The sequence below is a fragment of the Pararge aegeria genome, chromosome 3 (genome assembly GCF_905163445.1).
Source record: "Pararge aegeria chromosome 3, ilParAegt1.1, whole genome shotgun sequence".
Taxonomy (NCBI): Eukaryota; Metazoa; Arthropoda; class Insecta; order Lepidoptera; family Nymphalidae; genus Pararge; species Pararge aegeria.
This window is the reverse complement of record NC_053182.1, coordinates 21,587,993-21,650,000: the sequence shown is the minus strand read 5'-3', so window position 1 is coordinate 21,650,000 and position 62,008 is coordinate 21,587,993. Positions and strand designations below refer to the sequence as shown.

Below are 62,008 nucleotides of genomic sequence, written 5' to 3'. Positions count from 1 at the left end.
AATAATCTACCAAGAGCAGAAGCAGCCTTGATCAGTCTGCCGCCCAACTGCTCGAAATGCTCATTGAAGTTCCAACGTCCATCCAGCACAAGACCTAGGTACTTCATGTGCCGTCTGACCTCAACCGCTACGCCATGGATGGAGATATGAGCACCTCGAGGTGGACCTTTTCGTGGACCGTGAAAGAGGATAGCCTCAGTCTTCGACGCTGATATTTGTAGGCCCAATGCCCGTATTCGGTTGGCTACCAACTCAGAACCAACACTCGCCAAACGCGCTGCGTCCTCATAAGTATCCCCACTGGCTGTGATGAGGGTGTCATCCGCATAGCAAATGACCCTCATCCCTGGAAGCAGCGGGCCACGCAGAAGCCAGTCAAACCCAATGTTCCACAAGACTGGGCCCAGCACTGAGCCCTGTGGAACACCACTATGAACACCATGCCGGGTTATTCGACCATTGTTTCCCTCCCACGCAACTACTCTGTCCTGGAGGTACGCCTCTAACAGCCTTCTGAGATAGAGGGGCACCCGATGGTATTTAAGAGCTTCCAACAAAGTCTCGAAGGGAAGACTGTTAAAAGCGTTGCGCACGTCGAGCGAAACGGCAAGAACTACCCTTCCTCTCTCTATTTCCTCCGTGGACAGATGTTTTAGAGCCTCTAAGGCATCCAGTGTCGATCGACCTTCCCTAAACCCAAACTGTGCGTCTGAGAGCCCGGGACCCACTGAGTCGATATGCTCATTGAGACGGTTGACAATAATCTTTTCCAGGAGTTTCCCCGTCTCGCTGAGTAAGACTATTGGCCTATACGCCGGAGCAGAGTCCAACGGTCGTCCCTCCTTTCTAATAAGGCACAATTTCCCTTCCTTCCACAGCTTTGGGAACCTTCCGGTGTGTAAGCATTTGTCGAACAATTTCCGCATTCGCTCACCTAGACTTTCGAGAGCTATAAAAACCACCCTTCCCGGAACGCCATCTGGGCCTGGCGCCGTCTTTCTCCTTCGAAGGCGGTTAAGGGCTATGTCCCATTCCTCCTCTGTGATTGGAGGGACGCCCTCTTCGACCACATCATCCCGGTGTGCGGACATTATTGGTGGTGCAAAGCCCCGCGTATCAGGGAACAGCTCTCCCACTAGCCGTATTAACAAGTTTGGCTGCAGGGTTTCTGTGACAGCCGCCCCTTGGGTTCGCAGCTTATTCCGCGCAACTCGATAAGGGCGTCCCCAGGGGTCCTTGTTTAGTCTCTCTAACATCTCTTTGTGTGCAAGCTCTTTCGCCTGGCTAATAGCGACCCGCAGATTATTTTTAGCAACGCGGTACCCCTCATGCAGCATGGCTTCCAGTGCCGGGTTCAAGCCATTTCTTCTGCGACTGCGGACAAAGGCTCTCCGGGCCCGATTGCATGCAATGCGAAGGTCAGCGATTTCGGTAGTCCACCAGTAAACGTGACGCCGCCGCCACCGTCCGCGGGCTCTTGGCATAGATGCTTCACAAACCACAGTTAGGGCATTATGCATGGAGTCTGCAAGCTCGTCCACACTTGTATCGCCGGCAAACCCAGCCGTTGTCCACCGACGCAGAATGGCAGCTTCTTTAGCCAGATCGCGATCAAGGCGGGTTATGCACCAGCGAGGGAATCGACTAGCGATCCGGGGGGCCATTGCCATAGCTGAAGAAGTGGAGACCTCAAAACGGATATAATTATGATCGGCGAGAGTCTCCACTTGCTCCACTCTCCAATTAACTACCCTGTCAGCGACCGAGGCAGTGGCAAACGATAAGTCTACAATCGACCCCCCTTGTTGCCGCACGCAGGTGCTGGCAGTCCCTCGATTCAGGAGAGATAAGTCTTGAGTAAGAGCCCACTCCTGCACAGCTCTGCCCCGTTCGTCTGTTCTAGGACTCCCCCATGCTTGGGACTTCGCGTTAAAATCGCCAAGTACGACTATATTTCCTGCCCGTCGGAAAATAGCCGCTCTGACCGAGTCCAGGTAAATCTCGAACTCTGCCAAACTGCGGTTGGGCGAAAAATATATTCCGACGACAACATAATCCCGCCATTTTGCTACCGCGTATCCAGGCCCTCTCTCTATAGACTCGAGAGGAGGACCAGCGCTATCCCCCAATACAATCGCCACCAGACCTTCCGTGTCCCCAACCCAATGAGGCTGTGAGGGGACGAAATACGGTTCACACACTACCGCTATATCTATCTCCCACTCCGCTATGGACTGCATAAGAAGATCTTGAGCACCCGCGGAGTGGTTAATATTCGTCTGGAGGAAGTTAAAATGCCGTCCCTGGTTCATGACGACATGTTAGCTTCCCCTTCATCCTGATGTAGCCCTTCGCTGGACCGAGCCGATGTGTCCAATGTACCCCTCGTTGGGGGGGGATTGCAGTCCCTTCCCCCCATTATGTGCCCCGACGGAAGGCCTGCGTCCACACACACCGCACAGCGCATAGGGCTTGAGCACTTTGAGGACTTGTGCCCGATGCCGCCACATTGAAAGCACAAGTTGCTACGGTCGACTAGTGAAGGACACAGCGGCCTTGTGTGCCCGATACAGAGACACTTATAACAGCGTAATGGGCGCTGATCGAGAACCTGGACTCTAGCGGAACTCCAACCTACCAAAAGCTTCCCCGCATCGGACATCACTTTTACAACCTCGACAGGACAGTGCACTGTAGTCGCGCCCATTCCTCTGGGGCCAGACTGTATTTCTCCTACCTTAATGCAGCTAACAGGGCAATTTCCAACTCTGGCGATAGCGGCAATGACTTTTTCCCCTGTCACAGTATCATCAAGGTCCATAAGCCTGACGGATGCAGTCTTGGTGGGTCGAACGACAGTGGCCATGCCAGTTAGGGCCGCCCGCAGTCTATTCACTAGCAGCTCCACCTGCTCCGGAGTCTTTTCCTTAGGAAGCTCAAGAAGCCTTGCTCCAGTGGCCGCCCTACGAATTTTTATGCCTTCCCCAATACCAAGCTCCTGTAGGTTTATACTTTGTTCGGCCCGCTCTAGCACCTCAGCGTATGAGATTCCCTTTTTTACGGCATCCGGCTCGAGATTAATAATAATCGCGGCAGTCTTGGGAAGGGTAAACGTCGGAGGGCCCGTAGGTCTGTTAGTGTGGGCAGAAGTAGCCTCAGGGGAAGCATTATTTGAGGAAGAGGAGGCCTTCTTTCCCTTCTTTCCTCTTCTAACAACTGTAGACCAACCCGCTACCTCGTTCACAGCAGGGCGACTTGAACCCGTGGCTGCCTCGGAGTTCTCGGGAGAAGCCGATCGTGCATCGCCATTTCGGTTTTCTGGCACCTTTTTAGACTTCGGAGGAGCTGCTGCCGATCGTGGCGGCGGGGCTTCCGGCCTTCTATTATCCGATGCTAACGGCGGGCGAATCACTCTTTCGGGCAGCAGTCTCTCTTCAATACCAGCGAATCTAGCGTCAAGCATGACACCCACCGATGCAACAATTGAGGCCTTCATCTCCTCAATTATGTCTACATTTAAAGTTGGTGTCGTTGTACGATTAGCCGCCGCCATGCTAGTTTTCATTTCTACAAATTCCCGCCGATGGGCTTTCAGCTCCGCTTTAAGACTATCCACTTCATTGCGGAGGCGAGTATTGTCAAGCCTCAACCGACGGGATTCCTCTGACTCTGTTCTGTTAACAAGCGTATCGACAAAATTTTGCAGCGCCGAAGCCGACTCTTTGAGGCATTTAACGAAGGTGCCTTTCAAATGACCAGATTTAGTAGCAACATGAATAATCGCCGCCGCTCTGCGTCCCGCAGCAGCTCTCAACTCCTCTGAATTAAGATTGCCTGGATCCTCATTATTGGAAGTTTCAGTCTCGAACCATTCCTCAGGGTCCAGCACGGTTACAACTGCCTCTTTTCTATAGACTCTATCCCTAAGTCGTTGATCAAACGCCTGCTCAATGGCCTCTTCCTTAGCATTTCTGAGGTCAGCTCTGGCCTGAGCTATCCCTGTGCCACGCCTAACAGGGGTAGGGTCTCTCGAAACTGACGACGCTCTTGAAGTTGAAACCTCCCTAGAACTCAAGGCGGACGAATCCAACCCGTCCCTGCGGGCGGTCCGTCGGATTGGGCTTCTATTCCTTAAGCTCACCCTCGAAGCAGTTTGGCGAACCATTTTGCGTGCAGACGAAGCTCCTTTTTCGGACGATAACTCGTCACTCATCTCTAAGAGCTGACCTGCCGGGGAAACCTGGCAGGTCAACTCTCAGAGGACAACAACAAACAAACAAAACAACCAAACTATATATAGAAAACAACAAAGAACCAACAAACGAACCAAAACCAAGCAAAAGAAACATGAAATTCAAAAATTCAACCTTATTAATATTCGCCCCTCCTTTCAACCTAACCTAACCTAACCTAACCTAACCTAACCTAACCTAACCTAACCTAACCTAACCTAACCTAACCTAACCTAACCTAACCTAACCTAACCTAACCTAACCTAACCTAACCTAACCTAACCTAACCTAACCTAACCTAACCTAACCTAACCTAACCTAACCTAACCTAACCTAACCTAACCTAACCTAACCTAACCTAACCTAACCTAACCTAACCTAACCTAACCTAACCTAACCTAACCTAACCTAACCTAACCTAACCTAACCTAACCTAACCTAACCTAACCTAACCTAACCTAACCTAACCTAACCTAACCTAACCTAACCTAACCTAACCTAACCTAACCTAACCTAACCTAACCTAACCTAACCTAACCTAACCTAACCTAACCTAACCTAACCTAACCTAACCTAACCTAACCTAACCTAACCTAACCTAACCTAACCTAACCTAACCTAACCTAACCTAACCTAACCTAACCTAACCTAACCTAACCTAACCTAACCTAACCTAACCTAACCTAACCTAACCTAACCTAACCTAACCTAACCTAACCTAACCTAACCTAACCTAACCTAACCTAACCTAACCTAACCTAACCTAACCTAACCTAACCTAACCTAACCTAACCTAACCTAACCTAACCTAACCTAACCTAACCTAACCTAACCTAACCTAACCTAACCTAACCTAACCTAACCTAACCTAACCTAACCTAACCTAACCTAACCTAACCTAACCTAACCTAACCTAACCTAGCCTAACCTAACCTAACCTAACCTAACCTAACCTAACCTAACCTAACCTAACCTAACCTAACCTAACCTAACCTAACCTAACCTAACCTAACCTAACCTAACCTAACCTAACCTAACCTAACCTAACCTAACCTAACCTAACCTAACCTAACCTAACCTAACCTAACCTAACCTAACCTAACCTAACCTAACCTAACCTAACCTAACCTAACCTAACCTAACCTAACCTAACCTAACCTAACCTAACCTAACCTAACCTGACCTAACCTAACCTAACCTAACCTAACCTAACCTAACCTAACCTAACCTAACCTAACCTAACCTAACCTAACCTAACCTAACCTAACCTAACCTAACCTAACCTAACCTAACCTAACCTAACCTAACCTAACCTAACCTAACCTAACCTAACCTAACCTAACCTAACCTAACCTAACCTAACCTAACCTAACCTAACCTAACCTAACCTAACCTAACCTAACCTAACCTAACCTAACCTAACCTAACCTAACCTAACCTAACCTAACCTAACCTAACCTAACCTAACCTAACCTAACCTAACCTAACCTAACCTAACCTAACCTAACCTAACCTAACCTAACCTAACCTAACCTAACCTAACCTAACCTAACCTAACCTAACCTAACCTAACCTAACCTAACCTAACCTAACCTAACCTAACCTAACCTAACCTAACCTAACCTAACCTAACCTAACCTAACCTAACCTAACCTAACCTAACCTAACCTAACCTAACCTAACCTAACCTAACCTAACCTAACCTAACCTAACCTAACCTAACCTAACCTAACCTAACCTAACCTAACCTAACCTAACCTAACCTAACCTAACCTAACCTAACCTAACCTAACCTAACCTAACCTAACCTAACCTAACCTAACCTAACCTAACCTAACCTAACCTAACCTAACCTAACCTAACCTAACCTAACCTAACCTAACCTAACCTAACCTAACCTAACCTAACCTAACCTAACCTAACCTAACCTAACCTAACCTAACCTAACCTAACCTAACCTAACCTAACCTAACCTAACCTAACCTAACCTAACCTAACCTAACCTAACCTAACCTAACCTAACCTAACCTAACCTAACCTAACCTAACCTAACCTAACCTAACCTAACCTAACCTAACCTAACCTAACCTAACCTAACCTAACCTAACCTAACCTAACCTAACCTAACCTAACCTAACCTAACCTAACCTAACCTAACCTAACCTAACCTAACCTAACCTAACCTAACCTAACCTAACCTAACCTAACCTAACCTAACCTAACCTAACCTAACCTAACCTAACCTAACCTAACCTAACCTAACCTAACCTAACCTAACCTAACCTAACCTAACCTAACCTAACCTAACCTAACCTAACCTAACCTAACCTAACCTAACCTAACCTAACCTAACCTAACCTAACCTAACCTAACCTAACCTAACCTAACCTAACCTAACCTAACCTAACCTAACCTAACCTAACCTAACCTAACCTAACCTAACCTAACCTAACCTAACCTAACCTAACCTAACCTAACCTAACCTAACCTGACCTAACCTAACCTAACCTAACCTAACCTAACCTAACCTAACCTAACCTAACCTAACCTAACCTAACCTAACCTAACCTAACCTAACCTAACCTAACCTAACCTAACCTAACCTAACCTAACCTAACCTAACCTAACCTAAGCTAACCTAACCTAACCTAACCTAACCTAACCTAACCTAACCTAACCTAACCTAACCTAACCTAGCCTAACCTAACCTAACCTAACCTAACCTAACCTAACCTAACCTAACCTAACCTAACCTAACCTAACCTAACCTAACCTAACCTAACCTAACCTAACCTAACCTAACCTAACCTAACCTAACCTAACCTAACCTAACCTAACCTAACCTAACCTAACCTAACCTAACCTAACCTAACCTAACCTAACCTAACCTAACCTAACCTAACGTAACCTAACCTAACCTAACCTAACCTAACCTAACCTAACCTAACCTAACCTAACCTAACCTAACCTAACCTAACCTAACCTAACCTAACCTAACCTAACCTAACCTAACCTAACCTAACCTAACCTAACCTAACCTAACCTAACCTAACCTAACCTAACCTAACCTAACCTAACCAAGCATTTTAGTTCTCAATTTCATACTCTCCCACTTTTTAAATTTTCCAAAGCTTGTTTCCTTTGCGTCTCAGTGCCGCCGAATTTTCGAGACCATCCGGGCGACTGTCGCGCGTTTTGCACGCGTTTCACAGGCGTTTTACGTCGATTCTGCACCAAATTCCAAGAGAAAAATTCGGTTTTTTCACCGTAGTTAAAAACCGAACCGAACCGGTTTTTTCCCGTCACTCGGGATCGGTGCGGCTCGTCGATACGCGTCTAACGCGCCGTCGTTCGTCCTGATCGGCTCAGCGGTTCCTGAAATAAACGAGAAAAACAGAATTTTCAGGACCGCCCACCCACCCATTATACATATATATAGCAGTCAGGGTACTTTTTGGACTTAAAATTTTTTATACTTTTAATTGAATGCCCCTTCCTGGAGGTTCCAAAATCTTATAATATTTATCCCGTATCTTAACGCTAACCCACAATAAATAACATTTGTTTTTTGTACCTATGCAAAGCGAAACTTAGACTTGCTCTATGGCGGACATACCCGCTGAGCCCGCCGTCGCCTCAGCGGCGGCTAGGGCTGGCAACGTAACGGCAGGCTCTTCCTGTGAGGAGCCCTTAGCAAGCGAGCTGCCTATCACCCAGAGCAGCCAAGGAATCTCTCAGGTGGTAAACAAAGATGCGAACCCTGCTACAGCGGCTCCGGCGGGACGACGCAATGCGCGCCCACCGCCTCCCCACCTGATGCCCGTTGAACTCCCAGCCACGGCTAACGAGGTCACTGACTTGTCCTCACTGTCCCGCGTAGTCACCCTTTTAACCACTATCACTATTAAAGCAATTAATGAGGGCAAAAGTGTCACCACTACCAACAAAAAACTCATAGTCGCAGCCTCAGCGGAAACACAGAAGGCAATACAAAGGTTCGGGGTGCTCTTCCCCAATCTGGTGTCCCACCACGAACCGGTTGAGACTGAGGGCGAAGACATCCAGGTATCTGTCACTGGCACTGCCCTCCATGGCGGCCTTGACAACTCCAACATAATAGGGGAACTGAGAGGTGAACTCAAATCCTGCGTTGACGAAGTCAAAAAGCTCCGCCGAGTTATCACCTCGGCACCGTCAACTCAACCCCAGACATCTACTAGAACCTACGCATCCGTGATTCGTACCCCACCCACCACCACCAACATCACTGACATCCCCCGCAACAGACCGGCCATCGTCGTGTCCTCCAAGAAAGAAGTTGCCAACTCCACTGAGACTCTGAATGCGTTCCGGTCCCAGGTGTCTTTCCGGGACACGACTTTCTCACCGGCAGATGTCAGGCGGATATCGAATAAGAAGCTCATTGTGGAGTTCGATAACGTGGAACACCGCGACTCTACCCTGGCGAAAATTAACCAACATGACTCACAAATAACTGCCGAACCTTCGAAGAAATTACAACCCATGGTCATCCTGAAGGGAGTATCCGAAACCATACCGCACGATCAACTTGTCAACATAATTATAAACCAAAATGAAACCATTAAAAACTCTATCACCAACGAATCTGACCTGGTCTTCAAGTTCAAGCGTAGTAATAGGAGCAGCCGGTTATATAACGCCATCTTCCTGACGACTCCCGACCTCTGGCGTAAAATAGTTTCCCCGGGCAAAATCAACGTGGACCACCAGAGGGTCCACGTTGAGGACTACATCCCTCTCCTACAATGCTTTAACTGCCTGCAGTTCGGGCACACCCGTAAAAGATGCACCGAGGAAAGGGCTTCCTGCTCGCACTGCGCATCTGATACACACGGATTCAAGGACTGCCCCAACAAATCGGACGTAACCAAGAGCTGCTGCTTTAATTGCAACAAGAGCCGCAGAGGTGACCCCACCGATCACAGCGCCACCTCCCACACATGCCCAATAGTCTCCACTATGACGCACAGGCTAAGGACACGCATAGACTATGGATAGTCCCACATCAGCTCACAGACCCGCCATTCCAACTATTAAAACCTACAAATGCGTACAAGTCAACCTGGGAAGAGGCCGGAATGCGCTCCAGGAACTAGCCGTCTACATCAATAAACAGAGGGTGGATATTGCATTTATATCCGAGCCATACGTGGGCTCTGGCAGGGAGATGAAGAAAATCAACGGCTACATCACATATCAGTTTCCATCTCACACTCACACCAAGGCTGCGATTCTCATAAGAGAAAACTTTACTAGCACCCTCGGTGTCAGTGGGAGCTCAGACTCGAACATGTGCGTAGTCAAAATCAATAACAAAAGCAAAGGCAGCATCTACATAGTGTCCGTTTATCTTGAACCTCGTGTCGACAACCACAACACAATACGGAACCTCGAACACTTCCTACAAGTCACATCAGGATCTAAACACCTAATCTGCGGTGACTTCAACGGATGGCACAGACTCTGGGGTTCCACTAAGACCAACAGAAGGGGTAATCAGATAGCAAACTTCATTACATTTAATAATCTTCACATATGCAACACGGGCTCTCAACCAACATTTGAAACCATCACCCACGGACAATACCGATCATCAATCATCGACTTGACCCTTACAGGTAACATCGACCTATCTAGCATCACTGACTGGGAGGTGGACCCCGCTATAACTCAATGTTCCGAACATAACGCTATTAGATTCACCGTATCATTTGGCAAAAACACAAAGTACTCCAAAAACGTCAAACTGTCTACCTTCAAATATGATACTTCTACCATCAAGTGGGATACTATCAAAGAGAGCTTCGCTGCTGAAATCAGCAATAAAACTAACACTTGCACCGACATTTCTCGCCTTCATAACTCTGAAATTGACAAATACGTCATCGACTTAACAACCGCCATACAAAAAACATGTGACAAGCTCTTGCCGAGATCCCCCGCTTACAAACATCGTGCCCCATGGTGGAACGACAATCTGGAACAAATGAAGAAAGAAGTCATATCCCTACACCATAAACTTATTAAACTCATTCGACGCAAACTACCCTACAACGAAGTCATTGCCCAGCGGGCCACTCTCAAAGAAAAATACGCCGAAGCAATAAAGGCCGCCTCAACGGAAAACTTCAGAGAGTTCTGCAACAAACAAAAGAAGGAAGACGTATTCTCCGTCACTAACAGAATAATCAAAACTCGCCCCCTGACACAGCCTCCCTCCACTCTTAGACAAGATGACGGTACCTTCACCACCAACTCTATAGATACTGCTAATGCTCTTCTAAACAAATTTTATCCCAACGACACTACTGACTCCACGGCTGAGCAAACTCACCTCAGAGAAACCATGCAGGACTCCCCCGATACTCGAGACGAACCCCCTTTTACTTATACCGAAATCTTTCAGTGCCTCAATACTATGAACCATAAAAAGACACCCGGCCCCGACCATCTCACGGCGGACATATGCCTTCAGGTGGTCGAGGCGTTTCCATCGATCTTTACCGACCTCATGAACAGATGTCTCGAGACCGGACACTTTCCCACTTCCTGGAAATTGGCGTACGCTAAAATCATTCCCAAACCTGGCAGGACCGATTACTCAGATCTAGCATCTTTCAGGCCCATTGGCCTAATCAATGTCTTCGGCAAACTACTGGAAAAATTAATTATAAATAGACTCTTGTACCACATGCAATGCACTGACACTTCATGCAATAAAGAGAAAATATTACGAACAAGGAACACGTCATGGTGTCTCTTGATATTAAATCGGCATTCGACCACGCTTGGTGGCCTGCCATATTTAAACGACTCCGACATGTACGATGTCCTAAGAACATCTACAACATACTACTCAACTACATAAAAAACCGAAAAGTGCAGATTAACTTCTCTGACTGTCAAGTCAATAAGACTATGACACAGGGATGCATACAGGGATCTGTGTGTGGCCCCACCCTCTGGAATTTGATACTGGATGAGCTTCTGTATTCTGACCTTCCTGACGGCTGCCATCTGCAAGCCTACGCAGATGATGTCCTCCTCATCACACACGACAAAAACTTAAATGAACTCAGTCACAAAACTAACGCCTGCTTGTCTCTCATAACCAAGTGGGGTGGGTCTGTCAAATTGACATTTGGACCCAACAAAACAAACGCAGTTGGCTTCACCAACAAATCTCTAAAAACCACTATCCAAGTTGACGGACAAATAATCCCTTTCACCAACCAAATCAGATTCTTGGGGGTTATCATAGACCGCAAACTTAAATTCATAAACCATTGCGAATATGTCACAGAAAAAGCCAAAAAAACTATTTAACAAACTCGTTGTGTTTGTCAAACCCACTTGGGGAGCACATCCGGAAAATGTAAAAATTATTTATGAACACGTGATTGAGCCTATCATACATTACGCGGCTGGTATATGGTCAGCCGCACTTAAATATAAACACGTTACAAATAAACTCCTCTCACTTCAAAGACTTTTTGCCATTAAAATCATCCAGGGGTTCCGCACCATCAGTACGGCGACTTCCATCTCTTTAGCTCAACTCACTCCCCTTCCCGCTAAGATTTTGGCGGTGGCTGACATTGAACTCTCCAAACTGCGAGGTTTCTCTAGGTTTCTCCCCTCGGACACGCCATTAGAAAGGCCATCTCCCCCTTCCAACCTTCTTCATCCCGCTCTCAGGACTGGCGTTCGGTTCAGTGAAGTTACTGACCTTACTGAGCTGGATGCTACTTCGCGCTCTGATACCACTGAAATCTACACGGATGGCAGTAAGCATGATGGCAGAGTGGGTGCAGCTTTCATTGTCCTCCAGCCCCACGGGAGCCCCATTATCAAAAGATTTAGACTACACGATTGCTGCTCCGTCTTTCAGGCGGAGATGCTTGCAATCGATGGAGCTTGCGCGTGGGCTATACAAAATAAAATTCCACAAACTCGCATTCTCTCCGATAGCTTGTCTGGGCTCACTGAACTCACAAACCCTAACAGCTGCAACCACTTTGCCGTCAGCATTTTTCGCAGCGTTCACGCTGCCTGGGAAATGGGACTCGTGATCCAGTTTGCCTGGGTTAAAGCGCACGTTGGTATCCCCGGCAACGAGATCGCGGATAGCGCTGCCAAGACTGCCGCTCTCTTGCACAGACGACCCGATTACTTACACACTCCCATCAGCTATATCAAGCATGAGAACTCTCTCCTCACCAAACAGGCTGCACGGGAACTGTACGGGCGATGCACTCACATCCTCGGACTGTTCCCAGATCTACAAAACCTCACCGACTATTTAAAGACGATTAAACCATATTTCGCCATCACTCAGAGCCTCACCAACCACGGTTACCACAAATCATACCTATTCAGATTCAAAATAACAGAAAACGATCTATGTCCCTGTGACAATCAGTCCTCGCAAACTCTGGAGCATCTCATTGTGAAATGCCCCAGATTTGCTTCAACCAGACTTTCGCACTCCATCGCTGCCGGAAACCTCCCGGAACTATTCGAAATCCCTTTTATTATGAGCAGGCCAGAAACTATTAAAACTTATCACAGGCACATCAGCTACATTATAAAACAACTAAAATCATTTAACTCTCTCATTCCGTAAACTCGCAGGGTAGCACTTTATTACCACTAGCATTCACACACACACACACACACAAACACACACACACAACCACTCACAAACACACACACACACACACACACACACACATTATACAATTATATAAGTATATACAATATATCTTCCACCAACTGCTACAACTCCCATACATTCACTTGTTCTCCCACACCCACACTCAACGGTGGACACCAAGGAGTATCCCATTAGCATCGAGGTGTTCACTTGCACAACAGTACACTCGCTGGGGTTTAGTGGGTATTATGGCTTGCCATTGAGTCCCACATACCCTTCCTTGGAAGGGATGCGTAAATGCATTCCCCAGCGCAGAAAAAAAAAAAAAAAAAAAAAAAAACCTAACCTAACCTAACCAGTCGCGTGCCTTCCCCCGCAGCGAACGGTCACAGTTTAAACCGCTCCGTACTAAGAAAATTCACCAAACAAGCAAAAGTGAACCGATTTCAAAAATTTTTGTTGCAAAGTGTGTGTCTCGTTATCTGCACAGTGCCAGTGAAAAGCGTTTTTTCAAAAAGTGAAAACCAAAACAGTTTTTCTAACAAAAACTGCAGAAACAACACGTGCAAAACGGTTTTTAGCGGGTGACGCCGAATTAAGATCGACGAGGTACCAATTTTATGGTACCGCTGGAAGCGCCTTCACTTCCGCTATCTTCCTGTGGAAGTCCCGGATTTTTCCGGTGAGGATCCAGGAAGATACAGCCAAATCAACAAAAACCACGTGGCGGCGTGGTGGCAGTTCCAGGCCACCTACATTGAAACTGAAACCACAACCTGATGCAGCATAAAATTGCGAACCCGGAGACACCTTTCAAGAGAAAATTGGACAACTCCCCGTGAAGAAAATCTGGAAAAACCGCAAAAACAAGTAAATTCTAAATTTCAAAATCAAATAACTTTTTAAATAAATCGACGACCCCCCTTTTTTATAATTTTATTTAGTGTGCCCCTAGGTACACTACACTTTGGCAAAAAACCAGAATTTTTTATAGAGTAGTTTTTTCAAAATTTCACAAAAACTGTTTTTTAGGTTACCACGTGGTCGGGTTTTTCCGGGGTTTTCCGGAAAATTTTTTTCGGGGAAACGTGTAAGGGGCTAAAATAAGGACTTCTGCGTTTTTAGAATTTTTATTTTCGCCCTCAAAAAATTTTAATAATTAAAAAACCATACTGACCTGAGTATCAATACCTATCATATAAAATTCTATATATCTAGGTATATATAAAAGACGCGTGGGATTTTATACTTACTTTGGATAGGTAAAGGACCAGGAGAACTATATCAGTTTAAACCAGATTTTTATGTTAAATAGTTTAGGAAATATAAGATATCCAAAATAGGGGTAAAATCCACCATTCACTGAAGGATAAAAGGGTGGAAATATATATAAATACATAAAGCAGGGGTCATTTATGTGCGCAACTTAGTAAGTAAGAGCAAAAGAAAACTTTTTGCGTTTAAATAAAAATTTTAAGTTTGATAGTTTTTAAAATATTAAATTTCTAAAGTCAAAAATACAAAATTAAATTTTACACCCCTAAATAAGGGTGGTAGCAAAAAGTCTTCTTTTAAGGGATTGTGCGTCTTCGGAGTGACAAAAGAACTGCATTTACAGAATTTTAAAATATCGTATAGTTTTCAAATTAATCAAAAAATACGTATTTTGGGCCTATTTGCGGTTAACCACAAACAACCCCCCTTACTTAAAGGCGGATAAAACATAAACCGCTGACCCTGGAGTTTCGGAGATAGGAGAGGAAGTGTGCAGTAACTCTCCTGAAGTATATAGAAATTTGTTGCGGCAATCCAGGCTTCATATTTTCGGAGCTATCCCTAATTTAAGGGAAAGAGCCAAAAAATTGCAACCGCATTGCCAAGATAAAACACAAAACACCCCATATCTCCGAAACTAGGGGTCCTAGGTCAAAAATAACTTTTTTTCCGTGGTCCCCCCCCCCCTTGAACCCCCCTCCACGCTATCCCGTTAGGTATAGCCTTCCCACCCCAACGCATCAAATAGGGGTAGTTTCAACCCCCTACGACCCCTATTTCAATTAGTCTCAGAAAGCGGTTTTTTGGAGTCTTGGACCCTTTCTAAGACATCTGAGACCATATTTTTGTTTGGAACATTTTTCTAAATTATTACCCCCCCACCCCTCGTAATTACTAAAATAGCCGTACCTTCAGAACGGCTAAAGCGAACTAGGCCGAGTTTGGGCTTAATTGAAAGGGCTCGCGGAGCTCAGCCAATTGATGCCAACGGTATATCCCTAAAAGGGGTATCTACCCCTACCCCTTGTAGCTTCGGAGCACATAGTCCGATACAGGTCGAGTTTGGTATCAATTGAAAGGGCTCGTCGAGCTCTTTCATCCTAAGCTGACCTAATACCCCTAAAGGGGTATCTACCCCTACCCCTACCCCTAAAATTAAAACAGACAGACAGACTAAGACTTCCTCCCTCTTCCTCTTATCTCACTGTTTTCGCTCCGAACCCGCACAGTACCTGACGTTTGGGCTACAATATACACAGCCCAAACAAAGTAGAATAAGAATTGTAGACTTGGGGCTTTACACCCCAAATTTCTAAAACAAAAAATTGACATTATTGCTAATAATTTAGGACATATTGTAAACGGTGGGAGGATTTTTACCCCCCCCACAACATTAGGTTAAGACTTTATACGGACATTAATTTATTTATATTGACACTGGGAAGCCATTTACACCTCCAAAAAATTTTATCAATTAGTTAGTAAATAAGGACAGCTGGGAGGCATTATACACCTCCCACAATCACATTAGGCTAGGTAACGTAATCATTTGACCATTGGGAGGCTTTTTACACCTCCCAAACGTTGTAGGTGTAATTGATAGTTGGGCTCCTCGATTCTTACCCTAACCGCACTTCTCCGTAGCCAATAACAAACCTCAAAATGTTCGGCTGCGGTCACAGAACCCCATCAAAGCCAGTAGCGCAGGAGGCGAGGCCCGCCTCGCCGTTGACGGAAGGTCAAGTCATCGGTGAGGTCAGCCGCCTCAACCGTCTCTCCTTGGAAGGAGGGCCGGAAGTCACCACGAGGGATTCCCCGAAACCAATAGCCCTAACCGCTCCGCCGGGCCCCTTAAAACCAACTTCAAAGGTTGTAATGCCACAAGGACCCGGCGTCGTTACACAAAGGAAAGGCGTAATCTTCGAGGTGAAGCTCGGCTCTCCGGATCAGGGTGCCCCAAAGCCCCAAGGGCGACTGAAGGAGGCAAAGGCCTGCGTCGCGAAGGTCAAGGCACAGCTCAACAGTTCGAGGAACACAAAAACGGAAATAAAAGCCGAAGTGACGCAGGCAGTCGAAAGACTTTACCAGTTGGTGAAGGAGGCGGAGGCCACAAAACCCCCGACCCCTCCCCCAACTGGCAGTGGAGAAAGGGGAACGAAGGAAATCGAAAGTAGAATAATGCAAAGGATGGATGAGCACGAAAGGCTGATAAAGGAAAATAACAAAATGATGGAAAGGATGAAAGGTACATTAGAAGGACTGGAAAGAGTAGGAGAAAAAATCTCGTATGCAGACATGACAGCGACTGGAGCCCCGAAGAGGAACCCAGTGCAGACTGCGCTGCATTCGGTTATGGTCTCCTCAAAGGATGAGGAAGAAACGGGAGATGATGTGATGAAAAGAATAAGAGAGACGATGAACGCAAGGGATGGATGGGTAAAAGTGGAAAGAGTAAGGAAGGTGAAGGATAGGAGAGTTATAGTCGGCTGCGCGACAGAAGAGGAAAGGAGGAAAGTGAAAGAAAGACTGGAGAAAGTAAGCGATAGACTGAACGTAGAGGACGTCACCAATAAGAACCCCCTGGTCATGCTCAAAGATGTCCTGAGCTATAACACTGACCAGGAGGTGTTAAGAGCATTAGAGAAACAGAACAAAACAATATTTAAGGACCTGGAGGAAGATAGGGAAAAACTGGAGATCTGCTTCAGAAAGAAGACTCGCAACCCTCACGCCAACCATATCGTGCTACGAGTTCCCCCCAGAATTTGGCAGCGCATGACCGGGGCAGAGGCAGTACACATCGACCTGCAGAGGGTGAGAGTGGTGGATCACTCACCACTTGTTCAGTGCTCCCTCTGCCTCGGTTATGGGCACAACAGAAAACTGTGTAAGGACACCACAACCAAATGCAGTCACTGCGGAGGCCCCCACATTAAAGCGGATTGTGCTGATTGGATCGCCAACACGCCCCCAAGGTGCTGTAACTGCACGCGCGCCGGGCTGGAAGGCTCTGCTGAGCATAACGCGTTTAGTCGGGACTGCCCGGTCAGGCGTAAATGGGACGCCTTGGCACGATCCAGCATAGCATATTGCTAAGGGTACCACGGGCATCCCCACCGGAGAAGCAGTGTACAATTTCGCGCAGGTTAATCTACAGCGTAAACAGCTCGCCACAAATGAACTGATGATAGAGGCTACGCACGGTAAATTCGCAGTCGCGTTACTGCAGGAGCCTTATGTGGGCGGCATTGGCAAAATGAAGAGCTATAGAGGGGTACGTATCTACCAGAGCGCTGATCAGGGGGAGGGTACTGTTAAAGCAGCCATAGCCGTTTTTCAACAAGAACTAGAAATAATCCAGTACCCAAAATTCACCACAAATAACATCGTTGTGGTGAAAATCCGAACCAGTGCCTGGGAGACTACGGTTGTCTCGTACTACTTCGAACCAAACCGCCCCATAGAACCATATTTACAACACCTAGGCAAGATTGTGAAGGAACTAGGGACCAGACATATCATCGTAGGAGGCGATGCTAACGCAAAAAATACCTGGTGGGGCAGCGTCTGCAACGACGCAAGGGGTGTGGACATGGAATACATGCTCAACGAACTTGACCTTCAGGTGCTCAACGTGGGTACGTTACCTACCTTCGACGTAATTAGGGGAAACACACGTTACACCAGCTGCATCGACGTAACGGCATGTTCAACGGACCTACTAGATCGCGTCAGAAGGTGGAGAGTGGATGAGAGTGTGACGAGTTCAGACCACAACACAATTGCATTTGAAATTAGACAAAAAAGGGCAAAGGGAACTTTAATAAATAGAACGACAAGGGTATTTAATACAAAAAAAGCAAACTGGAGTGAGTTTCGTGAGAAACTCGCGCAAGTCTTGCAGCTAAATAAAATAAATAAAAATGAAATAAATGCTATAAATAACCTAACCGATTTAGACTTAATAACACAAAAATATTCAAATGCAATTGTGGAGGTATGCAAGAAAACTATACCAGAAAAGAAAATTAAAGAAGTCTTAAAGCTACCATGGTGGAATGACGAACTCGCGGCACTCAAACAACAAGCAGCCACTAAAAAACGCCGAATCAGATGTGCAGCACCTATACGCAGAAAAAAGGTGGTCGATGAGTACCTGAGGGCCAAGGACGAATATGAGGATAGAGCGAAAGCGGCACAAACCACTAGTTGGAAGGAGTTCTGTGGTACACAAAGCAAGGAAGGGGTATGGGACAGCCTATACAGAATTATTGGAAGAACCACAATAAGGCAGGAAGACTTACCACTTACCGAAAAAGGTCACACCTGTGGCCCCCTGGAGTCGGTCCGGTTGCTCGCAGACACTTTTTACCCGGAGGACTCTGAGGAGAGCGACAGTCCGGAGCACCGTCGAATTAGAGAGACCGCAGAGCTGGTGAACGAGGGATCCAATGAGGAAACATTGGATCCACCCTTTACTATGGGCGAGCTCCGTGGTGCTGCGGAGAGTTTCAATCCGAAGAAGGCACCGGGTGGTGACGGTCTGACTCCCGATATATGCCTGCAAGCGATAGACGTCAACCCTGAAGGGTACCTCGCCCTCGCTAACAAGTGCCTGGAACTCGGTTGCTTCCCGAGGGATTGGAAGGAAGCGACAGTTGTAGTACTTCGGAAACCGTCGAGGGAAGACTACACCAATCCCAAAGCCTACCGACCTATCGGGCTGTTACCGGTTCTAGGCAAGATCCTGGAGAAGATGCTGATGAACCGAATAAAATGGCACATTTTGCCCGGGATTAGTACTTGCCAGTATGGCTTTATGCCACAAAGAAGCACCGAAGACGCCCTCTATGCCCTGACGCAACACATAGATAGCAAACTAAAACAAAAGAAAATAGTAACCATGATATCACTGGACATAGAGGGAGCCTTCGATAGTGCTTGGTGGCCTGCCATTAGGGTCAGACTGGCTGAGGAAAGGTGTCCCATTAACATCAGGCGGGTCATCGACAGCTACCTCCGGGATCGTAGGGTTAGGGTGCGGTATGCCGGTCAGGAATACTCTAAACGCACAACAAAGGGGTGTGTGCAAGGCTCGATTGGGGGTCCAATCCTGTGGAACCTGCTCCTCGACCCGTTGCTTAAGGGCCTAGAAAAACGAGGCGACTATTGTCAGGCCTTTGCCGACGATGTCGTCCTCGTCTTCGACGACGACACGGGACTCGAGATTTCTAGGCGGGCCAATGCGGCCCTTGCCTATGTCCGGGAGTGGGGAGTCCGGAATATGTTGAAATTCGCGCCAAATAAAACAAAGGCCATGGTCATTACGAAGAAACTTAAATACGACTCCCCGCTCCTGACCATGGGAGGGATCGACATTGGTCTGTCGGATGAGATCAAAGTCCTGGGTCTTACAATTGACAAGGGACTGACCTTCAATGCACATGTAACCAACACGTGCAAAAAGGTGCAGGGTCTTTATAAGCAACTATGTCGAGCAGCCAAGGTGAGCTGGGGACTCCATCCCCAAATCATCAAAATAATTTATACGGCAGTGGTGGAACCGGTGGTCCTTTACGCGGCCAGCGCGTGGGCACCGGCTACTAAAAAACTTGGAGTGCGCAAACAGCTCAACTTCATCCAGCGGTCATTCGCCCAAAAAATCGCCAAAGCCTATCGGACTGTCTCCTCGAACTCAGCGATGATACTAGCTGGAATACTTCCCCTTGACCTAAGGGTCCAGGAATCGGCAGCCCTATATATGGCGAAAAGAGGAGTATTCCACCAGCTTCCAGGAGACAGGTCGATAGAGGTGAAACTAAATTACGCGGAGCAGCAACAGGAACACCCTGCGTGCCGCATCGCCATCGACTACTCCTGCCTTGAGAACCCTCCATCTGAATCCACTATAGGACACTCTTCCGATCAAGCGTTCATCTACACAGATGGAAGCAAGATCGAGGGCAAGGTAGGAGCGGCCGTTTCTATTTGGGAGGGTGGCGCCGAGATTAAATCTATGAAGTTGAAGCTGGAGTCGTACTGCACCGTTTTCCAAGCGGAGTTGTACGCTTTGGATGCCGCAACTAAATGGGCCCTAAAATGCACAAAAAGCGAAATCTGGATCCTTAGCGATTCGAGATCCGCTTTAGATCTCATCAAAAGCGGCAGAGTTGCACATCCACTGGCGTACGACATACGCAGGAACATCGGTGCAGTACAGGCCCAGGGGCGCACAGTAAAATTGTTCTGGATAATAAAGCCCACGTCGGCAATGCAGGCAATGAGCGCGGCGACAGCCTGGCAAAACAGGCCGCGCTGAACACTAAGACCACCGCAACGTACAGCGCCTGCCCAGTTTCCTTTGCTAAAAGAACGATTAGAGCGGAAACGCAAAATCAGTGGCAGCAGCGCTACGACGAACAAACCACCGCCAGCACTACTAAGGTCTTCCTGCCAAACGTAAAAGCCGCACATAAAATAATGGTGGCAACAGAAATCACGCCTATACTCACACAAACACTCAGTGGCCATGGTGGGTTTCTTAAATATCTCCACCGTTTCAAACTAAAAGATAGTCCCTTGTGCAAGTGCGGTATGGCCAGAGACGAGGAGCCCATCCACCTGCTGGTGGAATGCCCAAGATTTGGAAGGCAGAGGCACGAATTCACTAACAAACTCGACATAGTAATAAATTCAAAAACATTAAAAGATCTTTTTGCTAATAAGTATTTTAGGCCAGATTTTATAAATTATGCAGCTAGCATTATAAAAATTATTTTAGACGAGAACAGATGAAAGTGCAAAAGATCCCAAGTTACCTGATATTATAGATGATATTGGCAATAACTAGGATAGAATGCCCATAGTAAAATTAATATTGTAAAGTAGCCAAATTAGCAAATAAGTAAATATGTATTAGTGATAAGCTGAATAAACATAAAAATGTCAATGCCGCCAAAATGTAAATAAATGCGTAACATAAGAAGTAAAAATAAATATAAAATTTAGTCATAAGTTAATAAATAATTAATATTAAATGTGTAAGTACAATAAGGACAATAAACCTGTAAAATAGTATAAGTAAAAGTACGAGAATAACATTGTAATGCAATGATGATAAAAATACAAAAAGAAAGGAATAGTAATAAAAAAGTAGAACAAAAGGAATGAATACTAAAAAAAAAAAAAAAACCTAACCTAACCTAACCTAACCTAACCTAACCTAACCTAACCTAACCTAACCTAACCTAACCTAACCTAACCTAACCTAACCTAACCTAACCTAACCTAACCTAACCTAACCTAACCTAACCTAACCTAACCTAGCATCGATATCTTCCATGACTCACCCACAGCTTTTAGAAAAAAACTCACCGAACACTTATCGGCGAGTTAAATTTTGTGTTAAAATTTTTTATTTTTGCAAATTAAGTTTATTTGACGCTTTGTCAATGCTATGTGCACTTGTCATTGACGTGCATATCAGTCCATGTGTTCGTGTGTGTGCTATATTTAAAAAAACGTGTAATATGCATGTTGTTAGTGGTCTTAAATAAATAAATAACAAGGCAAATGTCGTCCTCTAGTTTCAAATTAACCTTGTCAAGTCGTTACCTAGATGGCACCACTTGTCTATAATGTCGAGTTATAATGCAACCAATAAAAGTGTTGTGCAGTGTTTTATTAGTGCGGTGAGTGAACAAATGCCTTATAAGTAGGCCCCTACTTGAAATAAATGAATTTGAACTTTAATTCCGTCACTGGAAGATACGGGTTGCTGTACAGGATAGTATGTGAAGGTGAAAAATAAACAATATTTTTGTATAACTTTATTACTAAAACGAATGTACATTTCACTGAAATTTGTTGCTTCGTAAAGCCACGCGGAAATCGCTGATGCGGACCAATGGCGAGGAGAGAGTCAGAATTCGAGAAGCGAATTACGGGCAGCGTCGCGGCGGCGAGCACGGGCCGCCCCGTCCGCCCGGCCCGCTCGGCGGCTTCTTCGGGGCGGCGCGGGCGGCGCCCGGGGCGGGGGGCGGATACGTCTCAGTCGACTCATTTTTTATTTTCAATTCAGGAACAGACATAGGTTTCGCTCGCGAGTGCGGACCGTCTCTCTCGCTAGTCTTCTCGACTTCGTCGGATTTCCATCCTCCGGAAATCTTATTCTGTAAGTTTTTTAACGATAGCCAATGATCAGACCCGCAAAAGAAGCCACTATCGGAAGCCGTAGGCGGAGCTCGGCGGTCCGCCGTCGGCCGCGCGGCGGGCGCGTCGCCCGGCGGCGGCGCCGTGCCGAAGTCCAGCGCCACCCGCACGCGCGCCGCCGCGGCGCCCGGCGGCACGGCCAGCTCTAGCCGCCCGGCGCCGCGCGCGCCCGCCGCCTCGCGCGCCGCCTCGCGCGCCGCCTCGCGCGCCGCCTCGCACGCCGCCTCGCGCGCCGCCTCGCGCCCGCGGCTCGCCTCGGGTAGCCGGGCGCGCGCGCGCAGCGCCGTCGCCAGCCCGCCTGCCCCCGCAGACCGTGCGGGGTCGCTCCTGCCGAAGGACCGCGGCGCCGCCGGCCCGCTCGCGTCTGCCGCGGTGTGTAGCTGGCGGCGCGGCGCGGGGGTATCCGCGCCGCGCCGCAGCGACGTCATGAGGCGCGTCGCGAGCCCCGCGGGGTCAGGCGCGCGCGGCGCGGGGCTCGCTTCGGGCTTCTGAGCGGGGCAGGTGTCGTAGCGCGGCGTCGCGGGGCGCTCCGCTACGCCGAACGCCGGCTGGCGGCGTGCGCACGAGCCCGGCGCGCGGCCGCGGACCTGCGCGCAGGCGCGCGAAGGTTCCGCTCCATCGGCGGCGGCGAGACGGTAGGCGAGCGGCTCGGGCGCGGGTTGCGGCTCGCACGTTGCCGCATCGCGCTCGTATGCCTCGCGGCGAGCACGAGCGGCCGCCGCGAGGCGCCTCGCCACGAGGTCCGGCCGGTCCGCGCACTGCGGCCGCCCACTAGCGGGCACCGCGTCGGTGCGCGGGGCGGGCGGGCGCGCGCCCCGGCCGCTCGACAGAACTCGTACTACCTGCGGATCACAAGCGCGGGTCAGCGGCGCCGCCAGCGAGCCGCAGTCTCGCGGGCGGCACTCACCTGCGCGGCGCGGGGTGTCGGGAGCAGCGCCATGGCGGGTGCGGGTGCGGGAGTGGGTGCGGGTGCGGGAGTGGCCGCAGCGGGAGTGACGCGGACGGAACGGGAGGGCCGCGGCGGGCTCTAGACGGCCACGCCGTTATTGCGTGGATGATGTGAACTAGTGTCAGATGCATTCAATATACCTACTAAGTAACTAAAAATACTTAAAAAATATAGTACACTCAATATGTTATTTTGGCACAAAATGTTACCTATAATGCGGACCCCTCGTCACAGTCGTCTGAAGTCTGCCACATCTGTGAAAAAATTTCTTCAAAAATAATGGTCGTACCAACTAAATAAAATTAAAATTTTCTACAACATTTCAAATGATATTTTCAAAAACAAGTCAGTTTTTTTAAATGAAACTTCTTTAGAATCGTTGTGATTTCAAACCGGTTGCAACGGAAAACACGACAGGTAATAGACACAAATACAAAGATGTGTAGGATTCATCCGGCGAGAGAATGAGATAGAACACGTGTTCAATGCGCCTGCGTGTTGGAAAGTTTCAGTATAAGTATGTTGATTGTTGATGAATTTTTATTTTTGTCAATATTTTCATCTCCTTGATAAATTAATTTTAAAATCATGCCAAAAACTAAAGTTAAAAAAAAACGCGCACGCAGTGCACTATGGAGCTATATTGTATTGCTTTGTGTTATAATATTTTTGAAGGGAAATTAGAACCGTTGTGACTTTAAACTCGACAAGAGGAGCTAGGCAAGGTGACCCTGTTTCCCCAAAATGTTTTATTGCAATACTAGAATACATCATATGTAAGCTAGATTGGAAAAACCCAGGCTTGTACATCCAAGGCAAATACTTGAACCACTTAAGATTTGCAGACGACGTAGTTTTGCTATCAGAAACGAGCAACGAACTTCAAAATATGATAGAATCTTTACACAAGGCTAGCATACAAGTAGGTTTACAAATGAATATAACAAAAACGAAAGCCATGACCAATTACATAAGATCAGCTATAAAAATTGAAAATGACCAATTAGAATATGTCGAACAGTATATTTACTTAGGAAAATTAATTGGATTCAGTAGAGACAGAAACGATAAAGAAATTGAGAGAAGAATAAAAAATACGTAGAACAAATATTGGAGCTGCAAAGAGATATCTAAGAGTGATATACCTATAATACTTAAAAATAAAGTTAAGGATTCATGCCTTATATGGAATAAGGCCTGACATTTGCATGCCAAACATGGAAATTTACATTAATGCTAATCATTAAAAAGCTACACAAAATAAGACACACACAAATAAGATCAGGCACGAAAATAATAGATGCACTAAGCTACGCAAAAAAACTAAAGTGGAAATGGGCGGGTCCTATCCTAATAGTTCTGATACTCTATATCCACCTCAGTGAGTGTTTTCACAATTACATCTTTGTGTTTTGTAACGTCTGTATAATGGGGAGTGCTCTGAAGAAACAAATTTCATCCCTCATCTTCTGGATGGCTGGAGGTCTTGTCCGTCCGTTATAATAGATCTCTTCTGCCGCGCTCATGCATTCAATACAATCGTAATAATTACTAAGTAGCTGAACAAAAAATGTTTTAAAGTAATAGTGGTCAGGATTCCCTGAGTCGTGGAAAGCACTTCCTTCCAGTTATGAACCAGTAATTAAAATAAATATTTAAACGAAGAAACAACTTCAGTGTGTGTGTGCGTTTGAGTGTGAGTTTAATGTTTATAGCATTGGGGTTGAATAGTTTAATAATAGTGCTCAATGTGGGATTATACGGGGCGGATATAACCCACTTGTTCGTTTGTTCGCTATTTATTTATAATTAAAAAAGGCTGTATATACGTTTCCTTCCGAGGTATGGAAACTATGGAAACACTTAAGTGCGGGTCAGGCTCGCACGGCGTGCTGCTTTTAATCAACTAATTAGGTTCAGCGCGCACGCACCTCCAGCGCGTCGGCGGTCAGCACGAGGAGCGCGGCCGGGCAGCTCGGCAGCAGCAGCGCGGCCAGCGCGGGCGCGGCGCCGGGCAGCGCGGGCGCGCGCGCGGGCAGCGCCCCGCGAAGCGCCCAGGCACACAGGCGCGCCGCGCCGCCGCCCGCCGGCCTGCGCGCGACTCGTTAGCAACGGGCACGGGCTGCCAGTCCGCCGACCGCGCCCGAGCACTACGTACGTGACGAAGTAGCGCTCGTCGACGCCGGGCGCCACGGAGTGCGGCGGCAGCGCGGCGCCGCCCGCCAGCGGCAGGCGCAGCACGAGCCGCAGCGCGGGCAGCGACACGCAGCACGCGGCGCCCGCCGTGGCCGCCCACACGCTGCGGCGCCTGGCGGCCAGTTCGGGGACGAGTTATCTCATGCTCGTCGGTGTTCCCACTTCCCATAGCTACTACCTCACTCACTAACTACGATTTATTTATTTATTTATTTAAGGGACAATCAACAGGTTACAACAACAACTCTTAAATACTAAACAAAAAATGAAATAACATATAAATGTAATATTGTAGACCCACTTAAAGACTGCCACAACTTGCAAATAAAAACTATATTGTTAGTTAGAAGGAGAAAAAAGGAGAAAAAACTACGATAATAATCACGAAGTCATTACACGAGGCACTGCACTTGCCTTTGATTTTAAAGTTAGCTTTTATAAGCTATCTAATAAAAATCCCAGTTACTACTTTAGATTGATGCATTAAAAGGTTAACCTTATCTGACCGTAACGAGTTATTAGGATTATGTTTTTTACATAGAACGAAAGACTAGGCTTCAACTGTTTATGGCCCGGCCGTAGCGTGAGTTACTGTAGAAAATTTGCAACTTTACAACCCGTAGGTAGTGCCTACTGTTTTTTTGATTCAATTTTTTTTCTTTTTCTCCAACTTGCTTTTTATTATTTATTTTTTTAAGCATGCAGAGGTTTACATAATAAATTATTTTTATCGTCTAGCTTGCATGCATGTAACAGTTTTAGTTCCGCATCTGCCTGCGCGAGGAGGTGGACGTACCCGGGGTGCAGCGCCAAGCCCAGTATCTGCTGGCCCAGCGCGCAGGCGGCGCCGGGCGGCGAGCACAGCGCGCGCACGTCCGCCTCGGCCGGGCGCGGCGCGTCTGCGGGCGCGGGCGCCTGCGCGCGGCGCCGCACGCGCTCCGCCAGCGGCTCGGCGGCGCGCAGCGGCGGCAGCGGCAGCGCGCGCGCCAGCGGCCACGCCAGCAGCGCCGTGGCCGCGCCGCGCCGCGCGCCCGCCGCGCCGCCCGCCGCCAGCAGCCAGCGCGCCGCCGCGCCGCGCGCCTGCGACACGGCCAAGATGAGAGCCCACTCGGCGCGGCGCCCCGACTCCCGCCATATGAAGCTTCTCTAAACTATTATGCTTTAATGACGGCCCTATGAACAGATCTTTTATAAAAATCGTTCTCAATTCTTAGTTAAGTTCAAAAGTCTGTGTTATTGATTCTATCTTTTGAAGAAAACGAGCTGACAGCTTCAAAAACGTTGTCGCCCCGACCACATTTCTATCGTGTCATGAAATGAATGCGGTGAATTGCACACAATGTTTGACACACAGACAGAGCCGGTCGGTTGCTCGAGCGCGAAACAGCACGAGAGCATTGAGCAGCCCACCGGCTGCTCTTAATATTTTACACCGAGCGTATTGAGAGCATCCCCGATCATCGTCTGATGGTAAAAGAGATACAATGTAAAAATAAAGCTTATTTCTGTCTCTGCTCTGCTCTCCGGGCCGGTCTATCTGAGCGGGCCCTAAGTCGTGATTAGATTGAGTATTCTTGCTGCAGAGCTCAAGCAGCAGTGCAAGTGTGCGTACGCGGTACCGACCGGGCGCAGCGCGCAGTAGTAGGCCGGGCCGGGCTCGCCGGCGCCGCCCGCCACGTCGGCCGCGTCGTCGGCTTCGCTCGCTACGGTAGCCGGCGCCGGCTCGTCCTGCGGCACGTCAACCACGAGGATGTGGCTGAACACGCACCACGGTATATGTAATAATAATAATAATAATAATAATAAATTTATTTATTCATAGTGGTGAAAACATTACAAATACCAATTTAACATAATTTATCTAAGATACAGTTTTCTTTTTCAAATGATGCAAAATATAATAAATTAATTTAAAATGGTTGAACCAAAAACTAAGCTAAAATCTTGCGATTTTGTGGTATAGCTTTTGGATCTCTTCCTGATAGAAGGTATCCGTTATTGCACATAATAATTTATAACTAAGTGTTACAATTTCAAATAATATAATTGATGAAAATTGCAAACTATTATATTTATTGAATCAATTAAATTTTTGTTTTATCGTAATCTAGTGTTTGAAGCCAGGCCTTAACCTTTATTTTACAATTATGCTTTGACAAAGAATGAATTTTTATCTCCTTGCTGGCTGCATCATTTTAGAATCTGCCAAGAAAAGTTTGGTGTTTCTGAGCAAATCTGGTTCGGCACGGTGTGACACCACAAATTTTGTCTTGTCTACGCCTTTCGGTAAAATTTTCTTTAAATTGGTTTTTTGCATGTTGCCACATTATGCTGTTGTAAATGAATAACTGTCGGACGGTCAGGACTTGACACTGCTGATAGAGGTCACCAGTTGGGTGGTCAAAGGGCCTACAAGTAGCCACCTTGAGTACCATCCTTTGAGCTCTCTCGAGTGGAAGCATGTGAGATGTACAAGATCCTCCCCAAACAGTAATACAATATGATATTATTGATTCACAGAGGGCAGTATATACAGGTTTTAAAGTCCTCGCATCAACCACGTGTCTTATGTTTTTAAATATAGCAGCTAGTTTGCGCACACGCTGCGTTACAGCATCAATATGTGGCTGAAATGACAGTTGTCCATCTACAACAATCCCTAGGTATTTTGTTGCATAGACTTTTTCTAAAGATGGGCAACAGCATTGCTTCCCTTCATCCATCAGACATGAAGCTGTGTGAGCGATTAGTGTTAATGAACTTAAATCAGTTTCTATCGCGTTTTTGATGTTGAAAGTGACATATTTTGTTTTAAGTGTATTAAGTGTTAAATTATTTACAGAGAGCCATCTATTAACGCTATTTAGGCCAGTTTGAGCTGCATTAAATGCGTTTTTCCAATTGTTGGCCTTAAAGATAATAACTGTATCATCGGCAAAATTTATTATTTTTCCTTTTTCCAGTTGTAGGTCGCATAGGTCATTTATGAATGTCAAAAATAGGGTAGGTCCAAGGATGCTTCCCTGAGGAATTCCAAAATCATTATTTAAGTCATCACTTATTGTATTACCGATTTTAACGAATTGCTTTCTATTTGTTAAATAGTCACGAAACAGACCAAGCTGACCACCTCGAATACCGAGCCTTTCCAATTTGTGCGCTAATAGATCTCCGGAAACCGTGTCAAAAGCCTTGGCCAAGTCCAAAAAAACGCTAACGCTAATAACCTTTTGCTTTCCATCTAGAGCTTCAACAATGTAGTCAACAAGCTGTCCTACTGCATCCGAAGTGGACCGGCCGTGTCGGAAACCAAACTGATTATTCGAGAGTAGATTTTTTGATTCCAGATAATTGATTAGTCTCTTATTTATAAGTCGTTCTAGTACTTCTGATAAAGTAGGTAAAATAGATATGGGACGGTAGTTATTAATATTAAGTTTATTTCCAGATTTATAGATGGGAATTACAATGGCTTTCGTAAAAGCATTTGGAAACTTCCCACTGTTTCGGCTTAAATTACAGATGTATGTTAGAGGGGGAATTAGGATATTTTTAAATTTTTTCACAAACTTGGCTGGAATGTTATCCCAACCAACTGAACTATCAGACCTAAGGCTTTCAATTTGGTTTCCAACTTCCAAGTCGTTGGTTTCTAAAAGAACAAACGAATTAACAGATGAAGGTAAAATCTTATCAATTTGAGATCTATTTGCATTAAAGTAATGAGCCCTATTCTCAGCTAGTATTTTACCATCATTTTTATTTTACCATTTTATATGTACACAACTACACAATACATTAGTTAAACCTTAACTTATACATTAACTATTATATGACCTACTGCATCAGTGCATGGGGATGTGCCGGTAAAACATTCATGCTGCAACTAGAGCGCGCGCACAGAACACTGCTTAAAACGATCCTTAGAAAACCGAACAGATACCCTACGGTAAAATTATATAATGAACTCAGTGACCTTTTTAATGTTCGGCAGCATTACCTTTTGGCAGTAATCCTACGCCACCACCCTCATACGGCTGGTAATGTTGCCAAAGTTAGTATTACTAGGGTTACCAAATTTCCAGTACCGAGGAGAAGCACTCGCTTTGCACAAGCACAATTTGAATTTAGATCGGCACATGTATACAATACATTTATAAAGGTAAACAAAAACCTAATCAATGCCAGTAAATATGACCTTGCAAAATCAGTAAAAAGCTGGCTTTCAGGTCTTAGCTATAACGACACTGAAGAAATACTTAAGATTATGATGTAAACATTTACACAATTTACATTTCACACATTTGTACAACATTCTTTCATGTTAGTGCACTGTTTTGAATGTCTTAACTATTGTTCACGCACGCACACAAGCATCCACTTGCACATTAATGTACGCACTCACGCACATACGGTCACACACACACACACACACACACACACACACACACACACACACACACACACTCACACACACACACACTTTCACACACACACACACCCAGAATACCCCACACAGACCTACAAAATTAATTCTTTAGTTATAGTTTAATTTTTAAAACATAGGTTTCAAATAAACAAGCGCCCTTTGTAACATCAGGAAGGACCTAGCCTCTGTAACACAGGTTTTCCTTCCGCAGAGGTTAGGGCATTCATGTAATTATTGTATCCATCATTTTTAGCCTGAATAAACGATTATTATTATTATTGACGTGACAACGTCTTATAAATTGGTTTGTCGGGTGACACTTCAAGAAACTGCGTTACGCTCCGCTCACGTTATGCGCTCACAATGAGAGCGAGTGAGAGGCACGCGTCCCTTCCACTCGGGTATGGTTAGCCCGCCTAAGAGCGAGAGAGACAGACATAAAAAGTGAAAGGCACGCGTCCCTGTGTAGTAAACGCTGTTTCATTGTACGCAAATGTATTGCAAGTTATTGTATGTATATTTGTATATAAATACGTATGTATGTGTAAAGGTAAAAATAAAATTTTGTTAATATGAAATTCAGTGCGAGATTCTTTGTATAAATTAATGTTTTAAATATAATTCTTTGTATAAATAAATGTTTTAAATTGTTACTATTATTTCATCCTTCTTCCTACTATACGAATGAATATTCACATTAAAATTATTTTACCACTCAAAGTCGTTGTCACGTAAAACTTTCGCCCGTATACCGACTTTACAGGCAACCAATTTTATATCTATAACTAGCTGTTGCCCGCGACTTCGTCCGCGTTTATTTTTGTTTGATTCAATTAAGGTGTGGTGGTCTAGAGAAGTTATTAAAGTTCAATATTCTTGTAAAAAAATCGGATGTAGTTTTTAGAATATTTTTTGTTTCTCTAAACTGTTTTGTTTGGGTGTAGTCTTTAATTAAACTTGCGATAACTTCTAAATTAAATGTCTGATTGCAATGAATTAAAAAATCTTTTACTTCTTGTATAAAAATACCCTTAGTGATAAAACTATTTATTTGATTAGGAATGAATGAATACTGTGATACTAATGTGCACCCACTTTTGTTTCTACCGGCGAGCTAATAACATTTTGAACACAACAACTGCTATTGGGACTTAACCATGACAGGTAGATATACTTGCTCGCGGACTTCTTTGTAGGTAATAAAAACCAATAATAGTACTTCAAAAATGTAGTACCTCATTTATATGTAACACAAATAATTTTCTCAGCGCACGCAAACCAATGACTTTTATAGCAAAATTTTGCTACATTGGGTTACATTATTGCAACTTTAAAATATATTAAAGCCTATTTTACTTCGCCATAACCAAGCTTTCTTTTGGTGAAGAATTAGTTTGAGTTAAAATCGGTGCAGTACTTTCGGAGCCTACTCGGTACAAATAAACAAAAAAAATCTCCTCTATCACTCATTTTGGAATGGGTGAGCAACGCTCCGGTCCGATTGATTGAACGCTTGCTCCCATTCTTTATATTGTTTACCAACATCTTTATATTGTACAAACGTTCTTGCAAATAAATGATTATTATTATTATTATTATTATTCTTTCACTCTGCCCCATTAAGTATTGGTATCTTTAAAGTTTTCCATTGTTGATTATGAACCTACCAACATGCTCAAAGAAGCTTACAATTGAAAATTCGTACGTTGTAAAGCTGCCTGAATATTATATTGCTCTTCTTATTATATTATATATTGACTTTGACGTGATACAAGAATTCTTTTATTATGACAGCACTGCCATCTCTAGCTGCAGCGCCTGATATACTTTATATCCATTAAATTTACTAAATGATGGTTACGAAAATATAAGACGAGAAGATAACCTTTTGTGTTAAACTAAAACGAAAGCAACAAAAATAACTTACGAAATATGCGCGGCAGCTTCGTTGTAAATGCGCAGGAGGGGTGATGTCACGCCGGCGTGTTCCGATTGTGTCTCCTGGCCAAAAAGATGTCACCGTTATGCAGGTCCTTGTACCACTTTTGTATTGTACTGACTTCGGTACCCGTAGTATTAGTGGTCAACCGCCGTCACCGCCCCGGTCCACCGACCCAGCGAGCGGTGCCGCCGCGGCGCGTGTACCTGCGATGCGGCGTTCAGCCACACGGTGGTACAGGCTTGCCCGGGCGCCAGCAGGTGCAGCTGCAGCGACAGGAACGTGGCGTCGTCCACCCAGCCCGCCACCGCGCCGGCGCACCGACACAGCACGCGGTGACGCCAGTGCTCTGTGACAGCCGCGGGGGGAACTAGTCATAATTATACTCGTGGATTTAAAACTGAGACTAAAACTGAACTGTTATAGTGTTTTAAGACAATCAATCATGGCCCAAAAGAAATGGTCACTATGTGAAGTAAGTAATTAGTTTATATCGTGACTATAACTTTAAATCTTTTAATTATTTTCTTATAAGTGTGTACAACTGATATCTATATCTATATATAATCATGTAATCTCTTATGTATGTACATGAAAGCAATTTATAAACAATACACTATTATCAAAAATTAGAAAACCCGTAGAAGACCTAATATTACAAACAAGCTCAACGAGTCAAGAAGCCTAAATGGCAATGGGCGGAACAGGAAACATAGGTCGGAGAACCGATGTACGTTGGGGTCCTAAGGTGCTGGAATAGCGACCCCACACCGGTAAACACAGCGTCTGTCGACCCCAAAGAGGTGGACAGACGTCTACAAGCAAGTCGCCGGGAGCCACTGGGATAAACGACCCTTGTCGTGCTAGGCCCTCCAATCAAGCGGACGCTGGATTGAAGATTTTCTCGAAATCTTCGCTGGAATCTCAAAATGAAAATTATATGACATAAGATGACTCAATGCCTTCAGTTCCTGATCTTTCCATTAAACTAGAAGTTTGAACTTTCGGGAACTCAAAGAAAATGTCATCTTAATATTTTAAAGATTAAAGAAAGAAAGAAACTACATTTATTCATGTTAATTAATACAAACAGTAAGGCTGTGCAGCTCAGCATTTGCCATGCATTATAGACACATGCATGACGCTGATTTTCAGCCCGAGTTCCGAGTGACTTTACAGGATGCTTCTGTGGACTGAACTAACATTTCATAGTCGTATATCTAAGCTATTCTCGGAATCATTTAGTTTTGGCAGTTGGGATTTATTATGAAAAGCAACCGTGATTTTCAAAGCCGTCACACTAATAATCCTTTTTTTAAAATGATGTAGGAAACGTTAGTTTTCCAGGCTAGTAGCTAAGTAGCCGATGTTATTGTCCGTCACTTTCGCTCAACTATCTCTATGCATAATATCAAGGTACCCAACCTTGATTAGCTTAGTTAGGGCGTTAAACAGGGACAAGAAACAAACAGACTTTTTTAATAATAATATAAGTTTAAAGACATTTACTCCCATAAAAAGACCTAAGTCACTTACATAGGAAACTTAGTTTTCTATAATAAATTAATACACTTCGCCATTAGACTAAACTAAATTCAATTTTACTATTATCTACTCATTCAATGTATTCGTCTTTAAATTTATTGGTATTACTTAATATATAAGAAGCTAATTTAGCTTTGAATACATTGAATGAGTTTACATTTTTTATAAGTATAGGTATTTTATTATAAAATTTGGCGCCTTCAAAGGTAAGGGATTTTTTACCATAATTTGTTCTTGTTCTAGGTTAGGCAAGGAAACTGGCTCGGCTGGATAATATAAATACCAAATGTTTAGTTTGAAATAAATATAAGAACAAACGAACAAACAACTCACCGTCGAAACCGACGACGAGTATCTCGTGGCGCTCCGCGAGCGCCAGCGGCGCGGCCAGCAGCAGCACGTGGCGCGGCGCGGGCGCCCACTGCGCGTGCGCAACGTCGCGCCACTCCGCGCTCGCCGCGAAGCTGCAGCGCACGCGCCACGCGGCGCCGGCGCCGGGGCCGAGCTCGAAAACCTGCCGTCACATTTAGTGCCAAAATGAACTAATGCCCGTTTTCATGTTCATGAACAAGGCAATGCCAAAAGGGGGTAACACCATTCACCGATCGTTTTTCACAAGGCAACTGATATAGCTTGTTTTATGGTTCTTGCCACAAGGTGTATTATTTTGTTTGGATTATCATAATGTCTTAGATTAAATTGTTTTTCGTAGGGATATAAAGGTTATTCAAAATAACCTAATTTATATTTTTTACATGTGTCAAGTGTAATTATATGTTGACCGGCGCGCGGTGTCCTAGGGCGGCGTAGGGTGTTAAAATGAATAGGGTCACGTGTAATGCTGGCTCACCGTGAGCAGCGCGCACTCGTCGAGCAGCGCCACGCAGCGGCCGGCGCCGTGCAGCGCCGCGCAGCGCAGCGCCGGCTCGGCGGCGCCGCGCGCGTGCAGCGTGGCCGCGCGCCGCCAGCCCGCCGCCGCGCGCCGCCACTCCGCGCGCCACGACCACTGCGGCTCGCCTGCGGACTGAGCCGGTCAAAATCGGAGCCCCGCAACTATGCACTGCGCAGCGAGTTGTTCACATTAAACTTTCACTAGGCTTCACTAGGTTTTGCGCGGGAAATCAGTATGAGATTAAACGAGGCAATTGTAAATCAGATTAGTTTTTAAAAATAAAACATAGTTACTTCAATACGCACTGGGGTTTCAATTGGTATACAAACAATATTAAATATACACACCGGCATATTTAGCGGAACACAAAAAAAAGGTCCATAATTAAAAAAATATGGTTTTATTTTAAAATCTACTTACTACACTTTTTTTGTTATTTAAAGTTTCATTTGTTTTACTTAAAATGAGATCACATTAAGAACAGATTTTGCGAGTTAAGGCTGTTTCTGAAAATTGTTACATTATGGAACTTTTTATGTAACCGGGAAAAGTGAAAATTAATATTAAATGAATAATTAATTAAATTAGAAAAATGGTGATTAATATCGCGTATTTCCTCCACGTGCTGTTATAAAAGTTTCTACCCGTCTAGGCATACTGAGAATGATTTTATCGATGGTATCCTGGGATAGTCTCCGCCATTCCACAACTACGGCGATTCGCAGTTCACCCACGTTGGCAAGAGCTGGAATTCTAGACTTAACTTTTCTTTTCAGCAAGTCCCAAACGTGCTCTATTGGTTTCATATCCGGTGATCTGGCCGGCCACTCCATAACATTGATATTCATATCAGATGATAAGCTTGAGTTTCCCGAGCGGTATGCGGCCGAGCATTATCGTGCATAAAAACAAAATCGTCACCGATATATGGGTCAAACGGTACGACATTTTCTCCTAAAACTTCCCTGATATAGCAGTCTGTAGTCAGACTCCCTCTGTCAATCACTACCAAGTCTGGGCAAGCTCCCAAACAAATGCCCGCCCAAACCATTATTGATCCACCACCGTATGCAACTGTAGTTTCAAAATTTGTCTGAATGTATCGTTCTCCTTTGCGTCTGTATATTCTTTGCCTGCCGTCAATTTGATTTAAGAGAATTCTGCACTCATCACTAAACAATACCTTACTCCATTGGTCCGCGTTCCAAAGTCGATGTCCTGAGCAAAAGTTAACCTGTTTCTACGATGATTTACCTCGAGCCTTGAAGCCTTGGCGGACACAAATGAACCCAAACCAGCTTCTTCGAACCTTCTTCGTACCGTTCGCTTCTAACTCATGGTCATTGGACGGCCGTCAAACGGGGGTACCTACGAACACGAAGCCGAATGAAACGATCATCCCTACTGCAAGTGCGTCTTTTTCTGCCTTGTCCTGCTCTTCTCAAGTACCGGTCTCCCTGACCCGTATACTGCGATAAATCGTTGAAACTGGTCAACGAAGACCACTTCGCTTCTGGCATCCGTTGCAGACGGTTGCCTGAACTCGCGTACTTTTGAGTACGCAGTCGATGCTCCAATCGACTTGTTCAACACACATGCGGCTTGAGGCTCTCACTTCAGTGCAGTGTTTTGGTGGCCTTTTTGTTGGTTCACTTTCGGTTGTGTTTGTGTCAGTGCTGTGCAGTGAAGGTTGTAAGTCGTTAGGTACTCAACCCTCACCCCCGAAGGGTGAGGGCCCCTAGGGCCACACCTTAGGTACTCACCTCCCTGCAATGGCGGGGAGGCCACCCTATTTACTGCCCGGGGCAGTTGTGGATCCCGCAAGGATCCTCAACCTGAACCTGGCAGCCCTACTAGCCGACCTAGAGAGGAACCACGCAGACTACATGCGTGGGTTCCAGATCGCCCCTAACCCCCTCGATCAGACGCCCAGTCTGATTAGCTCGCAGGAGTCCCCCCGGGACCCCCGACTAGCCCGACCCGTTTTAACCGCGGCCCCAGCCCCTTCAGGGCAACTAATGCATGTGGAGGAAACTCCAAAACTAACCACCTTTGATTCGACCTCCCCAGCCTCTTCTGAGGTAGACGATGGCTTCACCACCGTCTCCCACAAGAAGAGGAAACTAAAACCCTCTAAATCTAAAGGTAACCCCGCGAAGAAGGTCACCATCGACCCCGTCCCGACACCCGTACCGAACAAACGTGCGCGCAACCCCGACACGAACTCCCAGGCAACCCCCGAGGAGGAGTCCGAAGACTCCCCCATGGAGGAACCCGCTAGGGAAAAAGTCCCACCTCTCTTCATTAGGGAAAAACTCGCGTGGATTAACCTCCTCCCGAAACTCACTGAGCGAGAAATTAGTTTCTCCTCCGCCCGCTCCACGGCCATTGGCATCAAGGTGCAATGCCCGTCTTCCGACGACCATCGGAAGCTAACCACTCTCCTCAGAGAGCAAGCAGTAGGTTATCACACCTACGCTCTCCAAGAGGAGAGACTTCTCCGTGTTATCATCCGTGGGATTCCCAAGGAGATTAACACGGAACACATCAAAGAGGACCTTCTGTCCCAGAAAATCCCCGTCCTTGAAGTACACAGGCTGTACAACGCCCGCAACAGGGCTCCCTACGATATGGTGCTGGCCATAATCGAATTGACACCGGAAGGTAAACAAGTTTACAACTTGTCTACAGTCTGCAGGCTATCCGGCATTAATGTCGAACGGCCAAACAACCGCGGCAAGATCGGCCAATGCCATCGTTGCCAGCTCTACGGGCATTCCGCAAGGAACTGCTTCGCCCGCCCCCGCTGCGTAAAGTGCCTGGACGACCACGGCACCTCCGACTGCTCCCGGCGGGATAGGACCGTCGAAGAGCCCCCTAGCTGCGTACTCTGCAGGACCCAAGGGCACCCCGCGAATTATCGCGGCTGCCCGAAGGCACCTCGGACGACCAGGCGAAGGGGTCACTCGAACGGTCGTAGACCCGCCGCAGCTCGGCCTCAGCCCGAACAGGTTTTCGTTCCGGCACCGGTACCAGCTACCAGTGCATGGAACAGACCTCTTTACAGAGCGAACAACGCTCCCCTCACCACCGCCACCCAGGCATCCGGGGCCTCGTCAGCCCCCCCGTCTGCAGCCTCACTGCTCTCCCAGACGTCGGCGGCCAAGTCCGCCGCCGGTCCCCAGAACTCTCTCCCTGTCGGAGCCTCGGCAATGCAGGGAACTCAGTTCATCGTCGACTCAATCGACGGTGAACAAATCAAAGCCTTCTATGCGGAGGCTAAGATTAACCTATTAGGAGCCTATGAAAAATATCAAGGCTTACTTAGTACCATAAGGCGAGTCCAAGAAATCATCAACAATGCCTAGTACAATTAACGGTAGACTCAAACCCCATTCCCTGGCCGTTACTTTCTTTAACGCAAACGGCCTTATCGATCAAATGGCGCTTGTCCGCGATTTTGTAGTTAGACACCAACCCGATATCCTCTTAGTGCAAGAGACCTTTTTAAAACCGTGCAATAACGATCCGCGAATCGCTAATTATAATCTAGTCCGAAATGACAGAACCACCAGTAGGCTTGGTGGTACTGCCATTTACTACAGAAGGGCTCTTCACTGCACCCCCCTCGATCCTCCCAGTCTTACCAACATGGAAGTCTCAGTATGTCAGGTGGGTATGACCGGCCATCCGCCGATCATACTAGCATCAGTGTATCACCCCCCGACAAAGTCGCTCTTAGAGAGCGATCTTAGCGCACTCCTCTCCCTAGGAGACTCGGTCATTTTGGCCGGAGACTTCAATGCCAAACACACTAACTGGAACAGTAGTGTAAACAACAAACGAGGTATCCAACTCGACAAACTGTTCATGCGACCCGAATTCAATTTCGTTATAGTCGCCCCTGACAGTCCGACCCGCTTCCCTAACAGCGACAGACTCAACGACCGACCGGACATACTAGACATAGCACTTCTTAAGAATATCGCTCTGGAAGTATACTCTTTGGAAGTGTTATCCGAACTATGTTCAGACCACCGTCCCGTTCAGCTCCAGCTAGGTCCCCTGCCTACAGAGGCGCCCCCGTCCCGAACGATCATCGACTACAAGACGCTCGCAGAGCATCTAAAGTCGAAAGAATCGGAGCATCTCTCTCGAATCCCTGACACCATAGATTCATTAGAAGACGCCCGTGTTGCCTCACAGCACCTGGTTAACCACATCGGTCACTCTGTCAGCATCTCCTCCCGGGTAATGCCGATCGGACCCGTCCGTAGGCCTCTCCCGGACGAAGCTAGACAGTTGATCACTAATAAGAACCGCCTTCAAAGAGCCCATGACAAATGTCCAAACAGACGTAACCGGAGACTTCTCTGGAAGGCCCAAAGGGAACTTTTGGATAACCTCAAGTTACTACGCGACGATAAATGGGACCGCTTTTTGGGAGAGCTCAGGCCATCGCATGTAGAGTACTACAAGCTGGCCCGTTCTCTCTCACGAAGTAATAGAGTCGCAGCAACCCCACCGTTACTTAGACCCGACCAACCGCCCGCCTTTGACGATATCGATAAGGCCGAGTGCTTGGCCGATAGTTTAGAAGCACAATGCTCCCCTAGCACAATATCAATAGATAGGACCCAAGTGTTGAAAGTCGAAAGCGAACTCGAAACACTCTTCTCCCTGCCCCCCGATGGTGACCCTCTTCCACCCACGACCTGCGAGGAGGTTCATACGATTATCAAGGGCTTTCACAGTAAAAAAGGCCCCGGTCCCGATTCCATCAACAACAAAACGCTCAAATTACTCCCCGGTGAAATAATAAACCTACTGGTTGTTATTTTCAACACATTCCTGGCACACTGCTACTTTCCCGACTCGTGGAAAGAAGCAAACGTAATAGGTATCCCGAAGCCGGGCAAACCCCGCAATCTTCCCACTAGCTATCGCCCCATAAGCCTACTCAACTCACTGGCAAAGGTGTTTGAGCGGGTAATTCTGAATAGATTAAAGGCAGTCGTAGAGGAGCGAAAGCTCCTCAACGACCAGCAATTCGGCTTCAGAGCCAAACACTCTTGCGTCCATCAGGCGCACCGATTCACGGAACACGTCCTACACGGGTTCCATAGCCTAACGAGCTACATTCCGACCGGCGCTATATTCTTCGACGTGGCTAAAGCGTTCGACAGAGTATGGCACGAAGGCTTGCTTTACAAGCTCCACCATTTAGGAGTTCCCAACAGGTTAGTGCACCTGTTGAGGAACTATCTCACGAACCGCACTTTCCGTTACCGTATAGACGGTACGCTATCCACTGCCAGGCCGATAAGAGCGGGAGTCCCTCAGGGCTCCTCGCTCTCCCCTTTGCTCTATGCGCTCTTCACTAGCGACATCCCACAGGACTTTCATAAAGTCCACATCGCTCAATTCGCGGATTACACCGCCGTCTACGCCACCGACATTAATCCCAACACCATTAGGGCTCGCCTCAAGAACGCGGCCGACCGCCTAGGCGATTGGTTCCAGCGTTGGAGGATCGAGGTGAACCCGGAGAAGAGCGCAGCGGTGCTCTTCTCTGGTTTCAGAAGGTATCCCCGATGGAATCGCAAACAGTTAACCCTCTACGGGCGCCCCGTCCCTTGGCAAGATAAAGTCAAGTACCTAGGAGTCACCTTCGATAAGCGTATGAGCTTCGCAGCGCACATTCGCAGGGTCCGTAAAAAGGCCGCGTTTGTGCTAAGTCGTCTCTACCCCATGATTAGCGGCAAAAGTAAAATGTCCCTCAGACACAAGGTCACCTTGTATAAAATCTGTATTCGCCCTATAATGACCTACGCGAGTCCCGTGTTTGCACATCTCCCGCACAGATCGTTTAGCAGCTTGCAAAAGCTGCAAAACAATGCGCATGGCCACCAACTGCCCGTGGTTCGTGCGCAACTCTGACCTTCATAGGGACCTAGACCTCCCTACGATAGCTAGTTATTTTAAACGGCTCTCTAAAAGTAACTTTAAGAGAACCGAGTCTCATCCCAACCCGTTAGTGGTGAAGGCGTGTTCATACACGCCCAATCCAAACGTCGATCCTAATAGGAGACGACCGAGACACGTCCTTGACGACCCCGACGACGACATAACGACGGACAACGCTCCCTATGCTAGGGCTTTAGGGCTACACACCGACGACATAGTTACCACGACACAGCGTCTTCGCCGGCGAAGACGAGGTCCCCGATTTCTTACGTCACCCGGACGTGGACTCAACCCACGGCCACGGGGACGTACGGACTAATCACCGTCCGATCAGTCCACCAAATTCCGACGTCCGCCTAAGCCGAGGTCCGAGTCTCGCAGGAGACGCCCCTAGGTAGACGTCACCCCGATTTTCCTCGAGCCCTAGGGCTCAAAACCCTTCATCAGGCGACGCTACGCGCTCGCCCCGACCCACCGGTGACGCTGTTGAAACCCGTAAGGTTCACAGCTACTAACATTTCGAATCCACACACACACACATCAACGAAGACCTCTGGATATCACTCTGTAGGTTTGACCATTTAATATATATTTTTTATTTTTTTTATACTTAAATTGCTGCACCAACCCGTTCCTTCGTTTTTTTTTTCCTAACGTCAAAGGTTGTCTGGAAGAGATCGCTTTAGTGATAAGACCGCCTTTGCACGCTCTATTTTATTTTTATTATTTTAAGTTTCTTCTATTTGTGTTTAATTTATATAAAATGTGTGTGTGCAATAAAGACTTAAAACAAACAAACAAACAAACATTTCTTTGCATTTCGAGTGCCCTGCCAATCTCCGTTGGGGCTAAGTCAGGCATAATTCAGTCCTCAACTATACTAAAAATACTATACGTATTTTAATGAAATTTTAAATCAAACTCAGAAGGAAGAAATACTCGAAGTTCGCTCCAGATAAGGTGTATTTGAACAAAATTAAAACAATTGCATAAAATGCGATCGATGTTCAGATGTTTGAAAAATTTTTAATTTGAAAATATTTCTTTTAAAATTAAATGCCGTATAAACCAGCCAGCAACTTTATATGATACTGATATCAAATCTTTAGCAGGTAGGAAAGCTGAAGCACGGAGCCTTCGTTTGATTCCGAGGTACAAGCATGCCGACAGACCTGCCGTGGCGGCGGCCAGCGCGCGCAGCGCCTGCGGCCGGGCGCGCGGGCGCAGCGCGCGGCGCCACAGCGCGGGCTCGGCGGCGGCGCGGCGCCACGCGCGGCACACGGCGCCGCAGCGCCACAGCTCGCGCGGCGCCAGGCGCTCGAACACGCAGCGCAGCGCCACCCCGGCGCCCGCGCCGCCCCAGCGCTCGCCCATGGCGGTCCCACGCGGCGGGATGCGGGGAACTCAGCCGCGCGCCCGTATTTTTAGCCCCCGAGTGCCGGGACCGGAATGACGGTCCGCGCGGTGCGGAGCGACTGCGCCGGCGGCATACGGCCGGTCTTTTAATAACTCCGGTATTATATTTAAAGCTACCAATACTCGTGACGAAATGACAAAAAACTATTTTATGTCCGTCAAAGCGATCCGTGTGCGAGATTAATCTTTTTAGTACTCCTGATAATAGAAGAGTTTAACATGCTAACAAAAAGATATAACGTAAGACATTAAAAGATATTCCGATTGAAAGACTGGAACTCAAAGTAGAATGGTGTTTATGTTCAAAACTATCTCTACTGTATAAACAAGATCACGTAAATTAACGAACATAATTGAAAAACAATAACAAAAATCTAATCACGAATCGATTTGAGAACCTATTTATTCTCTGAAAATTAATTAATGCCTACCTATTAAGTAATTTATTACCAACTATTGACGTAAAAAGCTGTTATTAAACGGAAATAAAAAAATACAATGCAATAAATCAAACGTGATCAAATTAAGTTATTTCGATGAATGAAATAGTAAAGTGGCTATTATATTTGACTAGTACCGTAGTGTTACAATTTTCAGAAAGTATGAAACGAGATTTGCTTGTGTTAATATTTATACATTCAGTTTTTTACTTGTTTCAACGGTTAGGAAAAACATCACATACATAAAAACTCCCACATAAGAAGCGCAGTCTTCATGCGCCCAACATCAGCACTGGCGGTGTCCGGTGCACCAGTCGGGTCAGCGCACTACGCAACAGTCAAGTTTCGGGTTCCTGGTTTTTGCTAGACGGAGGATGATTTAGGTTTAGTTTTGTAGGGTCTTCTTTATCAGTAGTCCTTCTTCATAGTTGTCTTCTCAAATTTTAATGCTTGGTCTATGAGCTATGTATTTTGAATCATATTTCTTACAGTTGGTAATAAATTACTCCACCTATGGCCTCTTATTCTTGCCAAAGATTTTGGTTCCGGCGCTCTTAGTACAATTAGTGGATATCCATGCTCGGAACCAGAAAACCAGTCATATCTCGTTTTGCCTTTTTATTATTTCTTGTTGCATAATTCGACACTAGTTCTAAATCATTTGAACACGTAAGCCAAAAAAAATGTTCCTGTTGTCCTAGACCAAAAACGAATGTGAACCTCGCCAATTACTTCGACATATTCCGAACTGCAAGTCTATCTGCAAAGGTTTAAAAATGTATATAAGGAGTTAATCTAATAGGGCAACAGGGATCCGTTTTGCCCTACGCGGTATTTAAGGTTCAAGTCACGATTCTAAATATAGTTACTAAGTAACCATAAAAAATAGTGCTTAAAGAAAGGTGCAATTGAAATAATAAAATAAGATTGTAGGTAATTAATGATTAATACAAAATGTTGTTGTACAAACCTACTCAAATTTTTTTTTCTCTCGCACAACGAACGCAGTCACGATTTTTTTTAATGAACTTTCATGGCGTTTCATGGCGCATGGGGAAAGTGATATAGCGATATCTATAATACATTTTTTTTTACATCAGTTAAGTATTGTTTTTACCTGACCTATGCTTCTCGTCCGGGTTTCAACTAACCTGCATGGCTGAGACCGAAAGTTCTCAAAGGCTACAAACTATGGCCTAAACCGTTCTTATCTAGTGAGGGTGGCGGTGCGAACAAGTGCGCCTCCACTGCACTACGCCGTGGCGCCCAGCTCCTTCCGGACCTGCGCCGCGTAGTCGGCGGAGGCGTCGGCGAGGTCGCGGTCGGCGGCCGCGCAGTCGGCGGAGGCGGCGGACGCGGCCAGGCTGCCCTCCTCCGCCTGGCGCTGCTTGAGCCGGATCTCGCGCATGCGCGCCTCCAGGATGCGCTCCCGCTTGCTCTCGCGCTCCAGCACCTGCGGGCGCCGCCGGCTGTCAGGGTTGCCGGAGTCGCTCTACGCCATGAGCGAAACCACGATACACGCTTACGGCGCACTCGCCGCTTATCTACGAACCAAAAGGAAGTTACAAGAATCGACAAATGCTAGTCAGACTACCACACCTCATTACCTTGGAAGGAAACGTACGTTAGCCATCTCTCTGCTTCACTGTCTACAAATAATACTGACCAACGCCTTGACTAAAGGTAATTCATGTTCTATTTTATCCGTAGTGAACCGTTCAAAAGCGGTGATAACCCAGTGAAAACTGTATAGTAATAATTAATAATGTCTTTGGACTATGGAGTACTGCTTGCAAATCTAACATTCTGTTCATTAAAAGAGCCCAGAATAGAATCCTCAAAACGATTGCTAATGCTTCCTGGTTTACACGCAACTCTAAGATTCATACATCATAACTAAGCAATGCCAACAGTAATCATTGGAATCAGTAATTATTAATAATCAGCAGAAGTGCTCGACACTGTGCAGACTTGAGGACATTGGCCGTCATAACAAAGTCAATACAAACTACAAAAATGCACTTATAGTCTATAGACTGATTGTAGATGTCAAATTTAAAAAAAAAAAAATAGACTAACATTGCTCGTGGAAAATTTAAGTAAATAAATAAATAAAAATAATGTAGGTATTTAACAGGCTCAATAGATTTGTATAAAATATTCTCCGTAGCAAACGGTCAGCATAAAAACTGCTCTTACCGTGTAATCAGTACTTCGATATGGACTGACTATTTGAGGAAACTCTACAGAGTAAATAGAGCATTCATCTTCAAGAAAAAATGCATGAGATTAAATCTCGGCACCCTGTGAATCATGTTTTTAAAAACTCAAACTACTGCCGCTTCCTTGTATGAATATTTTAGAAACAGAATAAACAATTAAAAGAATACTGAGTGTGAGTGCGGCACGCACCGCGGTGAGCAGCGCCTTGTCGTTCTTGTCGGACTGCGCCAGGCCCGCCGCCAGCTCCACCAGGAACACGCGGCCCGCGCTGCTGCCGCACGCCGCCAGCGCGCCCTGCGCACACGGGGGGTCAGCGCGCGCGCACGGGGTCAGCGCGCGCGCACGGGGTCAGCGCACGCGCACGGGCGCACGCGCACTTACGCCGTCGTGCATCCGGACGCGCAGCAGAGGCTCGGCGCACAGCTGAACGCTGAGCGCGGGCGCGTGCTGGCGCCGCAGCAGGTCCCAGGCCGCCAGGCGCCCGTCGCTCTGCAGCACCAGCATCAGCGACAGCCTGCACACAGTGGCGTCAGCGCCGCGCCCAGTGGGGCCCGCGGGCGCGCCTCGCTTGGTAGCCTCACCTGGTGGGGCTCCACGTGGCCGCCGACACCTTGTGGCGCAGCGGCGGCGACCACAGCACGGCGGACTCGCGGCAGTCTTCGCTGAAAACGCGGATGGTCCAGTCGCCCACCGTCAGGAAGTTCTTCAGGAAGCCGGGGTTGCGCTCTAGCGACCACACGGGCCCGCGGTGCGCATCGAACTGCAACACATTCATAGGAAACGTGAAACGACATCTCTCGTCTATAAGACATTACATCCCTATTATTAGGACTAGATCCTTCAAAATTTTAAACCAATTGCACGTCATGTAATATAATAGATTACGTTGTAATACCATAAATTCTAGGCTTTGATTTGAATAAATTGTCTGCGTTCTCTACGGTAGTTTCATCGGCCATTCTGTTGGTTATTGTTCAAAATTCTAAGGATTATATACAACTTACGATACGATGAATCGGTACGAAATGTTTTTATATACAAAAAATATCTTACCGTGAAATAAACGTCATTATTATTATTATTAAAAAACAGAAGAACACCTTGAGTGGCAACTTCTCCATCGGTGTCTTGCCTTTGCGGTTCCCTCCGATGACTAGACCGTTTTCGGTGCCGACCATAAAGCGACTGGGAATCGTCGGCTCGTACTCCATGACGCTGATGCCATTGGCGTTGGCCATGCTCTGCACGTCGAAGGACGACTTGATGACGTCCATGATCATCTCGTCGGTGGGCTCGCTCAGGTTGCGCAGGTCCCACCACTTGCAGGCCCCGTCGGGCCCGCCCGAGAAGAACTCCTGACCCGACTTGGAGTTGACGAACAGCACGCTGCGCACGAGCTCGCGGTGCGCCGCGTGCGCCGGGCACGTCAGCGCCGCCGCGCCGCCGCGCCGCCGGTCCCACGCGCCCACGCGCCCGTCCGCCAGCCCGCCCGCCAGCACGTGGCCGTCGCGCGGGTTGAACTGCAGGGCCAGCAGCGGCGCGCCGGCCTCCAGCGCCAGCACGGGCTGGCTGGCGCGCTCCACGTCCCACAGGAACGACGCCAGCGGCGCGCGCGGCGCCGGCTCCGCGGCCGCGTGGGCCACGGCCAGCAGGGGGCCGCCCTCGGGCTGCCAGCTGAGCGAGCGCACGGGCCGGCCGGCCGCGCCCGCCGCGTCGCGGAACACGTTCACGGTGCGGCAGCTGTTCCGCTCCACGGGCGGCAGCGCGGGCATCTCGGCGTAGTACGCGCGGTACATGTCGATCGCGTTGTTCTGCATGATGTAGTGGTCCATCCCCTGAAATGATTATCCTCGTCGAAATGAAGGAAATGGGTCATCGATTGTTGCTTCCGACCGCTGCCCGCGCTCGTTTCGAGTACTCACCGGGGACATCGACATGACGCAGTGGATGTAAGGGTCGTCCTTCTCGACCTTCCTGCGATACCTCTGAGTCGCCTCAGGGTCCAACAGGTTGACGTCTCTCGGCCATCCTCCCTCCGAGTGGTTGGCGCCGGTCGTCGAATACTCCGCTCTAGAAATAAAAGGTACAATAATGAATGAGCTTGCGCCCCACAACACCGTGAAATGTACTCCCTGTGTGACCTGTTCAGGGACCCTACACCAGCGGTGCTGTCGGTGAGCCCCCCGCCCGCGCTACCTGACGGTGTTGGCGAAGTGCTCGGAGTAGCGCGGCGCGTGCTGCGCGGGCCGGTGCACGGGGTTGCGCAGCGCGTAGTGGCGCTGCTCGCGCGGCGCGGCGGCCACGCTGTCGCACAGCTCGGGGCCCTGCTCGCAGAACTGAGGCTGGCGGCCGAAGTTGCCGCGCTTCTTGCTATACGCGTACATGATCTCCATCGCTAGCCGCGCTTGCGGTCGTACAGAACTTGCCAAAGTTTTATTTAAATTGCTATATATATATAATTATCGACACAATTGTTCTCGTTATTCGACCGATTTTCCTCAGATTATTTCGTTATAGAATTCAACTTCGACTTCAACTTTTGAAGTTGAATCTTTACAGAGAATAGAACGCAGTCAAATATGAAAGAAGTTTTTTTTAGTAGAATTTTTACCATGTGGCCATAAAACTATTCAAAGAAGGTTGTGTTGACTAGTGACTTTAGATAATATAAATCAGATAGTAACATAATATTAAATCAAAATCAATAATCAAGACTTTGCGCATGAAAAAACATATTGCTGTGACTTTTACGGCAGGCGGTTTGATACCGTCTCTGCTTAAGGTAAAACCGAGGAATTTATTGTGACGCCATTGTCTTATAGTCTTCGTAGAACTAAATAAATAAATAAATATACTACGACAATACACACATCGCCACCTAGCCCCAAAGTAAGCGTAGCTTGTGTTATGGGTACTAAGATGACTGATGAATATTTTTATGAATAACTAGCGGAACCCAGCGCCATCTGTCAAAGATATACATAAATACTTAGAATATATATATATATAAACACCCAGACATTGAAAAACATTCATGCTCATCACACAAACATTTTCCAGTTGTGGGAATCGAACCCACGGCCTTGGGCTCACGTTGGCCGTGTCGCAGTGTCGCTGCAAACTGGGCCAATCGGCCGTCAAACTGTACGTAGGTGTTTCTCGTTTTGTCAGGGCTAGCAACCAAAAGGTCGCCTATGAATGTATAGACGAAATCAAGACCTTGAAGAACTTCGTGAATGAATCGTTTGAAGGATTGTCCAGCATTCGTTAAAACTGGGAATTCGAAGAGTCCCACTGTGGTAATTATTGCAGTCTTATATATGTCTATTTTACGGGCTTTTATCTGTTGATATGCTCTGTTTAGATCGATGGTAGAAAACACAGTCTTGTCCGCTACTTGGAATGTAAAGTCTTTAATTCGTAGTACTGGGTACCGATCGCATATTGTGATGTTATTCAATGTCTATAATCGCCGAAATAGGTATGTATTGGTAAAGACCAAACGCTTTTTTTTGGGCGGCATATTCTACCTTATTTTTAAATTATTTTCGGACGCTTTCATAACCGAGCGGAGGTTGAAATATACTTGTCTTCAGCCATTTTTTAGCACGAGTGTGCGAAAGGACAATTTTTTTTCCTTTGTTATTTTTTTAATTATTTTTTTTCCCGCTTTGTTGAGCAGAATTCTTACCGCCATCTAGTTTGGTAATGCCGAGACCGCAACAACTGAATTTGATTGCCTTTTTTTAGTTTAGTTTAGTACTCCAAGTATTACAAGAAGTATTAGAATCTTATTTAAGAAACTGTATCATGAGATTGGTACACTGTTACTTCGTTTTGTAATTATAAGTGTTAACAACACTGCGTCCCGCGTGTGACGAGCGATGCTGCCACTTTGGCAGCTTGTCTTGTGTGAAAAACTAAGCGTTGCGTCATCGGCAAAAACATAAGCGAGGTCAGACTTTTTTCGCCGGGATCCCGAGCCGAACAGACTCCTCCAGACTTTGCTATATCTATTGTATTAATAATATATGTATTCTTTAATAGGTTTGTTTTTACATAAGCTCTATCGAATGAGCAAATAAAAATAGCTTGTCCGCTTTCGGGCACAAAATGACACTGTGTGTTGGTGGTCCCCCAGGTTGTGGTATTTCAGTACATTCAGCAAACCGTGCTCCTCTAGCGAACGAAGAGAATTCCAGAAAACCTATGAAGGGTTGTTTATCGTATACAACCGTTATCAAGCTTAATTTGCTAAAATTGCAATTTATAATTTCCTTAGTCTTCATGCGCCACACGACACATATTTCCAAAATCTGTGTGGAGCATGCACAGAAGATCATTGCCTTTACAACGCATGATTGGTTTTTAATTTAACATAGCAATTGTGCATTATCAACGACTTCAAACCGGAGTCGTACCGTAAGGCCGACCAAACTGCAAAACGATTCAAGCAGATCATATTGACTGAAGAAGCAATCCGACATGTAAATTATTAAATAGGACTACAATACCAGTATTACGACTTTAATTCGGTAGCGTCGTATTTTTTACAGGGACCACGGGGGTTTCTTTTTCTCGTGGTTTTCCGGGATCGTGGCAGGCTCCACGGGGCATAAAAACTCCACTCTTGACAGACTAGTCGCGTTCGTCACTAAGGTGTTGTGGCTCGCTTGACAACCCCCTTCCATTCCTCCTCACGAATGCATTTCTGGTGCATTCGTATCGCGGTGCTTCGATTGTAGCCTTTATTTGGTCTGTGCATCGCATCGGTGACCAAAATTTAGTAGGTTATACTAATCGATGATAATTTTAATTAATGGAATATAATATTTCGTAATTGATAATAAATAAACATCCTCTAACCGTTATTTTTCATCTAGCCGACAGGTTTGACGCTGTTAAATTGCGACGGGATTAATTTACCGATTCCTATAAATGCAGAAAAATAGGTTTCTCTCAAACTGTGTAATTTGCGGATAATAAAACAATTCATAAATCATCATGGGCGCGGGGCGCGGGGCGCGGGGAGCCAATGATGGCGGTGAGCGCGGACGAAGATTAATGGCGGCGAATAGCAGCTGCGGGTGGTGCGGCCCGCTGGGGCCCGGCGGCGGCGCGGCGCCCGCACTCGGCGCGGTCGTCCCGAGCAGCGGCAGCAAGTAATCACGCTTATCAGCCGCCCGCGGCCGCGCCGACTATTCGCCACGCCATTGTTTGGAAGCATGCTAAACGATTTGCTGTAGCCGAAAAAAAAAATTCATTGGTTACAAAACGTATGGATTAATTTGGCAAACCGCTAATTCTTATTGTATTTGGGTAGTTTCTAGATGTTTCAAAGCTGACTGCCCAGTATTGGGCCTGACGTCTTACAGAATCTCAGCACACGAAAGTGGGTACATAAATTAGCAGAAACAAGCGGAACATAGCGGAGAAACTATACATAAAATAAATAAATAAATATACTACGACAATACACACCGCCATCTAGTCCCAAAGTAAGCGTAGCTTGTGTTATGGGAACTAAGATAACTGTTGAATATTTTTATGAATAATATACATAAATACTTATAATATACATATAATATACATACAAACACCCAGACACTGAACAACATTTATGTTCTTCACACAAACATTTTCCAGTTGTGGGAATCGAACCCACGGCCTTGGACTCAGAAAGCAGGGTCGCTGCCCACTGCGCCAATCGGCTGTCAAAACTATAATTATATGTTAGGTTGTTATTATAATATTTTTAGCAAACAGGAGGGAAAATGATTTAATAAAAGACGATTCGACCGAATCTCACACTGATAGGTTAAATTTTACTCTAAAAACTAAGACATGCACAAAACCAATAATTTACGAACTAATCACAAGATGGCGGCGCAACGACAAAATAACTGCAAACAATTGTGACAATTGCCTTTTATAGGAAGATTGCACCCCCTTTGGATTGATTCCTAACTATATCATAAATATAAATCGTACACATTTCCAGGTGTTCGGTTCGGTGTTTAAGAAGCGATGTCACCTACTTTTTAAAGGATTATTGCTGGCTTCTAAGTTATATAAAATTAAGTATAATTTACTATGCTCCAAGAAAAGCAGGAGAATCTGCTTCGGCAATGTATCCTCTACGCACGTCTTGCTCCGAAACCCAACCTCAGGAGATGTTAACTTTACAATGAATAATTGATAAGACTTTCATAACGTATTATATTTATGACTAGTCGATCCGCGAAGCTTCGTCTGCATTAAATCGGTTATTACTGGTTTTAATATGGTAAAAAACCAAGTACCTTATTGCAGCGCCACCCATGGGGTCCAATTTTATTTCCAAACTATTTAACAAGCCGGGCGGCCCCGGCTTTTCTACACCCGTCCTAACTTATAATCAACTAGCTGTTGCCCGCGACTTCGTCTGCGTTTGATTTTGTTTTTAAAGTATTCAGAATCGCTAAGCCTTCAATGAGTATAGTATTATATATAACATGTGACTGTCAATTAATTATAGACAAATAATTTGCAATAAAATAAAAGTGCGACTATAATTAAAGATCTAAGCTATCCTATCTCTTAAGTTGGACCAGACTGCTCACGGTGTGCCAATTTAATTTAAAATCGCTTAAGTAGTTTAGGAGTCCATCGCGGACAAACATCGTGACAGGAGATTTGTATATATTAAGATAGGTCCAATTTTAATGATTTAAAGAGAAATTTGTATAATCAATTTTAATTATAAAATTATTTACATGATAAGAATGTCTCCATCTTTCGAGTGTACCCGTGTTTTGATTGACAAATTATAACAAACATTCTCAGTGGAATCTGCCTTCCGAACCGGTGGTAGAGTCACTACAAACAGAGTGACTTGACTTTTCAAAAGTGCTTATAAACTAAGCTACTTCAAATAAATGAATTTTGAATTTACAATTTATTTGAACAAAAACCATATAGTCAGCGTAGCTGGGATTATTAATGCATGTTGTGCCTATATGACAACCAACTTCAGTACTTCTAAGTTTCTCAATCAAATCGTTTACATACACATTAAAAAGGCACGGAGAGGTCAACCTTCTTTGACGCCTAATAAGTTTTCCCATAGTAACTGATAGTTTACTAAGTTAAAAGCTCGGTTTAGATCTAAAAATACGCATACACAGATGTGTCTCTATTTCTTAACCTCTTCTCATCGTGGAAGGAGACCCGTGCCCTCTGTAGAGGGCCGGTACTGGGCTGGAACTTAGACCTAGTTTAATTTATTGATACTTCGATACTCAAAAACTGTCCATCATCAATAGCCTATAACATTCATCTGCTGGGCTAAAGGCTCATAATTAAGTTGGGATGGTAGTAGTAGCACCGAGCGCAGCTTCTACGTTATATTCCATTAATCGTCTCGTAAGCCACCTGCGGGGAGAGTAGGGGTGGGGACAACTGCGTTCTGCTCTGCCGTCACCAAACGGCACCAAATATGTACTTTAAAAACATTCCCATTTTAGGACCCTTTTCGTGTGATTTGGATTTCTACCCGCCTGCTCGCATACGGGCCGTCGTATCCTATCATTTCATATACCTTTACCAGGAGGAACGTGTTTAGCTGCAGGCGCGAAATCCCTCGCACGCGGCCCGAAAACCGTATGACAGTTAGATAAGTGAGGGCTGAGTTAGTCGCCTGTGAACCGGTAGCTCTCGCTAATTGGTTCCGTGGCGAATCCGCTAACTAGCGATTAAATTAGCAATTAAATTAATTACTTCGCTCAATTAGCGATTCCGGTAATGCGGCCGCGAGCGTGACGCCGCAATAAGTAGCCGGCGCCCGCGCCGCCGCGCCAGGCGCGTCGCGTCGGCATGGCGGACACCAGCTCGGTCGCGCTACTGCTGGCACTGCTGTCAGCGCTGCTGGCGCCGGCCGCGCCGCACCAGTACACCACCACCCTGGAGAAGTGTGAGTGTCCGGCGCAGCGCTGCTCGCGAACACGAGTAGCCCCCGCGACTTACGTTAACGCATAAGTTAAAGACGATCAATAATGCTGGGGGGGGGGGGGGGGGGGGTCACCCACGATGATACTACTACTGAACATGCGATTCGGTGTGGACTACAAATATGATTCAATAGAACTTTTCCTGTAGAATATGATGCCAATAATCCTTCAAGAACCTTATCTTTTAATGTATTGTAGATATGATATAAAATTAAGTCCACGGGAGTGGCATGAGCATGCGAGCAGGTGGGGTGAGCAGTGCGTTTGTTGTGCAGCGCTCGCGCCCGCCGAGCCGGCGGTGACCGGCAGCTTCTCGATCCCCGCGGGCCAGTGCACCGGCTACATCGGCCAGGTACGCGCCGCGTGCCCCCCGCGCTAGTGCCGCCCGCACAGGTCGAAGCGTACTAGTTCACACGGCATGTGGGGCGCCAAGGACGAACCTGCTCATTACGCGAGCAAAGCAGCGCATTGTAGTCACCGTGTGAGCGTTGCGACATTTGTGGCTCTTGGGGCTTCACCACTACGCGCTACTGTCGAATGGCGCGATATTCGAGAGTCATTATTTAAATTTAGCTAAGTAAGTTCCTCTGACTTTGCAACCGCGAATCTGGGCCTTGTTTTTAGAGTCGGAAGAATAATAATGGGTATGCTTTTCGGTGACTACCTGGGAACCGTTGGCGGAATGAGAATTAATTGTAGGCAATTTTGTATTTATGTCATAATTGTCGTTCGATTGCACCCGATGAAATAGTAGTAGTACAGCTTTTTAGTGACAGAGTTTGTTCGGGGAAGCGTGTGAACTCCACCGATCCGCACTCGGCCAGCGTGGTGGACTACGACCTGAAACCTTCTTATTTTGAGACCAGACTCTTTAGTGGTAGTGATGTTGATTAGACTTAACGTTTACGCCTGAGATTGATAGGAACAGCGAGGGCACACATGTGATGGCTTACACACCCGGCGGGCCATCTGCTCGGTCCGACGATGCAAGAAATGAGTAGTGCGGTGGAGCGGGTGTACACGTGGCGGCTGCCCGCAGAGCCTGCTGTGCGGCGCGGCGCGCGCGGCGGCGGTGCGCGTGCGCGTGCGCGACTCCGCCTTCGCGGCGCTGCGCATCGGGGACGCGCTGCGCAGCGCCACCGTGACGCGCGCGCGCTGCGCCGGCGTCGCGCGCGTGCAGCTGAGCGTGGCGTGCGCCGCCCGCGCGCCCGCCCCGTGACGGCGCGGCGGGACTGCATCCGCCGGTCATTTTGTCTCAGTTTCATGTGAAATAAAAGTTCAGAAACTGAAATCTGGCCACGGAGAAATTTTACTTTCATAGATATCTAGAACCTAATTTAGTTCTTTAAACCCTAATTTAATAGCAAAGATCTTATATTAAGCGAGAAGGCGTAATCGGATGGCTTTTTCAAACTACAAATAATACTAAGGAACGTGTAAAACCTTTGGTGGTTTGAATTTAATAGGGAAAATATCTTCAATTTTTCTTACTTCGGACGAGGTTACGCTGGCGTTGGCCAAAGAGTTAGTGCACTTAGGACACAGGTTTTCTAAAAGGGTCAAATAATTCCCCGAATAAATAAGTTCGTTTCGTTCCAAGGCACGCAATCCTCCCTGGGAACAGCAGTATAGCCGCATTGAACGAAATGAATATTGTGAATATAATGCTACCACAGAGCCGGGCAGTCCACGAACACGGCGCTTAGGCGCATTGAAAACCTGTAGCAATACAAACATTTTTGTTTTCATTTCAAAAGGGTTCAAAGTGCTTTACAATACGATTAAAATCCAATGAACAGAGCGGAACAGATGTACTGACGGGCACCAAGTCGCTCGCAAGCAATAGCTCAGTCAACAATACATACCAAATTAAACAAAGATATTCGATTTCTTACCACAAGGTATATATAGATCCTTTATATGTAGTCCATCCCGGGTAGCACGCGGGAGTGAGAGGAGCGACAAAATGAGAAGATTAAATAAACCGCTCCCACTGCGAAATAATTAAACGCGAGATTACAATAGCCATTATTCTCGAATGAGTAATTGTTTGCCAACACTTCCACCCCCGCGTCCGCGTCGCGCTACCGAGATGCATTCGGCCGAATCGACCACAAAAATCACCAAATCCAAACCACTACGGGCTACATTATACCTATGCTTTCAGGAAAATTACACGTTTTACAGATGTTGAGACTGCTAGGCTCGTTTATTTCAATAATTTCAGTGTAATGTCGTATAGGATCTTGTTAGGTATATAACTGCAGAACTGCTTATATAGAAACAGTATTCATACTGCAGAAAAGAGCAATGATCCCTGAGCAATTTATTCATAAAACAAAGCATTAGTCATTATTAACATAAAATCCATATAAACAATCGACTTACTATAAAAGGACATAAATAATTAATATCGTCTGAAAAAGTTCAGAAATCCCTTTGTGTTTATAAGCCTTTATAACATGATACCGAAGGTAATATTAGATCTACCTTTACCTAGGTTTCAACAATGTATTAAAACACATTTAATCATTTGTGGTACTACACAACTGATGAATTTCTTTACAACATGGCTGTTAGGGAGCAGGCCGCTCCGCTCTCATCACTCATCAGCCTCAACATAGAAACATTCCAAACTTTGGTAAAATCTGCTGAGTTTCTGGCCGACTCTTTGCAGTGGTATCTGCCTTCCTAACCGGTGGTAGAGTCGCTGCATACAGACTGCTGAACTAAATGAATTTTGAATTATTTATATTCGGCGACGCTATGAATATTCTCTCAAGAGAATATCTCTCTCTCTCCAACCTAATTTAGCGGCAGGTACGCACATCTTGGTAAAAGCTTTGCAGGTACTTTAATTTGACGGATTACTTATTTTTACTTCACAAGTTACCGACGCGTCGCGGTCTCTTTGATCTTAGAGTGAAGGTTAATATTACCTTCACGAAAATGATTATAGACTTTCGTCTAATATTTGAATAAGTTTGGGGAACAATGGGGCAAAGCTTTTACCCGCCAGATAAAGTAAGTATTTATCAAAAGAAACAAAAACGAGAAGGATTTAAAGCGAACGGCGCCTGTGATGCCTTCGAAAGTTAAATATGTAAGTGTCGGCGTCAATGCACTCCACTCCTGGGGAGCCGTGTGCCTGACATCGGGATTCAATGAAATAAACAAATTATTTATTATTTTATCTATAAAAAAATGCAATACTCATTGCTATGAAATGACTGCTTCGCCCGCTCGTTTCGTACGCCGGCAGCGCCGCTTAGGTCTACTTAAGTCTTAACATCATGAAAATCAAACATCTGAGAGTTTGCCCTGCAGTGATACGCAATTGGTATGACCAGCAAAACCTATAACATACTCGTACATTTTGTATTTTTATCGCAATTTATAACTTTTCACTTTAAATGTAACATAACATATAAATTAAAAGTTTCAAATCTCACACACCCACACCCACACACAGACATGCCAACCTTATTTAAAAAACAAATTTAAAATAGGTTCATCCGTTCGGAAGCTAGGATGCCACATACAGACATACAAACACACACGCTTCGGGCTATTTAATAATACTTACATAGCTTCTAAGTATAGAAGTAGTACAATAAAAGAGAAGAAAGAAAGGATGTACTCGTTTCCAAAGCGGCATTTTTGCGAGCACTCATTCATTCATAACTTGCATTCAAGTCAGTTTATGTCATAGACTATGCAGCCCATTCGCCAACGGCTCAGATATTGACGGAACAAAATTGCTTATTGCTTCAGCTATGCAATATCAGTTCTCGCAATTTACGAAGGAAAAACATATTTCTTTCCTTGAGAAATTTACTCGAGAAATAAATACATACAGGTAGTATGTATTTATTTAATATCGCGTACCTATAGTCAGTTAAGTAGAAAAAGAAAAATCTTGAAGGGTAGTTAGTTAGGTTAGGGTCGAAAATTAATTTTGAAACAAAATCGTCTTACGTGGGTATTTACTTGAGGCGCTGGTGCTCGACCGGCGTTTGTATCGATGCCCATAACTATTTACCATTCCAATACTAATTTATATTGTACACTCGACCAAAGGTAACATATACACCAACTGTCTGAGTTTGGCAGTGCGTCACGTTAAACATCTTAATTAGTATATCGACGGAGCTGTATTGTCGCTACGCGCCGCACGGAGCTATTTTTCGCTTCACACTTGCGCGCTGCGACTGGTGGCGTCGCACGTCGCAAACACTGTCTTGCGGTGCATGCCGGGAAATAGAAGCGTGCAGCAGCAAGCAGGTGGGTCTATGCTCCAAAAACCGTCTCTTCTATGAGCGCAGAGGTCTGTTCATGTATACTAGGCTGCGGATGATAATACGAAAGATTAAGATGTGACAGGAAGGTCGGGGGTCTTAAGCTGGATCCGTGAGCGTGAGGTGTCCGCGGTGTCAGGGAGGCGGGGTGGCGCGGCTAAGAGGCCTAACGGGAACGCTCACGCGAGCGCATACGCTTATATCACGAAGCGCGCCATAAACTGAGCGAGCGCGCTCAACGCGACTCTCATCTCGAGCTAAACTCGCGGCACTTCACTTGACAGCGTGTTAGGCGGAGACACGCGCTACAGAGCACTTGGCGAACGGTTCGTAGAGAAAAATACAGGCATTTACCTCGAATCCGTTGTTTAGCAAAGAGTACACAAATATTCAAAGAAAGGAAATTATAGATATATTACAATTATCTATAAACTAACTGTTGCCCGCGACGTCGTCCACGTTTGGAATCGCGTGGGAATGGTTTATTTGAGAGATGTTTGGCAGTAGCAGCAGGAAAAAATGGTCAATTGCGCTGGGCAAGCAATGTTATCTGGAGTTTTGAAGATTTGAAGGAGAATTTAGGGTACTTCTGTTTCAGCTTTTATCACTAACAACGCATAGTAACCGTTCAGTTAAGAGAGAAGTACTAACAAACGTAATTCTAGTTAAAGTTTTTAAAGATAACTTTTTCAATTAAGTGTTTTCAGTATTTATATTACGAGGCGAATTTCTTTAAACTTATTTTTTTAAAACTGTAAAAACAAAAAAGAATAAAAAAGGCGCAGCAAGTCAAGAATCTCTACGAAAAAATCAAAAACCAATAAAAAAAAAACTACATGTACTAGATCTCTAGTTTAAGGTCATATGTTAATAATTTGTCCAAATTATGAATAAATAATATAAATTAATAAATACTCCGACAATACACACATCGCCATCTAGCCCAAAAGTATGCGTAGTTTGTGTTTGTTGAGGTTTGGGGTTTTGGTAGATTAGTATTTCAACTAGGTACCCACTTTTCATCTACTTTTAATTATCAGAATAAATAAAGCTGGATTGCTGGATGCAAAATCAAACCCAACTAATGTGGAAGCGCGAATGAGATGCTAAATAATCCAGGCTTTGTTGGAAAATGCACAGTTCCTACGAACTGTCGCATTTATAACAAACGTACGTTGGGAAATACCTACGGATACAGTGCCTACCCGATTATTACTGTATGTAGCACAGCGCGCCGAAAATGAGCGAATTTTTTGGCTTCATCGATTTTACCACGTATTATTACAAAAATAATTGCTACTAACATGCGTTACTTCAATAAAAACCTGCTTAGATATGTAGTTATAGGTTTTGCACATCTAAATAAACACGAATCAATATTTATGCCTGCGTCATGCCAGAGTCATACGTGCGACCGTGACCTTTTTGCGCTGAGTTCCTAGTCACAAGGCAACTAGTTTTGCCGAAGTATATAATATCTAGTACCTACAGTGTTTTTGTACAGAAATCATCGATAGTCGGTTACTTATAGAGGGCAATCTTTGTATTATGATTGAAATACCAAATTTTATCTAAATTAACCATTTTAGGCTCGGGGCCTAAAGTGTTAGCACCCCTTTCGCACCCTCGCTCATCTGCTGTGAACACGCAGCTTTATCTCGAAATAAGACCGCCAAACTAGCTAGTTAATATTGCATTCAAAGAAATAGTAAATACCAGGGAGGCGGAGGGCGGGCTGGGCGCGGGCGGTAACGGGTAATATTAAAAGCTGTAACGGATTTAAGCGCAGCCGCGTTCGCTTTTAATTTCATCTGCCCGTTGCATTGTACAGAAAATAAAAGAATTCCATGTGTCAGTGGCCGCTCCTCGAATGTGGAGCTGTGAATTTCTAGCTCCATGGCCGTGCCTGCAGCCCTATTCGGAAACTTTTCCGTCAGTTTTGCCGATCTCCCCTGCGCAGTGTTGAGCGCTGTGGTTCAAGGTTCTATACCCGGCAATTTAGAAATTTATAAATTCTGGATTCCCTCTGGTCTGGTCCGGGTGAGGCTTTAGCCGTGGCCGACGAAGACGTGCCGCTAAGCAATTTAGCGTGTTGGTACGATGTCGCGAAGAAACCGATTCCACTAATCGGTGGACGGCACTGGACGATATCACACTTCACTGATTATTGTGACCTGCACGAGCGCGGGAGACAAGCACAATTTTGCTGAGTTGGCGCTGGTGCTGAGTCAATCATTTAAAGGAAACCCGAGAGCTCGTGTCTGCAGTCGAATAAAAGAGTATTTTTGCATCAGCAAGAATAATGACCGCAATATTTTAAACGGGTTAATGTACCTAAAGATAACAACGAATTAAACCCAAATTCCTTACTGCCAATAAACAAAAAAGTATCTACCGCAGCCTTTAATTTATGCCATATGTACCTACAAAAATTCGCACGAAGCGATTTGCATCTTCTTTTCTTATACGCATGGCTGGGGTTTGGAACACCCTTCCGAGGTCTGTGTTTCCCTAATAATTCTTACAACCTACCCTGGTCTCTAAAACAAGAGTGAATAGGCATCTTCTAGGCAAGCGCGTCCCATCTTAGGCCACATCTACACTTTCCATCAGGTGAGATTGTGGTCCAGCGCTAGTCTATTATACCTAAAAAAAATCGTCCGAGGTAAATTAAATTAATCCAATCCCCCAGCAACCACTTATACGTTTCCTGTGTGAGTCTGACGAGTAATTAACCATTTTTAAATAGTTTTTGCAACTGCACTCCGAGTGCAATAATAAGAATTAAAGTTATAAAAGAGTTAAAACAATAAATAACAATTATTCAACACATATAAAACAAATCCACCTGCACAAGTAAGTAACTAATAATCGTATAGGTACTTATTACGAGGTTTCCTAGGGTTCTGTTAGAACCGACATCTTTGAAAATACGTCTTTACTTATGCTATTTGACTTGTAATTTGAAATATAGATCAACTAAACCGGACCTGGCAGACATCGTCCTGTTTAGAAAAGCAGCGCCTCATTAATTAACTTATTTTACCGAATGTGGCTAAGCAAAAAATCTCATATTATTGTATTTAATAGAATTCAATGATTAACCGACAGCAGCGCCACATACCGACCCAACTATCCAAACTATTCGCTCTCTTTATCATGGATCATTTATTGACAGATAATGTAAATAAGGGAAGACCCTTATTAACAATATCAATCAAAGTGGATATGTGAAAACATAAGTAGTACTTTTACGTAGAACAATCAGAAGTTAGAATAAAGATTTTTTAACTGAGCAAGAGTAAGATTAAATAAATCTGAATCCGAGAAATTACTATTATAGCTTTGACTAGATCTATAAATATAACTATTAAGAGCGTATTTTGATCTGACTAAGGGCAAATAAAATGGAGGGGATTTACGCCTAGATATAATATTTTTTGGACAGACAAAACCAATTCTACTCAGTAGTTTTGGAGTATTAATTTCATTTCTTAAAATTTTAAACAAAAATCAATATCACGAACCTGTCGACGAGCCTGGAGGGGTTTCAGACAGTCTGAAGTAAATGGATTCTGCCTGGATCTCGAAAAACGATACCTCAAGTGCTTGTTTTGCAACTTATCTAACATATTAATATAAATATTGTATCTCGGATTCCAAACAACAGAGCAATATTCCAATAATGGTCTAAACAAAGAATTGAAATGAAGTATAAGAGTATTATAGTTTTCAAATTCTCTTCCAACTCTCGTGACAAAACCGTCTATTGCCCTTGAAACAGTATCCTCAATATGGGTTTTAAATGTTAATTTAGAGTCAAGTGTAAATCCCTAAATCTCTTATAAAATGTACTCTTTCTGCTAATATATTATTAACGTGAAAATGAAATAATGTTACATTTTCTTACATTTAGCTGTAAACGATTCAGGTGACAATATGAACAAAATTTATCAAGATCATATTGTAGGGCATCACAATCAGCTTCGTTTTTAATTATTTTAAAAAATTTATTATCATCAGCGCAAAAAATTTGGGCAACATCATTTATAAAGATATCAAAGAAGAGAGGACCAAGATGTGATCCTTGCGGGACACCTGATGTTATAGGCATGAATGATGAACAGAAAACTTTAACGGCAACTGCTTGGCTCCTATCACGCAAATAGGACTCAACACAACAGAGTAGGTCACCATGAATACCAAACTTAAATAATTTGACTAAAAGCAACTCATGACTAATTTTGTCAAATGCTTTCGAATAATCAGTATAAATGCAATCCACTTGGTAACCACTATCCATAGCTAAAATAATTTGATGAATAAACTCACACAAATTAGTATAAAGAAAATATTGTATACTGGCTGACCCGCGCAATTTCGTCTGCATCAAATCGGTTATTATCAGTTTTTAATATCCGTAATAAACCAAGAACCTAATTGCAGCGCCACCTACCTGGTCCAGTTTTATTTCCAAACCATATAATACGCGGCCGGGCGGCCGTCTGAATTTTTCTTGCTTTTATCATTTCTATACCCGTCGTAACTTCTAAACAATAGGTCTAATTGGAATAATTTAAAGAGGAATTTGCAGGTAGGTAAATAATCAATTTTAATTATAAAACTATTTATTTGTATAAGGATTAATATCATGATAGGAATTTCACCATCTTTAGATTGTACCCGTGTTTTGATTGACAAATTATAACAAAAAGCGGTTATTTCGACTAACCGGTTAGACACATAGCCTCCCTGACTTTATTAATAATGATTACTTTAAACATTTAGTACATTATTTTTATGTATAATCAATCATTTTTGCGGCGTAAGTCGGTATGACATCTGTAACAAACATAGTTATATTTCAGCCAATTTACAGAAAACCATAATAAAATACACTAAAACCTTTCACATGAGTCAATCTGTTCATTAGTGAAAACCTTTCAGTAGTTTCTCAGTTTTTCACTAAGACATACAAATAGAAAAATAGCCTTTGTCACTTTTCAGTTCCTCAACTATGCCTATCCAAGAAACCACGTCAATCTAAATCGCGAATTGCGCGGATTTTGAAAGACAATTGCGGAAAAAATAGCGATGCTATCTTGTCGGAGCTCTTCGCTTTTCTGGAATTAAAAAAAAACCTATAAGCTATTCCAGACTATACCGTATGTATTTGCCAAATAATTTTAGCCAAATCGGTCCATTCGTTATAGCGTAAAAGCGTGACAAACATCGATCCTTCCATCCATCCATACATCCGTTCTCACAAATTTTCGCATTTATAATATTAGTAGGATGGTACGCATGCAT

At 45.4% G+C, this 62,008-nt stretch overlaps 5 protein-coding genes across 5 annotated transcripts; 1 reads left to right on the top strand and 4 right to left on the bottom strand.

Moving 5' to 3' along the window:
* Positions 1-2,308: 2,308 nt before the first annotated feature.
* LOC120637025 lies at positions 2,309-4,213 on the bottom strand. The gene has a single exon (XM_039908611.1). It carries the CDS (start codon positions 4,211-4,213, stop codon positions 2,309-2,311), a length of 1,905 nt encoding a protein of 634 aa, XP_039764545.1.
* Positions 4,214-11,568: 7,355 nt separating this feature from the next.
* On the top strand, positions 11,569-12,900 carry LOC120637022. The gene has a single exon (XM_039908606.1). The coding sequence runs from the start codon at positions 11,569-11,571 to the stop codon at positions 12,898-12,900; it is 1,332 nt and encodes a 443-aa protein (XP_039764540.1).
* Positions 12,901-22,145: 9,245 nt separating this feature from the next.
* On the bottom strand, positions 22,146-25,367 carry LOC120637021 (translation initiation factor IF-2-like). Its single transcript, XM_039908605.1, has 4 exons — positions 25,297-25,367; positions 23,575-23,619; positions 23,324-23,480; positions 22,146-23,258 (listed from the first exon to the last, which is right to left on the bottom strand). The coding sequence occupies exons 3-4, from the start codon at positions 23,354-23,356 to the stop codon at positions 22,146-22,148; spliced, it is 1,146 nt and encodes a 381-aa protein (XP_039764539.1). The 5' UTR covers positions 23,357-23,480; positions 23,575-23,619; positions 25,297-25,367.
* On the bottom strand, positions 24,763-35,214 carry LOC120637020. Its single transcript, XM_039908604.1, has 10 exons — positions 35,025-35,214; positions 34,325-34,491; positions 33,808-33,988; positions 32,136-32,278; positions 31,918-31,991; positions 27,113-27,317; positions 26,358-26,707; positions 25,524-25,673; positions 25,297-25,456; positions 24,763-24,924 (listed from the first exon to the last, which is right to left on the bottom strand). Exons 1-10 carry the CDS (start codon positions 35,212-35,214, stop codon positions 24,763-24,765), a joined length of 1,782 nt encoding a protein of 593 aa, XP_039764538.1.
* An 8,227-nt stretch (positions 35,215-43,441) lies between these two features.
* LOC120637019 (dynein intermediate chain 2, axonemal-like) lies at positions 43,442-46,805 on the bottom strand. Its single transcript, XM_039908602.1, has 7 exons — positions 46,609-46,805; positions 46,335-46,482; positions 45,513-46,247; positions 44,994-45,172; positions 44,794-44,926; positions 44,602-44,706; positions 43,442-43,642 (listed from the first exon to the last, which is right to left on the bottom strand). The coding sequence occupies exons 1-7, from the start codon at positions 46,803-46,805 to the stop codon at positions 43,442-43,444; spliced, it is 1,698 nt and encodes a 565-aa protein (XP_039764536.1).
* Positions 46,806-62,008: the final 15,203 nt, after the last annotated feature.

What these genes read in the sequence shown, in the direction of transcription:
- LOC120637025 (XM_039908611.1), bottom strand. Translation starts at nt 4,213, where the DNA reads ATGAGTGACGAGTTATCGTCCGAAAAAGGAGCTTCGTCTGCACGCAAA.
- LOC120637022 (XM_039908606.1), top strand. Translation starts at nt 11,569, where the DNA reads ATGTCACAGAAAAAGCCAAAAAAACTATTTAACAAACTCGTTGTGTTT.
- LOC120637021 (XM_039908605.1), bottom strand. Translation starts at nt 23,356, where the DNA reads ATGGCGCTGCTCCCGACACCCCGCGCCGCGCAG. An exon ending in CGACACCCCGCGCCGCGCAG is followed by an intron (nt 23,259 to 23,323) that starts GTGAGTGCCGCC and finishes TGTGATCCGCAG; the next exon opens with GTAGTACGAGTTCTGTCGAG.
- LOC120637020 (XM_039908604.1), bottom strand. Translation starts at nt 35,214, where the DNA reads ATGAATATCAATGTTATGGAGTGGCCGGCCAGATCACCGGATATGAAA. An exon ending in GGCTGAACGCCGCATCGCAG is followed by an intron (nt 31,992 to 32,135) that starts GTACACGCGCCG and finishes CTTTTTGGCCAG; the next exon opens with GAGACACAATCGGAACACGC. An exon ending in TACTCAATCTAATCACGACT is followed by an intron (nt 26,708 to 27,112) that starts TAGGGCCCGCTC and finishes ATAATAGTTTAG; the next exon opens with AGAAGCTTCATATGGCGGGA.
- LOC120637019 (XM_039908602.1), bottom strand. Translation starts at nt 46,805, where the DNA reads ATGGAGATCATGTACGCGTATAGCAAGAAGCGCGGCAACTTCGGCCGC. An exon ending in GCGTCCGGATGCACGACGGC is followed by an intron (nt 44,707 to 44,793) that starts GTAAGTGCGCGT and finishes CCGTGTGCGCAG; the next exon opens with GGCGCGCTGGCGGCGTGCGG. An exon ending in ACAAGGCGCTGCTCACCGCG is followed by an intron (nt 43,643 to 44,601) that starts GTGCGTGCCGCA and finishes CGGCGCCCGCAG; the next exon opens with GTGCTGGAGCGCGAGAGCAA.